The sequence below is a fragment of the Lagenorhynchus albirostris genome, chromosome 2, assembly GCF_949774975.1.
Source record: "Lagenorhynchus albirostris chromosome 2, mLagAlb1.1, whole genome shotgun sequence".
Taxonomy (NCBI): Eukaryota; Metazoa; Chordata; class Mammalia; order Artiodactyla; family Delphinidae; genus Lagenorhynchus; species Lagenorhynchus albirostris.
The window spans coordinates 94962537-95034625 of NC_083096.1; positions in this window are offsets into that span (position 1 = coordinate 94962537).

Here is a 72089-nt window from a genome sequence, read left to right on the forward strand (position 1 = left end):
TGAACCCTGCAAAAACCATATTCATTTGGCTTATATCTAGAGACTTCACTTCATATATATTTATTCTTTAATCCAACACACATTTTCGAGTACTTATTTGCCAAACAGTGCTAAATGCTGAACATATAAAGATGAATAAGTTCTGGGCTTCCCTGGTGGCGCAGTAGTTGAGAGTCCGCCTGCCGATGCAGGGGACACGGGTTCGTGACCCGGTCTGGGAAGATCCCACATGCCGCGGAGCGGCTGGGCCCGTGAGCCATGGCCGCTGAGCCTGCGCGTCCGGAGCCTGTGGTCCGCTACAGGAGAGGCCACAACAGTGAGAGGCCCGCATACCGAAAAAAAAAAAAAGAATAAAGATGAATAAGTTCTTATACTCAAGGAGCTTTTATGGTCTAATAAAATGCAGTAATGCAAATAAATACAGACAATAGGATATCAAATGTTCAACAATACAAAGTTTTACATAGAAAGAAGTAGTCCTTGCTAATCAGAGAGAGTCAGAAGATGCTTTATAAAAAGGTAAGCCTTGGGGCTTCCCCGGTGGCGCTGTGGTTGAGAGTCTGCCTGCCGATGCACAGGACGCGGGTTCGAGCCCTGGTCTGGGGGGATCCCACATGCCGCGGAGCGGCTAGGCCCGTGGGCCACAACTGCTGAGCCTGCGCATCTGGAGCCTGTGCTCCGCAACAAGAGAGGCCGCAATGGTGAGGGGCCCGCGCACCACGATGAAGAGTGGCCCCCGCTTGCCACAACTAGAGAGGGCCCTCACACAGAAACGAAGCCCCAACACAGCCATAAATAAATAAATTAATTAATTAATTAAAAAAAGGTAATCCTTGATCTGAGTTTTGAAGGCTAATTGCATATTCAGCAGGTAAACAAGCATGGTAGATGGTTCAGAAACCTAAGCATGTTACTTTGAGAGTGATTTGCAGTTGTTTTGGTAAGATATAGAATTTAAAATTGTCGTTCATGTGTGTCTGAATGTATAAATATGCACACATATCTGTGTCTCATTGGGTAATGGGTTATCTTTCCTGCTTGAAAATAAGCCAGAAGATGCTGGTGTTGTTTGTGGATGTGAAGAAAAATAATGAGTTTATTAATTTTAAAAAATCTTTGTAGATTCACAGATATGACCAGTTGAGTTAGATGTGCCTTGATGACCAATTCTTTTTCTTTAGGATTCTTAAGTGATATTACTCCTAGTTTTTAAGAGCAATTCTATTCCTGGACATAAACCCATTATCTTCACCACATTTTCACATCTGTAAAATAAGGATGAGGATACCCACATACCAAAGTTATTGAGAAAACTATTAGAAAGAATATGTCTTTTTGATATGAGTATTTGTAGACCTGATTTTAAAGGGAAAAATATATTCAGATATATGCATGAAAAGTGTACTATATAGAACTCCACTAATGATGTGGGAACAGGAGGAAGGGGCTGTAAAAAAGTAACAAAACCTAACGATGAACAAGTTTCCTATTAATTAACTTAAAAGTATAATTAGAAAATCGGAAACACCAATTATATCATCAAATGTCTATATATCAATGCACAGACTATGAATGTTAAACATGAAATTATACAAAATGTGAAAATAGCGTCTTAAGTGCTTTATCAGGTTTCAAAACTAGCCAAAAGCAACAAATAGAAATATATAATTCAAAAGAAAGGTAAAAAGTAGTTCTAGTATACTATTTGTGTATAAAGAGAAAGTATATTCAGTGAAAATTATGACCAAGATAATTAAATACAATGGAATACATTTGGATAAAATGAACGGGAAAAAATATATTTTTGTATAAATATGCTATGCATTATATTTTTGTAAAAATATACTATGCAATGAAATGAAGGAAAGAGATAATAGTTTGCTAATTCACAATATACAATAGTTAAAGACACAAAATGTAGTGTTGATAGGAGACTCCTCTAATAAAATCATCTGCTACACATAACATTCAGTTAAAAATAAAGCTTTTGATAAATTCTTGGCTTGATTTCATGGCAATTTTACCTCTAAAAAGTAGTCATGGGGGGGAAAAAGCAGAATTTATAAAAATGGAGTGATCTGCCAGTTAAAATCTTTGCATTTTAAAGTGATGTGTTGAACTGAGCAATGTTTCTCATTTCGTTAGTTTACTAGGGCTGCCATAAAAAAGTACCATTCTGGAGGCTAGAGTTCTAACATCAAAGTATCAGTAGGCTTGATTTCTTGTGAGAGCTAAGATTTCTTCCCTCTTTCTGTGTCCTCACATGGTCACCTTTCAGTTTGTGTTGTCTTGTGTTTAATCCTCTTCTTATAAGGACAGCAGTCATATTGGATTAGGACCAACACTAATGAACCCATTTTAACTTACCTCTTTAAAGGCTCTATCTCCAAATACAGTCACATTCTAATGTAATGGAAGCAAGGGCTTTGATATCTTAATTTGAGAGGGACAATTCAATCCATAATACTCATCTTAGGAAGAAGATTAAGAAAATAGAAAAGAGCATCAAACTGCCCAAATGTTAGACCTAAGAATTTTCCCTCCTTTATAATACCTCTCCCAGTGGTTCTGTTTTTAGCTGCACTGTAGGTCAAAATTTGGGAAAGTTCTAATGAAAAGATTCAACAATTGTGGGCAGGTGACAAACCCAATGTTGTTTGATGCATTTCTAACCATATAATATGATTATATTATGTTGCTTTGACTAGCACAAGCTTACAGATTCAACATAGATCAGGGAAAGAGGTTGTCGGTCATGTGCCAGCTTTGGTTGGCAGTGGTCCTCTGAAGCACCGTAATGAGAAGTGTCATGAGACCACATCCAGGCTCCAAAGAGAAAAGGATCACAAGGTATTACCTATTTGCTATGGAAAAGGGAGGGAAGAATAGCCCTGCGTGTTCTATATATGTGCCTTTCTCATATAATAGGAAATCTCTTAGTTTCTAAGGAAAGTGTAGTTGTCAATCATATGACTCCTACAGCACACAATTTTGGCTACAGGTATCTTATCTCACCATCTTAACTAGAATAATGCCCACGTTAAAAATGTGACCAGTATTTCTTTTCATTTCAGAAGCAGGTTTTTCCATTAGTTATTATGTGGAATCACACTTTAGCAACACTTTCAATGTTTTTTCCACTCTTTGCAGACCCAAATCTGTCCTATTATTTCTTTGGCTTCCTCCTGTCATGTCTCCTTCCTTACTGTCATGTCTTTTCTCATGAGGTTTTCTCTGCCTCCCTTTCCTGAGTCAACTCACTCTGCTTTCTTCTGCCTGCTCTTTCTCTTTCCTATCTGATTCTTCCTTTTATGAAATGCCTTTTTAGCTCAATACAACAACCTACCACCTACACATCAGCTTTGTTATCAGAACCACAGTAGATTCAGCTTAAAAATCTTATTCCTTTTTAAAAATAAATCACAACATTCTCATTCCATGAATTCTTTTTTGTTCAAATGAGCAAATGTGCATTATTTATAATTTGAGTGTTCAGTTGCCTCTTTTCCTTCAGTTTTATTGAGTGAGATATAATTGACATAAGTAAGTGTAAGTTTAAGGTATACAATATGCTGATTTGATATACATGTATATTGCAAAAAGATTACCACAGTAAGGTTAGTTAACACATCTACCATCTCACACAGTTACCATTTTGTTTCTCTGCTTTTTGGTGAGAACATTTAAAGTCTACTCTCTTAGCAAATTTCAAGTATACAATATTATTAAACTATAATCATCATCCTGTACATTAAATTATTCATTTTATAACTGGAAATTAATACCCTTTGACTAACATCTCCCCATCTCCATGAGTTCTTGAAGCCTAAACTTACATTCTCATATTAAAAATATTTACCATCAGTCACATGGGGAAACTTTCTATCATTCTTTATAAAGCCAAAAATACTTAAGCTACTATTTTTATAGTATATCACTAAAGCTCAATTTATCCCATATCTGTTCACTAATTCACAGTGATTTGGGGGTTCAGGTGAATATTTAACATTATTTTTCAAGATGTCTATTAGTGTTTCATTGGAATGATAAGGTTATGTGGGGTATTTTTGCACATGGCAAAAGTTAGGAAGAATATTTATATACTTGCATTTTTTATATTCTTAAGTGATTTGTAAAACTATAACAAATTTTTTGGCAATAAATACTGTGTTGGAAAATAGCAGAAGCATTTATAAAACTATGAAGTAAATAGCTGTTGAAACTTAAGAATATATCCTGAAGCTGAGTGAAGTATTTGAAGAATAAATGAATTTCGTTTCAAGATATTCTGTTTTAATTTGTTATTTTGCATCTAAGGGATGTATATACATAATATAGGAGGAAATCTAACAAAGCAAATATTTTTAATTAAATTCAGGGGAAAGGATATATAATTTTTAAATTACTGTGCTACATTTTATATTCTGTGGAAGATGTTCAGAATGAAATGTGAAAGGGTAAATGAAAGTAAGAAAATCAGTATAATTTACATTAAAGGTGTTAATTAAGATAAGAAATAAAAGAATATTTCCTAAATTATCCTGAAATCTTATGATGGCTATAATTCCTATACTTCAAGGAAAATGTATTTTTTCAAATATTTCGTTCCTTTGTCCATGTAAATCATTAAAATTCCAGAAAATATAATATTTTACTATCTATAGTCTACTTCATTTTCTGCATTTTATATTAAGAAGCATCACAAAACAATTTTATCAGATCAAATATCTAAGGTTTTGGTTTAGAAAATATGTTCACTGCACATATGCTTTACTTCACATGCAAAAGCAGCTATTGACCATAAACATTAGGACTGTAGTTTGTGAGGTTTTTCCCAAGAATTGTAGTAAGTTGGTGCTAATCGATACATATATTCTAACTCAAGCTTTCCTGTGCCTAAGTCTGTACATTTGCAAGATAGTTGGTTAGAGCTAAAGAGGTAGTCGGTAGAGAAGGAACAAAGTGAAGCAAACAGTTCCACTTAGGAACCAAATTTCATTCAGGATGCAAAATAACTGATCTAATCAACATAGGTAAATTAATAGTACACTGGCACATTTAATCAGATTGGTATGGTCATTTGCAATTGGATGTAGCACAAACATGTATTCTAAAATAGTTTATTTTCTCCCTCAAGCCCATTTCTGCTTCTGTAATCTTATTCTCTATAAATAATCTTATGACCAAGACAAGACACACTTGAGAGTGAAGGGGTCACTAATTAATTCGTATGCAGGTACAATGCATGTAGACTTGGGCAGTCTTAGGCAAATGAGGATGGATGATCACACTATTTGTGAATAATATAATCATTTGCTCATTTGGCCAAATCAAAACCAGGAGTCCTATTTGACTTACCATTTCCTTCAAATAAAATAAGCTTGAAGAATTTGTTGATTTTCCTTTTATTCCCCTTTTTATTGCCCCTAGGTGGAGCTCTCTCCTTCCTCACCCAAACAGGAGTTTCTGCCCCTGACCCATCCAATAACCACTGCCAAGGTGATTGCTTTGCAAAATGCAATCTGATAATGTCACTGCCCTAGTTAAGACAAAAATAAATATATAAATAGATCTTACCAACTCCAGGATAAAGTTCAAACTTCTGAGCATTTCATGAAGCGGACTCACAGATATAGAAAACAAACTAGTGGTTACCAGCGGGGAAAGGGAATGGGGAGGGGCAATAAAGTGGTAAGGGAATAAGAGGTAAAAACTATTAGATATAAACTAAGCTACAAGGATATATTGTACAACACTGAAATATAGCCAATATTTTATAAAAACTTATAAATGGAATATAACCTTTAAAATTTTTGAATCACTATATTGTATACCTATAATTTAATAATATTGTACAACAACTATACTTCAATTAAAAAATTAAATAAATAAATTGTGAACCCAACTCTTTATGAACTTATCTCCTGTGACATACTTCATATTCTTGCTACACACACCTCATCTCCTTACATCTTGTACATCCTGTACACCACATACATTCTGCCTTCCAGTCTCCTCTGATTACGTCATGATTTCCTGTGCTTCCTTGACTTCCAGGTTCCAATTTCATTTGCACAGAATATTCCCTAATACACACACATAAACACACACACACACCCATGTAATGGATTTGTTGCTATTTTTTAAATTATTGTCTAAGACTAGAGACCTTGGTTTTTATTCTGAGTACTCATTCTCTGAGACCGAATTCCATTTTGGGGGGAACTATTTTTCCCATATTTCTACCATATATGATTCTAGTGAGGGGTCCTAATTGTGGATTTACATCTCCTGATCCCTGTTGATGTGTTCAGGGACATATAGTCCAAGCCATGCCAAATAGTCTATTTTCATGCTTTTGTTGATTGGGCTGCATAAAGAGATTCAGCTCCTATTTGATGACTAAGCTATGCTACAGGAGGCATGGCATCTGCCAGAAACGAAGTTGCTAAAAAAGTAATTTGAAACCTGTATCCAACAACACAGAAAGAAGCTGTAACGTTAGACAGAGCCGGAGTCCTGAACATGTTCAAATGGGCTCCTAGCTCCACTTGTCCCTGAGGCCTGTACTTCCCAAGGATATGTGAAATTATAAACAAAAACCACCTTTCCTTGTCTATTTTGTTTATATATTTAATTTTTGCTTGTAACATTGGATTTTTCTCAATTGCCAATAAGAGTCAATGAACAAGAATAATTTTCCCTGATTCCCTCAAGATGAGAAAACTTTTCCCTAATCTGGAATTTCATACTATGGTGAGGTTGTACTATATAAACTTAACTTAGACACAATCATCTGCATATACTAATGAAGAGAAAAGGGAATTAATATTTAAAATAATGTGGACAATTATACTCAATGAGAACAGGTCTTCATGTGTGTATAAAATCTGAATCTCCCTCATTTTCAATTCCCATATTTCCCTCAGAGTGAAAACATCTTTTCTTTGGTGAGTGTGAGTCTTGCTTTTTAACATACTATGCGATTCTTAAATTCAAAATGGCCTCCAAATGCATACCTAGCATCTCTATCTTGGTTTCTAAATATTCACCAATAAATAGAACTGGAGCTTCTTGGAGAAGTGGTTAATTCCAGGACTATGCAGAAAAAATAATGAACCTGGTTCCAGAAAATAAGAAAATGCTCAAAGAAACATAAGGGCTTGGCAAAAGAACACAGAAGCCAACCTGGGGGCACTTCTAATGGTCCAAACTGGAACAGTCCGAACATCAAAATAAATAATGATAATATTGAAATTTAACCCATAAAGTAAAAGAAATATCCACAATTTGGAAATAAGAGATGGCTCTTCTTTATCATATAATTCCAGTTAATAAATGTGGAAGGAAAGAGGAAAATAGAAAATCAGCATTAAGCAAATATCACAGTAATCATTTCTGCAGACCAGATCTACTGATGGATGTTAAAGTTAGTGTAAACTTGAGGAGAAATGGGATTTGCATCATATCAAAGTATCTCTCCCCAAATATTTATTAACTAAAAAGTGATAGATGGTAATGCTGCAGTAGAGGAAGCCCACAGAAGACACCTTCACCAAGTAATCAATGACAACATCACCAGTAGACAACATCACCAGTAAAAAACATCATCATCATGAACTCCATGATATGATGTACTCAGAAAAACACAGTATCATTGCTATGGTACAATACAATACAATGCAATATGATTCCTACGGTATTTTTGCCAAAGAAACATAACCACAGTCCAATTATGACAAAATATCAGACAAACCCAAACTGAGAGAATTTGAAAAATAACTTATCAGTACTTCAAAAGTGTCAAGATCCTGAAAGCCAAGGAAAGACTGAGGATCTGTTGAAAGACAATAGGAAACTAAGAAGAGATAGAAGGATGGATCCTAGAGCAGAGACGTGCACTTATGAAACCATAGTAATTAAGCTTTTGATATATTGACAGAAATAGACCAAGGGGACAGAATAGAGGGCCCACACACTGACCTATGCAAGTATGAAACTTGGAATAAGCCAGAGTTGGCAGGTCAAATGAGTGACAAAATAAGTTAGAAAACGTAATTAACTATGTGAAAAAGGATGAAAATAGTTCCTTACCTCATTCAGGTACAGGATTATCCATCCACAATAAAACTATTTACAATAGCAGAAACCTAGAATAAACTTAAGTGGGTAACAATGGAAAAGAGGACAAATAAGTTTACAAATACACACATACACACACAAACACACACAGCTACAACTATTATGAAGCAGTCAGAGCAAATGAAGTAGAACCACATAGATGTTAGCATTAATAGAAGTGAAAAATAAGTCCTACAGAAGACACAACACATAATTTTTAATTAATCAAAAGAATTAAAATTCAAAAATATACTCTATAGTACAAATATAGGTGCAATAAAATTTTACTATAAAATAAAGGAGAGAGTGAATATAAGATTCAGAATGATGGGTACTTCAGATGAACTAAAAATAATTTGCATCTAATTATGTGACTTCCACACCACCTATTGCCCTGTCTCATTGGCGGACATACCATATTTTATTTAACTAATCCTTAGAGACTTCCCTGGTGGTCCAGTAGCTAAGACTCCACATTCTCAATGCAGGGGGCGGAACTGAGATCCCTGCACACTGCACGGCGAGGCCTAAACAAAAAAAAACGAAACCCTTTGCCAATTTACTATCTAATATGCTGCTTGCCAGGCAATATGAAAATATTCTTACTCAATAGGTTAGTTAAGCTCATTTGCACTTGTTGATATGATTGATATGTTTGTTCTGTGTTAACCATTTTATATAGTTTATATAATCATTTCATTATGTGGTTTATTTATTTACTCAACGTTTATTTTTATATATAAAAGGGTTTTTATTTCAATGCTTGCTTTTCATTAATAACTATATATAAAGTTGATGACCTTTTTTTCCTTTCATTGTGTATTGGTACCCTCCTGTGAGCAAGAAGGAAATTAGCTGTTAGACCTCCCCTCCCTTTCCCACAGTATCTGATATATAATAACAAATTTTAGTCTCAATTAATAATTTTGAAACAAGTTTATTCTACCTTTCATATGATCCTCTCACTTTTCTTCTTATTTGTTTATGAATATACTCTTTCTACATCATCAGAGCGATAGGTATACCATACTTTACTCCTTGATAATAGTTATTATAACCACTTGTGTCCTTTTTTATAATCGTTGTCTTATCTTGGTTCTGAAGGAAAATGTATCTTTTATGTTTGTCACCAGTACTCATGCTGATGTTATTCTGTCATTTAGTAAGCTAATCTAATTCTTTAACAGATTCCACAGGAAATGTGTATGGAAATAATACTTCCTGAGGAAGTGATTGTGAAGATACTGTGTACCTGTATATTTATAACAGTGCACAGTCTTTTTATTTGAAAGTCAGTTATTTGGATATAAAGTCACAGGATCACATTTCTTTCCTAGAGTATTAAATGTGTTATTTCATTGTCCTCTGGCATAAAATTATTATTATTGAAATGTCTAATAATAATTTGATTTCCTTCACTTAGAAGTGACATTTCCTAGAGGCCTAAAGGATATTTTCCTTCTATTATAATCTAGTAGTTTTATCAGAATGTCTGTGTTTACTGTTCCATGTACATTTTTCAGATATATAGTATGCTCTCTCAATATTTCCTTATGGAACTATTTTTATGAAAAAATTAAACTTGAAAAATTTCAGAGATTTATTTTAAATGAAAATTTTAATTTTACAATTTAAAATTTAGTAATTTTTTTGTGCTATTGATTTTATTTTTTTCTTTGAGAACTTCTAACAGAGGTAATTTCTGCACTTGTTAAGTCAATATAAATTGACCCAACAAGTAATATGAAATACAGGATTAGCCAAGATAATACAGCCCTGAAATTACATACCAAATATGACTTCTTTCCCCACCTTTCTACCGAAACTTTTTGCAAAACTCCCTAATGACTTTCTCATCCCAATAACTAGTGGCTTCTTTTGAGTTATTTTACATTACTTCATCACTGATGAATTTGATTCTGTTGATTACTTCTTTCTCGTGTTCTGTTCTAGTTTGGATTCTTTGATTGATCTTTCCTGATCCTTTTTCTCTGTTTCTCAATTCTTGTTTTTACTCTCTTTCACTACCTCTTAAATGATTGACTCCCTAGGGGTCAGTCTTGTTTCATTTTTCTTTTTTGTTACACTTGTCCGATGGGCATGTCGTCTGCTCTCCAGTCTTTATCTGGATTCCGTTTAAGATATTCTAACTTTTATTTCATGCTCCAATTTGTATTTTCAACTGCTTACTAAGTATTATTGTTCTGATAATATCTCAAACCTAATATGTTCATAATGAATCTCATTACCTTCCTTAAATTCCAAACCTGCTTTTCTTATGCTATTTGCATCAGAGAAAATTTTGCAATTATCTTATGAATCATTATTTGGCTACATTTTCCCTTTTTAATTCACATCCAGTTTTTTTCTGCATTACCTTAAAAATGCTTCCTAAATGCATTTATTATAAACTGCACTACCACTGCCTTTAACTGAGGCTTTTTCAACTCACCAGCCTCCTAACTGGTGTCCATGCTTTCCATGTCTACTTCCTCCAAACTGCACATTCTCCACAAGATCATCAGAATAGCACTTTAAAACACATAATTCATATATACACTACCATGTGTAAAATAGATAGCTAGTGGGAACCTGCTGTATAGCACAGGGAGCTCAGCTTGGTGCTCTGTCATGACCTAGATGGGTGGGATGATGGGCGTGGGAGGGAGGTCCAAGAGGGAGGCGATATATGTATACATATAGCTGATTCACTTCATTGTACAGCAGAAACTAACACAATATTGTAAAGCAACTATACTCCAATTTAAAAAAAAAAGTTAAAAAACCCATAATTCAGCACATCATTCCCCTTCTTTAAAACACTTGATGGCTCCTCTTTGCATATAGCAGTGATTATCAGTTTATTTTATCATGTTAACAATGGCTCTTTATTGTTTTCTCTGCAATGAAGTCCATAGATAAAAAGAGAGTTTCTTGAGCCAAAGCAGGCATGGGAGTGGTAGAGGGTGGAGGGTCTAGAGTTTCACCCCATGAATCTTCTTATTCACTACATTCTGGAACACCTCTGATGAATCCTAAGAATTCAAGATAAAGGGTCTGAAAATCCTGGTCAAAAGCCTCAAACTTTTTAGTATGCTATTGAAGATCCTTCCTAAACTGGTTTTATCTATTTTTTTTACTATTCTCACACCAGTTATTCAAAACTTTGCAATCCTAACCTAATAACATTTCATTGAATATAGCATGCATTTTCCATTTTGTTGGGGTTTTTTGTTTGTTTATTTTTGGCCTCATCACGTGCCATGCGGGATCGTATTTCCCTGGCCAGGGATCGAATCGGTGCCCCCTGAAGTGGAAGTGCAGTCTTAACCACTGGACCGCCAGGGAAATCCTTAGCATGCATTTTCATGTCTATTTTATTTTGCATTTCTTCTTTCTTTTTTCCCTTTCCATGCTTAATAACTTAAATTCATCCTTCAAATACTCCCTCTTCTTTGAAGTCATCCCTCAAGACAAAACTAATTTTCCTTCTATGCACTAGTCTCTGACAGCACTTTGCATAAATGTTTCCTACAACACTGATCATGCTTTTCTATCATGTATCTATGTGTGTGTCCCTCTAACAGAATGTAAACTCTTCAAATATAGGGTTCATACCTTAGTCTCACCTGTATATTACCAATGCCTCATACAGCCTCCAGAACTTAGAAGCTATTTTATAAATATGGACATAAGAATTGACAATGAATGTGTAGAATAAAATATTAAAACATTATTAAGTATGCATGGTCTATTATTCTTTACACTGAGTCTAATTTTCTACTCTACTTTATACACTCTGATATCCAGCCCCAGTGGTCATCTTGTCTGAGAGTCTCTTTCATATTTATTGTTGTGGCATACAGTATTTTCTAAAGATGCTGCAGCAACAATATCCTTCATCCCACATGTTCTTCTAGAACGGAACTTGCCAAGCTACAGAGTATGAAGAAAATCAGCTTAGATTTATACCACCTTGTTCTTTTGATTTTTACTGCTCACAAGCAAGGATTTTTTTCCACATTTTTAACAGTTATAAAATAATTAAGAATATGTGACAGAGATTGTATGTGGCCAGCAAAGCCTAAAATATTTACTCTTTGCCCTTTTGCAGAAACTTTGTCAAACTCTGTTCTAGAAACTTGACACATCCTTCACGTGTGGAATCCAATTTCCTTCCCCTTAAATCTATGGATTTATGACTTACTTATAACCAATAGAATGTGATGGATATCATGCTGCATGATCCCCAAGGCTAAGTAAGAAAAGACTATGCATTGCTCACCTTGCTTACTGAAACACTCATGCTGAAGTCCTGAGGCTGTCACATGGAAAGGAAGCCCGAACTACCCCACATGGAGAAAATATGGAGAATCTGTGTGACTGTGTGAAGAGAGAGAAATGCCCAACCAGCTTCCAACTCCTCCATTTTAGCTACTATCTGACCATGGCTTCATGAGAGACTCAAACAAGAACCATTCATCTAGCCTCTTCCCAAATGTCTGATTCATAGAATGTGTGTGGTAATAAAATGTTGGGGTGGTTTATTATGCAGGAATATGAGCTGTAATAGATTTTAGCACCTGCATCTAGGTTGCTGCCCCAAAAATCCTCAAATGTAGTAGCATCGTCTTTGGGACTGAGCAGCGGGCAGAAGCTTGAAGGGCTTGAGGAGACTGTTAGTAAACTCTAAGGCCCTGAAGGGCTTCAAGGAGGCTCTTGGTGAAGACTTACAGGAAAGTAAGAAAAATGATATTAAAAATTGAAGGGAAGGAGATCTGTGTGACAGAAAGACTGCCAACTCTGTCACCTGCAGGAAAGTAGATAACAGGAAATGTACTTGATGATTGTGATGATACAGCTAAGCACAGTTAAAGGCAAAATATTGAAAGTAATGCCTGTATTTTTCTTGTTGCTCCTGGCAAAATGTAGGAAGATAGAAATGAGCTAAAGAGAATCTGTTAAATATAAAAAAGCCAAGATGTACTGGATTAAAAAATAAAATTGATTCTCATTTTTAGATAATCTTGACAAATGATTTTCAGATTAAGAAAGGACCTCAGGCTAATCAAATCCTGAGTGGGAATCTAGGATCCTTTTTAAGCCCTCGGAAAGATATAAGTCTGGGACTCATAGAGCCTTTCAGACAAAGGGTCCCCTAAAGATCATAAAGAAATGATTCACAGATTCTCTCTACTAAACAACAGAACTTCTAAGAATCTTAGATACATTGTCTCACAACAGCTTCATAAGGTTGTGGATCTGTCTAGCAGAGGGAATCACAGTAAGATTCATAGAATAATCCACAACATTTTAAGAGAAATATATTGGTGGAAGTACTGTCAGCTTGTACTAAAAGGGACAGACACAGTACAAAATGGATAAAGGTCCTTGAATCTCCATCATTTTATGGACATGAAGCAGGATGAGAAGGTAACTCAGTTTCAATCTCAGGTTTTTTAAATTTTTGTTTGTTTGTTGTTTTTATGGAAAAGAAAGAATGAAATAAGATCTCAGGCAGACAGACCAAGATCCCAGAGAACAACAGTCAGAGTAGTAATTATCCATAATCAAGAAACTGATATAGTATGTGCCCAGTTGGGTTTTAGGATTGACATGGACCAGGGACTGCTGTGAACCTCTTATTTCCCTTTGTTTTGAGCAGGAATGTCTATACTGATTGTCTTATGCCAGTCCTATCATTATGGGCTGAGTGTATGGAGAGGTCATAATCATCTCTTTAGTTCACTGATTTTTTAAGTAAAAAAAAATAGTACACATGGAACTAAGAAACCTGAAGTCTGAGTGTGAGGCTTATTCCATAATACAGTGATAATGTGGAGGGGTTGAGGGAGGAGGGGAGAATTTATAAACGTGAAGAACGATATTTATTGTGGTCAGAGGACAGAAATGGCATCAGTGGCATATTTTCTTTTTCAAAGAAGAACACAAAAATGCTCCTGTCCTACATGTTTTCTATGTCTTTATTTAGCTTTATTGAGGAATAATTGACAAATAAAATTGTAATGTATTTAAGGTGCACAATGTGATGATTTGGTATTATATATACATTGTGAAAGAATTCTCACATCTAGTTAACACATGCAGCACCTTACATATTTACCTTTTCTGGGTTTTTTTTTTTGGTGAGAATGCTTAAGATCTACTCTCTTAGCCAATTTCAATTATATAAGACAGTATTATCAACTATAGTCACCACACTATACATGCTATACATATAAATGGTCAGACTTTATCTTATAACTGGAAGTTTGCAATATTTTACTAACCTTTCCTCATTTCCCCCCACCCTATAGCCCCTAGCAAGCACCATACTGCTCTCTGCCACATGTTTTCTAGAAATTAGAAATTAACCCACCAAGAGGTAGAGTCTAGGTACTAGCTCCTTGAAATTGTGTGGGCTTTTGTGACAACCCAGACCATTACAGCATGGTGGAAGTGATGTTATATGACTTCCAAGGCTAGACCATAAAAATATCCTGCATTTTTGCCTTGTTCTCTTGAAATCTTCACTTTTGGATCACTGCCGTCAGACATCCCTCTGGCCTACAGCCCCACTGAGCTTCCAGCAGACTGTAAGCACTTACCTTCCAACTATGACAGTGAGCCATACTGACAGTGGATTTACCTCAGTTAAAACCTCCTGGAGCAAAGGCAAGCAACACCAGATAACCCCTGCCCAAAGTGCAAATACCTAAGTATTAAAATAAGTTTAAAGCCACTAAATTTAGGAGTATTTTTTTGTTTTTATTTTTGTTTTGTTTTTGTTTTTTGGAAGTAATAATCAAGCTTTTATTCCCTCACTGAGATAACGGAAACGAAAGGCAAAAATAAGGGCAAGCTCCCCAGTGTTCCATTTTTCCCCAAGGAATAGTATCAGGGGAGGGTCAGGTTATGTCAGGTATATCAGGTAAATATATTTTAAAATTATGTATATATATTATAATTATGTATATACATGTGCATGTGTATACACACATATGTATATATAAAGAGATTTATTTCTAGGAACTGGCTTTTGTAATTACGGAGGCTGGTGAGTCTGACATTTGTAGGGAAGGCCTGCAGACTGGAAACTTTTAGGCAGGAGCAGATGCTGCCATCCACAGGTGGAATTTCTTCTTGGAATATTTGTTATGAAGTAATAGATAACTGATAATTTTTTTTTTTTTTTTTTTTTTTTTTGCAGTACGTGGGCCTCTCACTGTTGTGGCCTCTCCCATTGTGGTGCACAGGCTCCGGACGCGCAGGCTCAGCGGTCATGGCTCACGGGCCCAGCCGCTCTGCGGCATGTGGGATCTTCCCGGACCAGGGCATGAACCCATGTCCCCTGCATCGGCAGGTGGACTCTCAACCACTGCGCCACCAGGGAAGCCCAACTGATAAATTATTTTTGCTTAGGTTGTCCCCTTTGATTGGAAAGCATAATCCCCTGGTTTAGCCCACCCCCATTCTCCATCTTTTAAAATCTATCACAATCTCCAATTTCTAGCTCCAGTGGCATCTCTCTAGAGTTCCCTGAATCTTCCAGTTCATTTGAAACTATTTCTCTGTACTCCCCAGCAAGTTATCAGATCTCTTTTCCATTTTTGTTCATTAATTCCTCACCTTTTACCAAAACATGTAACTGTGTTGGCAATTCATGTAGTCTACTTAGACAAATACTTTGTCTAAGCTTACATTACATGATTTAAAATACTTTATAAGCTTACATTAAGAGTAGAAACCACATCTTTTTACCTTTCTGCTCATTCTTGCCTCCTAATATTATACATTCCATGTAGCAAAAACATCAAGAATTTTGTCGAACTGAGTAAAATTTAATAGTTTCAGAAGGCATTTTAAATTAATAGAAGTGTAACTTTGCTTATACAAATTGAGAGAATGGACTAAGTTGTTTGGTTCAGCTATTAGTTCAACTTATTTTTTGTTTGTTTTATTTGAGATTAATTACAAATATGTGAGAAAACAGCTACTAGAAGATGGTACATTTTTGTTTTTAACTTTCTGCTTTATTTTATTTTTTTAAACATCTTTATTGGAGTATAATTGCTTTACAATGGTGTGTCAGTTTCTGCTTTATAACAAAGTGAATCAGTTATACATATACTTATGTCCCCATATCTCTTCCCTCTTGCATCTCCTTCCCTTCCACCCTCCCTATCCCACCCCTCTAGGTGGTCAAAAAGCAAGAGGACAGTACGTTTTAGATTACAGGTTTTAGACTTTAACAGTAAAGCAACCATTTTCTATCTGTGCCATCTCAACTAAAATATTACTTATTGTTTTAAATGTCCTTGTTAAAATCTGATGGCTTTAATATTTAATGAAGAAAGCTAGGCAGAAAAAAAAGACGTGCTGTATGTTTCTATCTTTATAAAGTTCAAGAACAAGACAAAAATAATTTCTGCTATTGTAACACAGTATGGTGGTTACCCTTGGGAAAAGGGAGTGATTCAAAGGGGATACGAGAGGGATATCTGGGTAGCTGATAATATTCTGTGTCTTGATCTGAGTGACGATTACGTGGTTATACACTTTTGAAAATTCATTGAGTTGCATTCACATGACTTGTAAACTGTGTTTAATATTACACTTCAATGTTGAAGGTGCCTATTTTTAGGCATCAATTACCTGTAGTTACATATTAATGTTCAGTGAAATATGCCTTGGTATCAAGATGTTGAAGAAATTAAAGAATATGAAAAGGTTAGAAAGAGAAGGGACGTAAAAGATTATGTAATGCAACCATAATTTTTTTTATTTTATAAATTTATTTATTTTATTTTTGGCTGCATTGGGTCTTTGTTGCTGCACATGGGCTTTCTCTAGTCGCGGCGAGCAGGGGCTACTCTTCATTGCAGTGCGCAGGCTTCTCATTGCACTGACTTCTCTTGTTGTGGAGTAAGGGCTCTAGGCGTGCAGGCGTCAGTAGTTGTGGCTCGTGGACTTTAGAGCACAGGCTCAGTAGTTGTGGTGCACGGCTTTAGTTGCTCCATGGCATGTGGGATCTTCCCGGACCAGGGCTCAAACCCGTGTCCCCTGCGTTAGCAGGTGGATTCTTAACCACTGTGCCACCAGGGAAGCCCCCATAATTTCTTATAAATGAAGCATCTGACATCCCAATATGGTATCACATACAAAGTCATGATGCAATTTAGGAGCTGAATTAAATGGTTTTGTGGCTCCTTATTGAGTGTTATTTTCACAGTGCCTAGTATAAAAAGTTGTATAATAAAGATATGTTGCTTATTCTTGAATATACTGTATTATGAAAATGATTTATGAACATTAATGTCTATTCCTCTACCACAATCTTTAGATTCTGAACATACTTATAACTCATATTTATACTTCTAGTTCTTATAAAAAACATCCTAGCTCTGTTTTATTCACTGCTGACCCAGCAAGTTTCTGGAAGATTTGACCTCAGAAGACCCTTTTGATCTTAGAGACCTTGTGTCTATACTTACAACATCCTCTAACTCTGCTAAAAATTCACAGTCTCTGGGTTGTTTCCCAATAAAGAAGTGTAAGAGCTTAGATTTCAGCCTGTTCCCTCTCTGCAGGCATCAAGTCTTTATTAGGTATTTTTCCTAGCACATAAGCCAGGACTTCATCAAACTGCATCCCACTGGGTACAAAGACTGTTCTTAAGTTTCCAGAGAGGGATATCTTTTGCAATGACTCCTCTGTCCTTTTTCTCATTTCTAGGTCACTTTCAACTTATTCTTTACAATACATGGAGATTAATCAGTCAGCTTTGCTGATGACCATATCCTGTTAATCAGAATAGTACACTGCTGCTCTGGCTTGTCTGCTAGTTGCTCACTATTCCTTTGACTACGTGCAATTCCTTATCATCGAGAGGCTATTTAGTATTTTATGATGTTTTTATATAGGAACTTGGCAGTTTAATTTTTCTACCTTTATGATTTTGACTTTTTTTCTGACTAAAAGTAACATATATCCAATATTAAAAAATTGGGAAATACAGGAAATTATCATAAGAACAATATCAAAATCACAATCATAATAACAGTTAACATTTATTTACAGGTTACTCTGAAGTACTGTGCTAATTTTTTTTATACATATTAATACACACTCACATTTTACCTAATTCCACAATATCCCAGTGAGATAGGCACAGATATGGTTAAAGGAAAGCAAGTTAAATTGTTTATTTCCAAATCATATGGATAGTAAGTGGCTGAACTGGGATTGAATCTAGATCTTCTGAATATGAAGCCCCAAATCTCTCTTAAATCTACTATTTAAAAAATAACAATTGTTTACATTTTAGTGTCTTTCTGTCATGTAATAAACACATATAGCTCTAAATATTTTTCTATATAATTGGGATCATTCTGTACATACAAATTTATACCCTGCTATGAGCACTTAGTATTATAACAATTTTCTCATTTTATTAAAGTTTGAAATATTGGAAATCTGTATTTTCTGGGTTATACAGTATTAGGAACAATTTTTTAAACAATGTAACAACTATTCATTTCTCATATACATTACATGAGGTGCACAGCTCAATTGTGGCTCTGCTGGGCTCTGCTTTGGATGAGCTAGGCTTGACTTCATATGTCTTCTCAACCAGAATCGGAGCTGAGGGACGAACATCTATCTGGGAAGAGTGTTCATGGAGGAGCAGTAGAATAAGAGGAGCCCAGTTAAGTCACTCAGCTGCAGTTAAACCTGTGTTCAGATGTTTGAAAAGTCACAAATGTTCATATCAAATTGGCAAAAGTGTGCCACATGGCCAAGCCCAGAGACAGTGGTTCCAGGAAGCATGGCTAACATGGGAAGGGAATGAATAATGGTAAACCAATAATACAACCTACCATAGTATTCATTTCCATTCTGCAGGAAAATATACATTCACTCCCTCCCCAAAGCATTCAAATGTCTTTTGTTGAAGTAAAAATAGGATCGAAGCCCAAGATCTTGGGATACAAATTAGATGCTGTTAGAGCTTCTCTTGAATCAAAGAACTTTCAATTAAAAATACAGGTTATCTGCTCCCCTGTATACCCAAAGTACAGTGAGGGAAAAAGGACAGGATAATCACAATGAATATTCACATAAAAACAGAAAAAATATATATTCACAGTAATCACTCGTTCTCAGAAATCCTGAAATCCCACTGGGCAAATGTAAGATTGGCCCTAACCTAGGGAATGTTATTTGACTAGGCTCCAGTTATGTCCCATAGAATTAAAAATTCTGTCCCTGGTACTCCAAGGTACTTAGCCCTGCCTTTGAGAATATCCTCCTTGGCCTGGTTTAAGAAGGCAATGGGATATGTATAACAGAATCACTTTGCTGTACACCTGAAACTAACACAACATTGTTAATCAACTATATTTCAAAATAAAATAAAAAGATAAAAAAAGAAGGCAGCATTGGGGTATGCCTTCCTTGCCATTGAGCAAATTTTTCTACCTGTGGAGAATTGAGGGATGATGGGAAATTTTACATCTTTACAGTCTTTTTAATCAAGATACATAACAGTTTGGTGATACATCTCTCTCAAAAAGTTTGCTGGTTTTATCTCTTTGATTCTAGTCAGTGGTATATGACAATAGGCAAACTCTCAATTTTTCCTGAGATATACCTCTGTCATTCTTTCTAGACTTAATTTCGGGTCTTCATGTTTATCAGGTTTCCATGAGACCACAACAGTGCATTCTCATCTTTAAGAAATTTTGTCAAAATGAAAGGATTTATTGAAGGCTACTTAATAAAATAAGACATAAGGAAAATCTGACATTTACTACTTTGATTTTGTCTTTGTCCAGAGGTTATGTTTCTATGACCATACCCTTGATTTGGTTTTTACCTTTGGGTTTGACCTTAATTTGAAAATCTTTTAACAGCTGAGATAAAGAACAGATGCATTTTCAACTCTGTGAGTCTCTAAGTTTCTGTATTCTCCCCTCTTTCTCACGTGAAAACCATTTTTCTCCTGAGCTCATTTCTTACTTGAAATATCTTTCCAAATGGAGCAAATAATGACAAACTCAGGCTGCCATTACTTTGATCAAAATCTTTTAAACTAAAGCTCAAAGTTACATATTCTGCCTTCCAAATGAACATTTTAGCAAATATTTCACAATAGAATCCTGTGATCTTCCTTTTTCTAACCTCTTATAACAGTGTTCTCACTGCCTTCCCTCTGCATCTATAACCAATGCCACATATTTTGGTGTTTTGTTATGGCAGATAACATATTTATAGATACCCTATTTATAGAACTGAATTATATATTCAGTTTTCACTAGGTTAAGCTATAGGGGGAAAGCCCTCAAAATATCAGTGGCTTACATGACATATAATTGTTTCTTATTAACATCAAATGAGGGTATCAGGGAGCCCAAGACATCTAGGCTCTGCTGCATAGAGGAAGGGGAACAAGTTGTGACTGAGGTGAGCCATTTCCCTAGAGTTTTATGTAAACAAGGTTGAAAAATCCTCTTTTTGCTAATACTAGTTTGAGCCACATTTTCTATCACATGTTCCTAAGAAATCAACCGATCTGCTTTATTAAGGAATTTAATCTTTATCCTAGGAGCATGGCAGACATTGAAAGATTTCCTTTAGAGAGATAACACATTATATTGTATTTTCAGAAAAAATTACTCTGCTGGCAATACAGAGAAAGAATGGGGAAAAGTCCAAAGTGGATAAGAAAAGACCAGTTTCTAGGTCAACAGAGAATCTAAATAATAGAATATCATAGCTTGGAATAGAGTGGTGGCACCAAAGAATGAGACATGCCCAGATTTAAGAAGTTTAACAGAAGAGACAAGAATTGATAGTGAATTAGACATGTGAGTGAGGAAGATGAACTGATGCAAAGAAACACAGGATTTTTATTTTGTGCAACTGAATCAGTTAGTGTGACAGAAAACACTGAAACAGGAGTTATTTTCATTATAAAATAACTAGTTAGTTCTTAAACATGTTGAATATTATGCTCCCTTGAAACATTCAAGTGGAGATGTTGAGTGTACAGTTGGATATTTGAAACTTAGAAAATAAATCTTGGTTAGAAATATAAATTTATGGCCCTTTAAATTAAATTTGGACATAGATAAATTCTTAAATGCACTTAATCTGCTTTGTGAGCATTTTAGAATCTCTTTTCTTTTAATAATAAAAAAATCATAGCTGTCAGTTGTTTCATATACATAGAACTTTTCTCTCCCCAAGAAGTTTACAATCTCTTGGAGGACAGGAAATTTACTTCCACTGTCCAGAGTAGCAGTTTATACTTGGTAAGGGTTTACTAAGATTTACTTAGTGAATAAATGAAGATTGCAAACAGTATCATCTATCTAGCATTTTGGCTGGAAACATTTTTCTTTTCCTATGATTTCAAATGTGGCTTTTAAAGTCTCTTTGTTTCAACTCTCAGCTATGTATGTCTCTATCCATTTTACCTGTTTATTTTATTTGTTCAACTACTCACATAGAAAATACCATATACAAACAGCTGTGTTCTCACTTCTCTGCACACTTAAGACCAAAGAGCGTATTTTCATAAATATTTTCTACACAATTTTGTTCTGTGTGTTTACATTGAAGCAAAGTAGTGGTGGAGAAGTGAGAGATTGGAGTCTATCTGATACCTGCATACCTGATCAATTTCAATGTTTGATACAAAGGTGCTTTGTTTGTTTGTTTATTTGAGGGGGTTTGGGTTTTATTTTTTCCTTTAGCCTACAGTACAGACTTTTGGAAAGGAAAGTATTAAGAATGGATTATATATGTGCAAAATTTGTTCAGATCTATGGGGCCTGGTATTTCAATTTTCATGAATACTTCAAAAGAACTAGAGGAATATTAAGATATGTCATCACTGACTCACTTTAAGTTTTTCATAAATAGTGTGCTCCATTTATATAGCAGAAGCCTCTGTTGGATGACTAACATAAAAGCGGATTTAACTCAAAGAGTAGCAGGAATTTCTTAGCTTACTGTTTATTGCCACAGTTGCAACACAAACCAATACATTCAGAGCCTCTACCCCATAGATACAAAGAGAAGCCCAAAAGGAGCTAGCCAAGCAGAGAGGAGTTATGCTAAATTGGCTTCAGCTGCAGGTCCCTTTCTGCATATCCTCCCACCGCAGAATGGCCCTTCCTTACCAAGATTGGTGCACTCATTTGTCATGCGAATGATACTTTTCTGAATGCCAGAGAATGGAAAGACAATGACACCTGGAACCACAGTCTACTCACCAAACACCCATTATAAAATGAGATCATGTTGGAAAATATGCAGGTGTTTATCTCCAACAGGTTTTTTAAGGGAAATAAAACATTTGGGTATGGAGCCACAAGTGCTTGTTTTAGCCGTTTTCCATTTTTTTTTTTAACTAGCTAGTGACATATTAGGCTAAGATAGACAGTATTTTCAGGGTTTCATTGCCTTATAAATCCTCTTTTGTGGAACAAGAAATTGTAATAGAATAGAATTTTGACCATGTAAATATTGTAGAAGGATGGCACTTAGAAAATAACTAATTTATTTCATGCTGCTAAAATAAATCCTTATATGGTCAACTCAGTTTCTGTAACCTCCCCGCTTCTTTGAGAGATTTGAAAAAAAATCAGGCTAACAAAATAACTGAGCTTACTCTCTGTAAACAGCATTTCTACATACCTCACCATTCTATGGGGTATGTGTAAATCCACTTTAAACTAGGTATCTATATTATGCCAGTTCTTTCCCCAATCTGCTGTCTTCAGCCCTCTGTCAAGTCCCTAGAAATCCTTCAAGCCATGCCTAATCCCAACATTGCACCTCTCAAATGAAATTCTCCAATGTCCAAGCATTCTTCTAGGCACCAAGAAAACTCCCTTATTTTCTCCCCAGTGCACCGTGTCCAGGAGAATCGGTGCTCATCCACTTGGGGCTGTTATCAGGTCAGCTATTCAGCAGCGTCAGTATCTCTCCTTTGAGCCTTCAGAATGCTAAAGCTTTGTGTTGGCCCATGCCATCCTAGAGCAGGGACAGGAGAGAGGAGAGAGTTGTAGACAAGAAGAATAGGATTCTCCTTGGTATTGTACTCTTTTAGAGGGCTTCGCAATGCATTTCAGAGGTAGGTAAAACTTCTCTTTTGGTTTTTATTTACAGTCCCTGCTCTCCCTGGGAACCAGATATAAGTCCAACATAGCTAGAATGAACTCTAATGGCAACTGGCATTTTTCTCAAGATTCTTATCTGCAGACTTCAATTTTCTTACAAGGTTTAGATATTCATCCCTGGTTACTTCCTTCCTTAAGACAATTCCTTCATTAGACGCTCCTTAATTCCCTGAAGATATGCTTTTCTGGGGCTATCCTGCCAGTTTGCCAGTTCAATCTAAAATCCAACATCTATTCATAAATCAACAAATATTTATTGAATCACTATCATTGACTAGACACTTCAAGTAAGTTTTTAATTACAAAAAAATATTCACTAATTTTTATTTGCTGAAAAAGTACTGTCCTTTGTGGCCTTTGTTAGAATCCAAAAAGAATTTATTTAGTTGCTTTTTAGCAAAAAACTAGACGTAAAAAAGAAAGACATGCAATTTTGTGCATGTGTGGGAGTACATGTTGTTGATATTTTCTGAGTGTTAGCTGATGCCAAAACTTCTCTTAACCTCCCCAGTCTGCTAATTTCCTCTTTTCCAAGGGATGGGGAACCACACAGTACACTTTATACTCTCTAAACAGATTCTCTCAATAGCCTCATCAAACCTCCAATACATTCCATGCCATCTCCGTTATTGGAGGTGGTGAGTGATGAACCTTGATTTTCAGATAGTCTGGTTTCAGACTTTCTTTAAACATCTTCATAGATAACCTGAAATCTCACTTCAGTATGTGAGGGTACTTCACACTTACTAAACTGACTTCTGGAGGATCTGCTAAAAATCTGAGATAAAAGGGAAAATTGTGTTACATGCTATTACAGTTACTTTTTTATGCTCTTCTTTATTAGGGTAACTCAGTTTAGGCAGTTGTCTACAGGGCTAAGCTAAGGTGCAGTAAATTTGAGTCTTCTTTCTGTAGTACATGCACTTAGAATCCACTGAGGAAAGAATAGAGATTAACTATATTTATCACTAACTTCTTTCTTACTCCTTTTCTCCATTGTAATACTTTTATGGAATAATATTAAGATGCCTTTATCTCATCAGTTTAATTAAATTTCCACTTTTGTTCCCCCCTATTCTTTTTGTGGTCAGTATTGAGAAATAGTATAGATGTTGGTTCACAGGGGAAAGGAGAAGAAGAAAGGAAAGAAGAGGAAAGCAGAGATCCATGGTATTCAAATATTATGACCTAAAAGTAAGCTTGTGAACTAATCAGGGGTTCAGTGCTTTTTATTTATCAGCTTTTTTCTATTGTATCATCTTTTGAATTCTTTTCACATCAACTCCTCTTTTCCAACTCATCACCTCATGATGAAAGGATTATTATAGATGAAAGCCTTCAAAAGTATCTCATGCAGATAAAACATGAATCTTCTGCCTCAGGAGCCTTTACAATTTTATTTAAAATCTTTAAAATATTATCAACTCCACCCCTTTCACATTAGTAACTAGCCAAAAAATAAAAACTATATACTAGAGAAAACAGCATTTCACACAAACCAGCAGGTGTATAAGAGATCAAAAATCTATTTTCTCCTTTAAATGAAGTGATTGCTCTTTGAAGACCTCTATTAAATTTGGCATAAAGAAGAAATCTATGAAAATCATTCTCTTCACTAAACTATTTTCAAAAGTAGATCAGAATAAAAACCATATCCCAGTGTTCCGTATTTAGAGTGCACATTGAGCTAGAGGCCTAGACATCTTTAAAGTATTGCTCATAGCATGAAACCTTCTGTGAAGAAAAAGATAAATCTCTAAAGCTTTAATTCATGTATTTATGTTGGAAAACTTCCAAAAGAGCAAGTAGTTATTCTAAGATTATTATAGAGTTTAAAATAGGGTTAAATGCAGAAGCATTTGTTAGATTTTTTTCCTTCTTTCTGAGAGGCATCATTCTCACAGCGATCTAGTTAATGGTACACTAGTGGATTAAAAAAAAAAATAGAAGGGCTGTACAACTACAGAGAAAACCTGATAGTAAATACCATAAAAATAACAATTCACTTTTAGATAAGCACTTTAAAATTTAGAAAGCATTATCACATTTTTAATCTTGTGTTTTCAAAGTAAGTTTTGAGAACTCATATTATTATCTGTACTTTACAGACAAAAGGAATACAGTTCAAAGAAGGTAAGATTTGCCCAATATCACATAACTACTTAATGACAGAGTTGGGACTCTAACTCTTTTAATAATAGTTCGAAGGCTCTTTTGCTACACTAATATTTGTCTTAGGTAGAATTCTCCTTACCCTATTAGGAAAGAAGCTAAATAAACATAATACATTTATTCAACAATGAAGTAATCAACTGAACACCACATAAAGGTAAAAAAGACATATGTTTCATTGTAAAAAGCTTTGAAAACTTTGAAATGGGTGAAAGGACTGTGTGTCCTTTCAACAGAAAGTAGAGCATTTTCTAGCAGATACTTCTAAGTTTCTGATTTAATAGATGTCTGAGTCTTCTCTTGGGTTGGATCTTACAGTTCAATAAGGTATAAAAATACTGATAGTAATGAAAGCAATTCTTGTCCATAGAGATCCAATTTGGCCCATGGATATTAAATTAACTTCCACCCTGTGGATATTGATCAGTTTTGCACCTATCGGCAAATTCATTTTCATATTTCAATGGCCTATATGTAAGTCTGTACTTTGGAGTCTCATTTGAACCAGTTTTAACTTTAACTGGTTCCCTCATTAACTAATGAGTTACATAAAAATATTTCATACATGTTTATTTGTAGGAAGGTCATATTTTACTTTTGGAAAAATATTCTTATCAAATGAAACTAAATATGTGTCTTACAAGAAATCACCATCTAATAAGGACTGATATATAAAGTAATAAATGTCTAATAATACAGATTTGTGAAGAAAGTGATTTACAGACATAAATACAGTGGGGGTGAGGAATAATAGTTTAGCTCTGACTTGAAAATGAAGACAAGAAAGAGAAAAACTATAAAAGTTAAAGAAACATACCACAGTGAGCCATGTTTAAAGCAGAACTGAACAATAAATAGAAATAAAGCAAACAGTCTGTTTTGGGGTAACGGATCATTATTCTTTAGCATCACTATAAACTGAAACAAATAATTTTCATTATAAAATATCCTACCTAGGCTGCAATATGATAGGCAAATGAAGTGGGAAATTGCACTAAGGTTTGGTGAATTCAATCTTTTTGGTCAAACTGAATATATATCCAGCCCCTAGGAGATTTTTTTCTGTTATTTCAGCTGAATTTCATATTTGTAAAGACTACCTATTCATTAAGAGCAAGTTATTTTTCTAACTCATCTCAGTAGCTACCTCAGTACTAAACAAAGATTGCTGCCCAGAAAATCCATTTCATAGATATTTGATGAATTTAATGAATACTTGAGTTCATGCTGGTGCTTTCTCCTGAAGTGTTCTCCCCTTCAGAAATTCCATTAATCTTGCAAAGCCCCTCAAAGTTTTCTCCTACTTGAAGCCTCTGTCTGAATCATAAAACCACATTTTCTGTTTCGCTTATAGCATCTCACATGTCTCTATAGCACTGGTTTCATTCTGTCTTGTAGTATGTAGCTATTGGTAGTTTATATCATCATATTCTCCCCTCATAGAATCTTATCTCCTTGAGGTCAAGACCCTGATTTACATGTCTATGTAACTCTCAAATGCTTGCCATAGTGCTGGTACAGATATCTGTTTGATGAGTTTACTAAAAAAATAGTTCACTTGGCAGGGAAAATGCTTGAGAGACCAAAACTATATTTTGAACATAAAAATAAAGAATTTATTTCTAAATAATTTATTTTCATGAGACAATAATCTTTAATTACTCCAGAATTAGTTTTGAAATTTACTTTTTTTTAGTATAAAAAATTATCTGAGCCACTGATAAGGCAGTCTATACTAAAGTTACATAAATATGGCAAGTTTATGGGAGCTGTAAATAAATATACATCTATTCCACAACATATACAAATAGTGAATAAGAAAATGATATCACAGAAGGAAGGACAAGAAACTTTATGGATAAAGACATTGCTTTGTAGCAGCATGGTGATTTACTGATCTCTGGTTTTACCAATAATATCCCTTACAGTATGCATGTGAGTGCATAATATTCCAAACTAAATAAATATGACTATGGTGGAGCATTTTATATATGTCAGGAAATTGATAAATTTTCATATCATCTAAGGGTCTGTAAATCATCATTTTGATGACGAATAAAAATTTCTCCAGATATAATCTATTCTCAGACATCGGCAAATGACACAACATGACAACTGTGTTAGTGATTCTTACAACAAGTAATAATTTGGGGAAAAATATCCTAGTAAATGCCAAACAAAGGAATCATCCAGGGAGTATGTGATGCAAGGTAGCAACTGGAAGACTATATGGTCTGAGGGAAGCCCACAACCATACTGGTAACAACCAAGGGAGTCTGGGGGTGAGGGGAAGTGAAAATGGTGGGATTGATTTCATGTCAGGTTGAATCAAGGACTAGTAGGACTAGGGGGAATGCTAGATTCACTGAAATAGAGCCATTGACAATTTTTAAAAGTTACTTACTGTTATAGGTTGAATTGTGTGTCCCCAAATGTTATGATGAAGTCCTAACCCCTGATACCTGTGAATGTGACTTTATATAGGAACAGAGTCATCGCAGCTGTAATTAGTTAAGTTAAAATGAGTGCTGGAGTCAGGTGGGCCCTTAATCCAATATGATTGATGTTTTTATGAAAAGAGGAAAATGTAGACATGGACATAGAAAATATCCATGTGATGTTGGAGGTATGAGATCAGAGTGATGCACCTGCAAGCCAACCAGAAGCCAGAGGGGGCAAGGAGGCTCCTCCTCCAGAATCTCTGGAAGGAGCATTGTTATGCCAACACCTCAATTTCAGACTTCTGGCCTCCAGAACTATGAGAGAATAAATTTCTGCTGTTTTAAGCCACGTAGTTTGTGGTACTTGTACAGCAATACTAGGAAACTAATACAAAGATCTTTCTAGGTACTAAAGTAACAAAGACTATTTTAAATAGTTACTTTAATGCACTTACCTTGGTGATAATAATGATTGGATTCTATGTGGCATAATGTCATTAATATAGGGAAAAAAAACCCCACCAAACTCTTGAATTATGGTTGTCATAAAACTTATATAAAATCTGTCTAATAATGATGGTAGCAATAATTATCATGTACCAAATGCAAGATCTTTAATTTCCTCCACAACCATAAGTGTTAGGCAATATTATCCTATTTTACAGAAGCCAAAAATAGAGCACAAGTAGGTTAGGAATTATCACAAGGAGAAAAGCCACAATTCAAATCCAGGTGTATGATTCCATGCAATGCTCTTTGAATACACCTCTAAACCTTCTGATAAATCGACCCCCAAAACAAACAATTTGACTGATTTTTCTTAATTGAATTGACGATATGTTTGAGGATTTAAAGTTGCATCATTTAAGAAATCAATAGAAAGTAACTTGCTCAAACATCACAAGCATGTATCTGAATTATTTTAGTCCTGTCAGTCAATTACAAGAAAACATACAGTATTTCTTCTCCTACCCACTACATCTCAATATGTCTACTACATGTCCTACATTCTTACAAATTGAGTGATTCTGCCTTTTTCTTCAGGGAAATAGCATAACATATTGATTAAAATGAGAATGGGCTTTGATGTGTCATAGTCCCTGTGACTGTGGTGGTTTCCTTGCACCCCCAGAGCCCCCAGTTTCCTCATTATAAAATGAGGGTCATAATACTTACTTCATAGTATTACTATACAGATTAGCTGCTTAGCATAATGATAGGCACATACACTAAGTTACTATTACAACTATGCCTTCAATAGTATACTTAGAACTAGGAAAATGTGTTGATTATATGAAATTGACCACAAATGTATCATATAATTTTAACCATCAGCTTCTTAGCTTTTATCATCAAAAGAAATTTTTAAAAGATGCAGAATTCAAGGAAGGCATTTTCTTTCCTGTATTATTTAAAGAACTTCCTACAAATCAAAATACAAAATAGTTCTGAAAAGCTAATCTTCACATAGGAAAGAATTTGTAAAGTTTCAAGTTCTATATAGAAAAATATATGACTTACATAAGCAGATTTAGTGCCAAGCTGTTTCCAAATTTCCTCTGCTAAAACATAATAGTCACATATTTCCTATACAAACCACTTTTGCATCACAATAGGAACCAAATGGTAAAAATAAAAGGTATTTACTGGGATTTTTTGTGCTGCAGATGTAGCCTATCCAAATGATTAAATACTCCCAAAAAAGCATTGATAGGAAAATGATGATGGCATTAAGGGAGACACAATATTTGTATTTTCTTTATTAAAAAATGCTATCTACATTCAAATTAGTTCTTAAATTTTTTGTCACCATTAGGACAAATGACAGTGAAGCAGCAAAGTATATGGTTGAGAGTGTGGGCTCTGGAATCAGAGTTTGCACTTATTATCCCATTTCCACTGCTCACCAGTTGTGAGAACTTGGTCTAGCCATGTATCCATATATTCCTCAGCTTCTTCATATGCAAAACATAAATATGTATATTGCTAATCTCACAGAGTAACTGAAATGATTACATGGATGCAAGTAAAATGCTTTAAGACAGTGTCTAACACATAGATAAGCTTTCATTTAATGTTTATAATTATTATTAATAAATCTTATAGGGTGTCTTATGAAGAAATAGCATGTAAAAGCTATTACAAAATAAATAATTAAAGTAGCTACCATGTATTGAACACTTATTCTGAGCCAGGTCTTGTAATGAGTATATTTCATGGATATAATATTCCAAAAACATTCTTAATAGCTTAATTTTACAGATGATGGAACCAAGGTGTATGTAGAGGAGCTATCACTTGCATACTCTATCAACCGGGAGAGCCAGGATTACTTTTAGTGTCCCTCAGCTGCGGACTAAACACTGAAAGGGACCCACAGGGTACAACAACATGCCATCAGGCCTCTTCTCCTGCCTCCAGAACAGACAGGATTTTCACTGTCAGCATAGTTCTAAAGTTGGGTTCTCTGAAAGAAGAGTCTGAACTAGTGACTTTTGTGAAATCACTTGTGAAGGTATTTATTGAGGGAGTACTTTTAGGAGAAAGCAAGGTAGGGCAGGGTAAGAAAGTTAAGCTCATCTTGGAGCATCAATTGCACCACACAGTTGGTCCCAATCGAAGCAAGATGCCAGCCCTTTGTACCCTGTGTCAGCCAGTCAGTAGCCTCTGACAGCCTCAGGAGTTGGAGATCAGGGGGCATATTATCTCCTGAGCAATACAGTTCCCATTCCCTCAAAGCTAATATGTCGTACAAGGGACATCTGTGAGACCTTAGAAACCACTACTCCCTACATCTGGGGAAACAGTACACTGGCCCAGTAAAGGGGTACCAACAGCGTACATTGTCATCTGCCTCTTGTTGCAAGGTCTTTCTTCATGGAGACACAACCTCTCCTTTAGTCAAATAGTTCTATATCTGAACACAGGCTCAATTCTAGAAACTAGGCAAAGGATTTTTACTCTACGTTGGGTAGCATTCTGCCTCTTCTTTGTTTGTATATACAGGTATCTCCTACTTTTTGAAAGTTTGCTTTATGCCACTTCACTTTTACAAAAGACCAATATTAGTACCTGTTTTCACTAACCGAAAGACATCTGAAGAGGATTTTCACTTTTACAAAAAAGGTGAAAAGCAAAAATAGCGTTGTGTTTGTTTTTCAGGGAGCTGTTATAGAGGCAGTGCACCCTGAGCAGCAAGAGTGGCACCGCCAAGTTCCTTCCCCGAAACCACACTGACAGAGCTTTGAACTGTGTGAGCATTTGTGCTTTATCTCAATTTATTTTGTGCATTAATTAGCAAGATGTGCCCCAGGGTGATTGCTTCTTCACTGTATGCCACTTCAGCTTAGGAAAGTTTTCAAAGGCACCCTCTACTTTCTGGTAGTGGGGGGAACCTGTTTATATTCAGTTCTTTTGCTGGCAGCCATCTATTTTGACCTGAGAATGTCATGTTCTACTAGCATTTCCACAGATCACGGCAAGCCAGGTGCCCCTGGCTGCTATTCTGACCTTGCTGCTCATTTTAGTAATTACATCCACATTTCTTCTGGCACTGAAGTGCCACCACCTGGCTTTTGCTATGCGGGGTTCCTATCATCCCACCGATAGAAGGGAGCATGTCCTCCTCAGCCCTGTGGACAAAGGATGACCACTGCTGGGTTCTCAGTGATGCTGGTGTCCTCCTTATGAGCACATTTCTTTTCATCTTGACAAATTGTCATCTTGTAGGTTTTCAATCTTTTATGGTGGACTCAACCTAGTATGCCCAATTCTTTGAGTTTTTTATCCTTTATGCCAGTCTGTCAGATTTCTAGCTTCCCTATTTCAATTAGTGCGGGCCATTTAATTTTCCAAGAGCTTAAGGGCCAACCCAACAGTGTATTAGGAATACTTTCCAAGCCCCTTGCCAGGATGTTAAATCCTGTATCATGAGAAAATATTCTCATATCAAAAAACTCTGGGGCTTCCCTGGTGGCACAGTGGTTGAGAATCCGCCTGCCGATGCAGGGGACGTGGGTTCGTGCCCTGGTCCGGGAAGATCCCACATGCCGCGGAGCGGCTGGGCCCATGAGCCATGGCCACTGAGCCTGCACGTCCGGAGCCTGTGCTCCGCAACAGGAGAGGCCACAACAGTGAGAGGCCCGCGTACCACAAAAAAGAAACAAACAAAAAAAAACAACTCTATTTTTTAGTCTCTTGTCTGTTCTCTTTGTTCCAGCACTCTCAGAATACACTCCTGGGCATATTTTCCTTTTTCCTGCTGATACATGTTAGCCGGATCTTGCAGCTCATTCGGGATATAATCCATCTCCTCCCATAGAAGGCCAAGCTCTTTTACAGTCAGACTTGCTTAATGCTGACCTGATTAGCATGGCTCATACTAAGTACAATAAATAAGGGTCAGCTTTCCCACAGTGATTTTTGCATTTTAAGAATAAATGCTATTTACTCAAATTATTATTTTTGCCCAAATGTTTCTCTAATTGGAAAATGATTTCACCGGCCAGAGTGGCACATTATTCTCTAATTATGCATGACGAACAAGGTAGGTGGGGCAGATCCCGAGGAGGGCAAGCAATGTTTTGTAAGGCATCTGACTCATTTGAGGCCTCTCCATAGGTGAGAGGTAGAGCGGGCTGGTACTGAGGCTATGAGGTGAATTGAGGGCTCCTTGTTCTCAAGTGCATCAGCCTACATATCCTGTCTAAAGTCTCAGGATCACTCCTTTCTTACTAAGGCTACGTTTTTGGCCTTGGACACTTGTCTAGACTAAAATTCCATCTTCTTTACAGATCTCCCAGTCTTATAATTTGGTCCTGTACCTGGTCTTCATCTCTGTTCTTCCCTCTGGCTGTGGGCAATAAGAGTGTCCAAAACAGCTGCCCAGAAAGCTTTCTGACCATCCCAAGATTGATCTAATTTTCTCTCTTCAGTACATCAATGACACTTAGCAACAGCCATCAAGTTCCACCATTCTCATAATTACTATTTACATTTTACCTCTGAAATGTTAGAAATATTGTACCAGCTGGAGAACTCCCTTCCATAAACAGCCTGTTCTAGGTAATTGGTGAAAGTCTGAGCAGTCGCTATTACAGCATCCTAGGCCCTATTGATATTTTTCCTACCTTTTAGGGGTTTTATTGCCACTCTGCTAGCAAATGAGCCACCTTAAGAAACCTGTCCTTATAATCTGTTTCCAAGAATGCATTTTGGCATCACCTTACATAGGATTCTGAAAAGCAGAGCCTTAGATGATCTTTATTTTAAAAGTGATGCATTAAAGAAATGCTCTCAGGAGGAGAGTGAGGGTTCCACCATGAGGCAAGAGGATCAGGGACACTATCTTTGTATCCCAGAGTCCATCTGTCATTGGGATCTTGCTGTGGTGCAAAACTCCTCAGAGAGGCAGATCCAGTTCAGGTGAGGGCAATGCTCTGGCAGAGGCAAGGAATTATGAGTCAACAGTCAAAAGCTGGGGGGAGGTACACTGGTCAAGTGAAGGAGATCTTAGGAGCACATGGACAACATCCTCTATGCCATGTTTCTGAGGCAGAATTTAAAGCCATGCTTCCAAAACATAATGCCATGTACTAATTTGGGACCTTTTTCCCTGCTTGCTTGCTACCTACTTTGCTCTACTTATCATCCATCCCTCTTCCCACCTATATGCTTTTACTATATTTTACTCTGTATTCTTCCATATATTCAATGCAGTTATAAGCTTCTGTAGTGCCAAAGATTACATCTTATTTATTTTTATATTTAAGAAACTAAATTATCTGCCTGAGGAAATCTACAGCTTCAGATATGGATATTGGCCCCCTTCCCCCCCAAATTTCTCCTTATTTGGCTGTCAAAGGCATGACTGAGGCCAACTTTTCTGTTCTCAGCCTACACCACCAAAAATGTGTTATTCTCTGCTCATGTATAAGAGTTCTTGGTCAATGCTTTCTGTTTTGAGTAGGCTTTCTGAGTACATAATTTTTTTTTAAGTAGCTAGATTTATCAATATTTATTAACTTAATCCTTCAATCACAAATGTGAATTTTTCGTTTAAATTTTCAGGAAAACCAAGAGCACAACAGGAATGGCATTGGAAAGAGCAAAGGTCTTTTGCAACAATAGTGAAAGCAGGGTAAGAAGAAGGATCTGCCCAGACAGACTGCAGAAGAGTTGTAGATCTTCAGAAGACATTAATACTTTAAGGTGAGCAATATAAAGGGGAATTTACGCTTCAACAGTGATAGCAGATCTCCATCTTTTGAACATGCAACAGCAACAAAGAACTAGTTATGGAGGATAATACATCAGTTTCATAGTCTTCCACCATCAAGGCAATGCATTTGAATGGTGACACCCACCCTTATCTCTGGAGAAGGACATACCAGGGAAGGAGGCTGGGGACTGGAGAAAGAAGACAAATTTACCCATTAATCCTAGCAGTTGAGGGTCATAATATTATATTTTGAGAAACTACATTATTTTTCCTCCCAAATAAGAAACAACTTAGTTACATATATATGTGTTATGATCGGAAACTAACCAATCATTTGTTAAATTAGTAAATCTGAGGAAGAGAGAATACAAACAACTGTGTGAATTTGATCTGTGAAATTCTAGTAACAAAATGTATTAGCTCAAATGTGCACAGGTTAAAGCAAAGAAATCCTACAATATTTCAGAAGATTGTAGTCTAAAACTACCCCGCAATTGCATTCAAATAACACATTAGAAATATGATTCTCTGTTCTTGAAGTACGTGATCGGACTATTAACACCTATGCATGGAGAAAATTCTTTTCTAAGGAACCACACAAAAATCATCAGTAAAGTGTTCCACATTATGTGATTATATTTTGTTTGCTTAATACTTAATAGGCTCCAGGTAAAGGTAGTGAAAATGTTTCAATAGTCCCCACACCTAAATTTAGGGCATACAATATTTCAAACTAGGCTACATATCAATGCCCTCTGTAGAAATGTTATATCAAAAGGACATAAGTAGCTTTGTAACGTACATTTTTATCATCAGTCAAGAAGGTACCCATGTGCATTTCCTCATTCTCAAATTTCTTTCTCTTTATATTACATCTTTGGAAATCTTTTTTGTTTCTTTAAAATTCTGCTCAAGCTTCATCTTCTTTGTGAAACTTTGTGTGCTTTCACCAACTCACTCTCAAGGACGATTGACCAGATTTTCTTCATTGTGCTTTCATTATCTTTATTATAGTACCTATAAAAACATGTTGCAAATATCAATAACTAATTTGGAATCTATATGAGTTGGTGATCTCCTTGAGGATGGGCATCCTTTCTTATTCTGTTTTACCAGCAACTTGCACAGTACCAAGAACTTTTGAGTCAGTGCTCAACAATTATTTTTGAATGAATGAATATATGAATAACTTCTGTTAGAAATTGACAGAGGAATATCTAAAATGCTTTCTGTTGCTCGATTTCCAGAGTTCAGGTACGAGCAGTATTCAGAAAAGCAAAGTCTTGATACTGTGGGAGTACACATTTGTTATTTTATGCCTTTTTTTGTTAACTACATCTGAAAAGTCCTAATTTTCAATTAGCATCTTCTCAGATTGCTTACTTGAACAAAATTTAATTACAGGCCCAATGAATAACCACCAGGACTCCTGATTACTTCTGGGGGAAATAAAGGAAATGGCTAAATATTTTGCCTTCCATAGAATTTAAACTGTTTCAATGGTCTCTTAGCTAAAATTAAGAAGGATTATACTTTCTGAAGTAGGCTCCACCCATGCCAACTTCACCTTCCCTCAGCTTTTAACCAAAAATGTTGTTAGGAGAATGACTTTGAGTCAATTAGAAAATTTCAAATAGTAAGCTTTTCTATCATATTTACAGACCCTTGAAAAACTTGTCAACATTTATTTTTTGAAATTTCACTGATTTCAAGCTTCACAGATCTTGCATCCAACTTTCTCATTAACCTGAAAGTCTGCAGTATCTGAACATGATTGCCCAAAGATGTTATATAGACCTGTCTTTATGAGGCATCATCTGTATTGTAAGTTAGCTTTTTAGCAACTTGGGAAGTTTATTAGCAACTAGGGAAAAAAGTTAAGCTTTCCATAGGGTTGAGCTCTATAGCAGTGCAGTCAGTTGTAGCTGGTAAGTTTTTGTTACTCTGTAATTATCAACACACTTAATTCTTCAAATGAGAAGAGTCTATTCCTAAGTCTGTAATATAAAAATTAGATGCCTGGAAATTTTGATTTCTATTTTAAAGGTACAAATTATCATCAAAATCATATTTATTGTAAATGTTTTCTTGGCAATTTACTTGTCATAAATGTCTGTTGTACTCACAAACTGCAGGGACTAGTGTATCTTTATTCTCATGTACTTATGCATTTGTAAAGAGATGCAGTGACAAAAAAGGTAAAAAATATGACTTGCAAACCTCCAGATGGTGAGATTTGTTTTGCTGTAATTCCACATTCCAAGGTCTGAATTAAATCCAAACTTCAGAAAGAGAAATACATTATAATTTTATCACACTGTGAGCACCTAACTGACTTGGAATTAGCCAACCATCGAAAGATTTATGGAAAACTGTTGCTTTTGTGTGTGTGTAATAGTTGGGAAAGTGAGTTGGGAAGATAAGTCCATATGAGACAGATCTTTTTTTTTTTTTTATGTAGGACACCTTAAAAGAGATGGAAAGAAATTTTACAAACATAAAAGTTTGAATGTATACTGCCTTATATAGTTGTGAAAGGTGAGACAAACAGAGTTCATATTCATATCTTATTTCAAAATCTGATATTTCTTAAAATTGTTATATTATCTCAGGATGATCAGCCTTTGCCATTATATGAAAGTAGCTATTATGTCAATCATAATATCGTAGATTATGGTCAGAGCAATCTTTATTTCAAGAACATTCATTTTTTCATGCATGCATCGATTTATACAGCATATATTTATTGTTGCCTATTTTGTGCAAGTTGCTGTGATAGGGATTTCTCCTTGCTTTTAAAATCTTCTATTGGGGCTAATATTCTAGAAACTCTTTTCTCTTTTTTTCTTTTTTAAACATTTTTAGTTGATGGCTACAAATGGCCCATGACAAAGAAGGACAAATAAAACATTGTCTAAATCAAGTATCATCAATCAGCCTGCTTAATATTTATTCAAGAATAACATTTGTGTGAAATTTGTTTATCTTAAAAAGGCCTGAAAATAATTCTTTATTCATATCCTTAGTAATATACTCAGTTATAAAATTAATGCCTGCCATTTTGATATTTTTGATATCAGATTTTTTAAACCTAAATAAAATTGGGTGAACCATATTGGCAAATGTAACACATCTCACACATACTGGGAATTTAATATCTTTTCATAGATAAATATCTTTTCTGTGTGATGTTGGCAAAAATAAAGGCAAATAAATCAATAAAACACAATAGAGTGGCCAGAAATACACCCACATCTATAGGTAATTTTTTATTTATTTATTTATTTACAAAATTGAAATCAGCCCAATTGGGAAATTGAAGTACTTGGGAAAAACAAAACAAAAGCCTGAATAACTCAATATCTATATGAGGGCTTCCCTGGTGGCACAGTAGATGAGAGTCTGCCTGCCGATGCAGGGGACACGGGTTCGTGACCCGGTCAGGGAAGATCCCACATGCCGCGGAGTGGCTAGGCCCGTGAGCCATGGCTGCTGAGCCTGCGCATCTGGAGCCTGTGCTCTGCAATGGGAGAGTCCACAACAGTGAGAGGCCCACGTACAGCAAAAAAAAAAAAAAAAAAAAAAAAAAAAAAAAAAAATCTATATAAAAAAAGTGAACCTCTATTTATAGAAAACTGTTGCTTTTGTATGTGTGTAATAGCTGGGAAAGTGAGTTGGAAAGATAAATCAGTATGAGACAGATTCTTTTTCTTTATGTAGGATACCTTAAAAGAGATGGAAAGAAATTTTGTAAATATTTACAAATGAACGAATGTAAATGAACAAATATTTACAATGGACGGATATTTAAAATGAACATTGTAAATGAACGAATGCCTTAGGGTATGTTGCTTCTGTATCAAGAGGTAACATGGACCACAGTATGGTAAAAAGGTCCTGATTGAATTCTCTAAAGAATTTTGAACTTTTCATCTTCATTAGAAAAGCAAATTATTACATATTAATAACAATATCCACTCCTATTTATTATGTACCTCCTGAGTGTCAGGGACCATGTGAGACACTTTGCATTGATCATATTATTTTTCTTTGTAATACTCCATAGATAGTGACAGATTAAGAAATTGGGGCTCCTAGAGAGGGCAGACAGCACAAGCAAGAGGAACTACAATCCTGCAGCTTGCAGAACAAAAACCACATTTACAGAAAGATAGACAAGATGAAAAGGCAGAGGGCTATGTACCAGATGAAGGAACAGGATAAAACACAAGAAAAACAACTAAATGAAGTGGACATAGACAACTTTCCAGAAAAAGAATTCAGAATTATGATAGTGAAGATGATCCAGGACCTCAGAAAAAGAATGGAGGCAAAGAACGAGAAGATGCAAAAAGTGTTTAACAAAGACCAAGAAGAATTAAAGAACAAACAAACAGAGATGAACAATACAATAACTGAAATGAAAACTACACTAGAAGGAATCAATAGCAGAATAACTGAGGCAGAAGAACAGATAAGTGACCTGGAAGACAGAATGGTGGAATTCACTGCTGCAGTATGGAATAAAGAAAAAAGAATGAAAAGAAATGAAGACAGCCAAAGAGACCTCTGGGACAACATTAAATGCAACAACATTTGCATTATAAGGGTCCCAGAAGGAGAAGATAGAGAGAAAGGACCCCAGAAAATATTTGAAGAGATTACAGTTGAAAACTTCCCTAACATGGGAAAGGAAATAGCCACCCAAGTCCAGGAAGCGCAGAGAGTCCCATACAGGATAAACCCAAGGAGAAACATGCTGAGACACATAGTAATCAAACTGGCAAAAACTAAAGACAAAGAAAAATTATTGAAAACAACAAGGAAAAAATGACAAATAACACAAGGGAACTCCCATAAGGTTAACAGCTGATTTCTCAGCAGAAACTCTACAAGCAAGAAGGGAGTGGCATGACATATTTAAAGTAATGAAAGGGAAGAACCTACAACCAAGACTACTCTACCCAGCAAGGATCTCATTCAGATTCAATGGAGAAATCAGAAGCTTTACAGAAAAGCAAAAGCTAAGAGAATTCAGCACCACCAAACCAGCTATACAACAAATGCTAAAGGATCTTCTCTAAGTGGGAAACACAAGAGAAGGAAAGGACCTACAAAAACAAACCCAAAACGATTAAGAAAGTGCTAATAGGAACATACAAATCCATAATTACCTTAAATGTGAATGGATTAAATGCTCCAACCAAAAGACACAGGCTTGCTGAATGGATACAAAAACAAGACCCATCTATATGTTGTCTACAAGAGACCCACTTCAGACATAGGGACGCATACAGACTGAAAGTGAGGGGATGGAAAAAGATATTCCATGCAAATGGAAACCAAAAGAAAGCCAGAGTAGCAATACTCATAACAGATAAAATAGGCTTTAAAATAAAGAATGTTGCAAGAGACAAGGAAGGACACTAAATACTGATCAAGGGATCAATCCAAGAAGATATAACAATTGTAAATATTATGCACCCAACATAGGAGCACCTCAATACATAAGTCAACTGCTAACAGCTATAAAAGAGGAAATTTACAGTAACATAATAATAGTGGGGGACTTGAACACCTCACTTACACCAATGGACAGATCATCCAAACAGAAAATTAATAAGGAAACACAAGCTTTAAATGACACAATAGACCAGATAGATTTGATTGATATTTATAGGACATTCCCTGCAAAAACAGCAGATTACACTTTCCTCTCAAGTGCGCACAGAACATTCTCCAGCATAGATCACATCTTGGGTCACAAATCAAGCCTCAGTAAATTTAAGAAAATTGAAATCATATCAAGCATCTTTTCTGACCATAATGTTATGAGATTAGAAATCAATCACAGGGAAAAAAGTGTAAAAACCACAAACGCATGGAGGCTAAACAATACATTACTAAATAACCAAGAGATCACTGAAGAAATCAAAGAGGAAATCAAAAAATACCTAGAGACAAATGACAATGAAAACACAATGATCCACAACATATGGGATGCAGCAAAAGCAGTTCTAAAAGGGAAGTTTATAGCAATACAATCCTCCTCAAGAAAAACAAACATCTCAAGCAATCTAACCTTACACCTAAGAAACTAGAGAAAGAAGAACAAAAAAAACCCAAAGTTAGTAGAAGGAAAGAAATCACAGGAAGCAGGGGCTTCCCTGGTGGCGCAGTGGTTGAGAGTCTGCCTGCCGATGCAGGGGACACGGGTTTGTGCCCCAGTCCGGGAAGATCCCACATGCCGCGGAGTGGCTAGGCCCATGAGCCATGGCCGTTGAGCCTGCACGTCTGGAGCCTGTGCTCCGCGACGGGAGAGGCCACAACAGTGAGAGGCCCACGTACCGCAAAACAAAAAATATATATATATATAAATGAAACAAAGTTCTTAAGTTGGATAAGTGAATTTTATCATACTTTAAGCAAGAAAAGTAAACTGTCTTATTTCTTTAGGCTAAAAGAAACATTAGTGACTCCTGGGGTTTAGTAAAAGACATAGTCTGTTTTATCTCCAGGTCATTTGATAATTTTAAGTGACCTGTGGAGACTGAAAAGTATTATACTGTTTTCTATCTCTGTGACAGCAGGACTGGGGAAAGATGATTAAGAACAGCCTTTATGTATGAAAATAACTATAAATGAATACAAAAGAGCAATTTATATTTGTATCTCAAGAAACAGCTGAAAAAAAACATGTTCTGATTATGACATTTAAAATTATCAAAATTAACTAAATTCACTAAATCCTTAGGTACTTGGTAAATTTTGAATTTGACCTTTAATATTGGATTCCAAAAATAGTTAACAGATAAATTGTGGTCAAATAAAACTTGTAAAAATAGAATATTTACTAAATCTTATGTTAAAGCACACTAATGAATAGTAAATTTATGAAAAGTACAATACTAAATAAAACCTTTAAAAAAATCAGTATTCTTTATTTTTCTGCAACTGAATTTAAATTCTAACTATAGCTCTTGCTTATCCTAGGGGTTGAAATGTAATATAAGTCTTGTCAGAGCAAAATCAGCCAATCTAATATTTTTCATTTATACACAGAATATTTTTCATCAAGTTTCAGGATGCTTTTTGGATTTGATCTAAGTGCTAGAGGATTAAAAAGCATTTGTGGAGCTCTGGTGGTGATGTTAGTCGTGGTGGTAAGACTTCTAGTCCTTAATCTTCACTATCTATTATTTTTTAAATACATACCATTCTTGGTGGTCCAAGGTGTCAGCATCTCCCTCCTTGGAGTCCATTAAGACATTCAAGTCCAGCATCATTTCTCTGGTTGGTCACATCTTTGCATGTGTGACTTCTTCACCAAGGCAGTGACACTATTTAAGTGGGCCAAATTTTCTTCAGGCATGTCTTAGTCCCTGCAGGTTAGACAAGAGAAACTCACAGACCCTTCCCATCCTTTCCAGAGCATTTAGATTCAGCAACTGAAGAATGAGTAGGAGTTTTTCAGCTGTCCCATGAGAATGTCAAGGCTCCTGGAAAATTCCTCATGTCCAGTAACTTCCTACTCACCCAACTAAAACACAGGTGTAGTGTAAGAGCCTGACAATAAGTATTTTTGGTTGTAATGTAAATGCCCAACATTAAGCTTTTGATTTCAAAGACATCCATCTTGAATAAACAAATTGCCAGCTGAATGACACAGCTACTAACCAAACAACTAGTTAAGAAACAAGGCCACCTCCACCCATGAAGTTCCCCTTTTAGAAAGCCCTGAGTAACCTAGATAACTGACCACTTGAGTAACCCCTCACCCTCATTCCTGCTCTATGTTTTAAACTTGCCAATGAAGAGTGAACCCATGAAACCCTAGGTCTCCACCCACGACTCCAGTAATGGCAGAACCCAAGAGACATGCTCCTCTCTCTCTCATTCTCTCTGTCTCTGTCTCTCTCTCTCTACCTACAGCCTCACTGTGTGGCCCCAGACCTGCTGTGCATTCTTCAGTACTCATGAGTAGTAAACCTTAGGTTTTTCAAAGTTCCCTGATGGTTGTTGCTGAGGTAAGTCTTGCAATCATAGAAAAAGCATAAGGGTCCAATCATGCCATAGCATTGGTTGTATTCAGGGAAATTTCTGTGGGCACTTGCCACAAGGAGTACAGGCTCAAGTGAGTGCATAGGCATTCCTAGCCAGTAGCATCACTACCAATAAGCTGAGACCAATTCAAAACACCAGGCCTAATTAACTGGTCATTAGCCCCAGAGACTACATCCTGCTCCACCTTCTCTATGTTCCCTGCTCTCCAGACATAGGAAACTGCGTGTACTCTGTGACCCTCCATAGCTTCCAAAATCCCCATAAAAATCCCTTGGCACCAGTAAGAGATGGAGTAGTTCTTTCTCCAAACTTTTCCTGTGCTGAAGTACCTTTCAAATAATGGTTGAAATTGGATTGTAGTCTCAGAATAAATTTTTATTATTCTGAATGACAGTTCTAGCAGCTTCAGCTGACCTAGAAGGCCATCTCAGTGGCCTAAAACAACACTTCATTATATACCACAATTTTGAGTCAGGAATTCAAATAGAATTTGATTAGCAATTTTTCTATTCATCCTGCCAATGACAGACTGGAGTTGCTCATTACCTTTACCTTGTGACTGGGCTCATGTGAGGTTCAGAGAGGCTTCACCCAAATGCCAAATACTCTGGCAAATATAGCTGAGCGTCTTTCCTTCTCCATGTAGACTCAGGGCCAATCCACATGGTTTCTGCCACAGGGAAGATGGAATTCTTACATAGAGGCTATCTTTGTGTCCATTGTGAATCTTTCTTGACCCAGAAGTTACTTTGAAGGGCTTAAGTTCCAAACATTTGGGGACTTTAAAATTATATTCTGTTAAATTTGTTATGTCATTATTCAATTTTGGTTTATTTCTTCTAGGCTCAAGACATAGTCTGTAGGATTTTGACATTTTGAAATTTATTAAGGTTTTCTTTTTTTTTTTAAGGTTTTCTTTATTGCCCAGCATATGGTAAATTTACAGTTAAAAACTGATTAAATGTAGTCTCTGTATACCTAAAAAGACCATGTATTCTGAAATTGTTCAGTGCAATGTTCTATATACGCTAATTAATTATGTAGTTAATTGTATGTTTAATTATGTAGTTAATTGTATGTTTCTTATACCAAGCTGGGTTAAAATTGGCAATTATGATATTTGCTTATTTTTTTCTTTTAGTTAATTTTTGGCATTATATATATTGAATACAGGGGAGCACAAAATAAATAGTGTTATATATTCCTCAAGTTGACATTTTTTATCATTATGAAAACTTCTCTCAATAATCTCCTTGTCTTAAAGTCTCCTTTGTCTGATATTAATATCGCAATAACAAATACTTGTTAAGAATATAGCTATTTAATTCTTACCTCTGTAACTTCTGGGCATCAGTCAGGAGAAGTCTTTCTGTAAATAACAGTGGTATGTGACACAGTTATGATTAATATTGAAACATATTTTTATTAACCCGAGAGGGTCTTACACTAGGTCTAATAATCTATTGAATTATTTTCCTGACTACTAAAGGACTCTCTTTTTTGCAAAGATTATACTATGTAACCAAATTTATTGGTTATCACACTAAAGCAAATCATTGATTCTAAAGTGGCTGCCAATTTGGTTAAGAAATGAAAGTTTGAGCATTCTATTGGAAAAGGCAAAAATTTGCTTTAAAATACAAAATGAAAACATAAATTCTTTCTGCTTCCTAAAGTAGCTATTTGAATGTGAGGCAAAACTTTATATGCCACTCATTACTTGATTTTACTTGTTTTTGTTTCTGCTTGAGTTACCAATGGCTAGAGAATAGTTACCTTTGGAAAAATGAACTAAGAAGATAACGTAAGTGAAGGGAGTCCACTCTTTGGACGTGGTATTCCTGGAGGTGAAATCAGTAGTCTGAAAGTATTGGGCAGTTACAAGGTTTGGTTCACCAAACATTGTTTCAACCTGAGTAATGTAAGCCCCACACATAGCCTTATTATAAGTATTTAAAAATTGCTGTCTTGAAGTAACTTATAAATCCTGTTAAAAGAAATAACTTATAGTAGCTTTGAACAATCATATATTTTGTTGATTAAAAGCCAAAAATTTCACAGAAAGTGAAATTACTCTTAGGTATGGATTCATGATTTTTATTTTTCCTTTGAAATTACTTCTTAAAATCTAAAAGGTGAGAATTACTGGAATAAAGGTTCAATTCTGTAAATGTCCTCCTGCCACAGCCCAATATTTTAAAATGCAACAATTTTATAGATAAATCATTAGACTATATTCATGTGTAGATATCCATATTAGTATAATTCTTTAAATTTTTGTGAAGTATAGCTTGCCACTTACTTGTGCACTTTACATAAAAACAAGATAGCAAAATATGTCTATTTAATAAAAGATATTTGGTTATGATGCTAAAAAATACTAAAGAAAGAAGACAAGTTAAATGTTTTCTTTATTTGAATATTAAAATCTATGTAAATCCATATTATTATAATATGTAAAAAAGCAAATAGAAAAATTTGACAATAAATTTACTGAAATTATGTTAAATATGTAACACCATAAATAACAATAATAACTACTATCTATAGAATCTGTTTACATGTCAGGTACTGTGCTAATCTGAATACATGCATTATCTCCTTAAATCATCATAACAAATGGATAAAATCAATAGTGTTTTCACTCTCATTTTTACATGTGGAAATTAGACATAAAAGATTTTTCAAAGACCATATAGCTAGTAACCAATACATTTGGAATTTAAATTTGTGGAGTCTCTGTCCAGAACCTCTGTTCTTATTCACTTTGTTGATTAAACAATATAAATAAGAAATAGTAGAAGACTGGGAGAGAAGAGAAGGCATACAGGGTATAAGGCTGGTAGGTCAACATATGGGCAAACTAAAGGGATATTACACCTTGGGGAAAAAAATTGATTTGTTAAATTTGTAATTCAGGAGCAAATAAAGTCTCAAGCAAAACTTTAAACTTCAGGATATAATTAGCCTAATTTATTTCACCAGGATTGACAATAAAAATGGTAGGAGTACACTACTATGTGATGAATTCATAATGTGGCCTAAGTTTGTAAGCTTGATAGGAATTGTTTAGAAGATTACCATCAACAGTTTACAGCCAATTAAACAATAGAAGTAAAACATGATTATTAAGTTTCTTGTAATCAGAATTTTAGTACAATTTTAAGCTGTAAACTTGATTCAGTACTCACTCTCATTCCATGCATGGAAGTGAAGGGGAGGTAAAAATGATCAGTAAACTGCATTTTAAACAATATCCATATTTTAGGGTATCCCTGAGCAAATCCATACTGTAGAAGCTGCTTTAGGAAGTTATAAAAAGTAGGTTTGCATCTGCAATATTAAGCCCTAAATGGCTCTGAGGAATAGCAAGACTGTGACTGCAGAAGAGACAAGCATATATTCTTGTATGCAGTTTCCTTACTCTGAAAAACAGGCAAAGTGCCTCAGAAACCTATAACCAAGTCCCCTTCTGCCTTTGCTGAACTTCTTGGCAATTCTTAAATGCCTCCCCCAGACCTCCCCCCGACACCCATACAAGATGCACACGTTCTTTCTTGGTGAATTAATATAAAACATTCTAATATGAATGCACTGGATTAGCAACATGCTTAAGCAAGGGAACACTACATTATCCTATTCTTCAAATGCAACTCAAAGTCTGTGCAATTCTTCATGCATTCAATCAAGTATATTAGCATTCTGAAGGTAAAGAAATATCTTCTCTCTAACCTGACCTCTATTTTCAATCAATTTCAAAGCTTTAAATGACTGAGGCTTGAAATAAATGATTAAATATGCCTGTGACAAGATGTATGTGGAATGAATAGATAACAGACATATAGTGTTACAGTGAAAGTTGAAACAGAATTATCCTGTTAAAGGGCATATCCTCAGTAAAGAGGTAATAATCTAAGAAGGGCCTCTATTTTACACAACTTCAGGGAGCAACACAAAATACAATATAAACATTAACCACTGGAATTGTGCAACATGGCAGTTCATGACCCTGCTGAAAAGATTCTTCCATTAAAGGACAAAGTTCACATTTAGGTTTTGCCATTTTTCTGGGTGGTGATATATTTTCATGATTCCAAATTACAAAAATGTGCCTTTTTTTTTTTGCTACTTACCTTTCAGTATTTTTAATCTCCTTTTTCCTCCTTGCCATCTCCATTTTGCCTTCTACTCTACCTAACCAAGCGATATACATTTCTAATGCCAACTCATCTCAATTCCTCCTTAAAACTCCCTGATAATTCTATACAGTGTTAATCTTATCTGATCCTTGTGAATTTCAGAGTTGAGTTTTAACTATGGGACTTTTTTGTCCCAAGTAATAAGTAAATTACCATTCAATATTGCTGGTATCTAGACATTATCATACATCAGGTATCCATTATGTTTGGACTAAGTTATTTTTACATTCGTGCTGACTGAATTTCAGCCTGAACTTTTCCTCAAACTGTGTCCCTGGGGTGGAGTTAATCATTAAAAGTCAGTTTTCCTTCCCAGCATGACAGATTTTAGGTGGGATTAGAGCTGAAACTTGAACAATAATTAACTTTGCTGAATTTCCATTGCTTTGCACACGTGGCATGATTTTCCAAAATGGTAAGCAATTCTTGGTAACCTTCCAAATAAAGTGCACCCTTCTCTTGATTGATACAGCAGTTACCTACCTGGAAAATGATCAAATCTTAATAGCATTCCAAAAATATTTTTTTTCATATGTAGAAGTGATTTACATCCTTGGCTCAAATAATTTAAATGGATTTTTTTAATCTACATGATATCTAGTCAGAAATGTAAGAGCCACAAGGGATTTTCCATTATATGACACTTCCTGTGCAATGAAAGATATCAAATATCCCAGTCCTTATCCAGTAAATGGCAATAGTGCCCCTCCCACACAGTTTTTGTGACAATGACTAGCACTCCATACAAATTTCAATATTTCTCTATAAACGCCCACTGAGAACCACATCTGTGAGACTGGAAAGGAAGGCAAGAGCCAAATCATGGAGAGCTTGTAATATATGTAAAGGACTTGAGGTTTATCTTTAGTATAATAAGAAAACTTTGAAAAATTTTAAGCCAGAGAGTAACATGATAGCATTTATATTTTAGAAAATATAATTGGTCTACTATGTCTGGAATGAATTGGAGGGCATTTCCATGGCAAATTGAAGACCTTTAATAGTCCAAGTGAGAGACAATGGTAAGTTTGACCAGAATGGCTATTTAGAAATTAGATTATGAAAGATTGGTTCTAAGGGGGTAGAAAAGTAAATGAACACATAAAGGAGAAATGGCCAATGTAGAAAAAACTAGAGAAAAATCTAGTTTGGAATTCAGTCTTATATATCTCATTTTCCTCTCTGAATTTAAACTTTGTTACCTCTGAAGATATTTCCACCTTTAAAGATTTTTTCTTAATTTTCTAATTTTCCTTGAAGTTAGTTTATGTCAGTAGAAAAAAAGAGATTTCATATACAAAAATTATCTACACACAGAAATTTTATTAATAAATTTACCACTTAAAATTTGAAGTGCTCTTTCAATAATATTTGGGGGTATTTAAAATTTTTAATAGATTCCATATGAATGGAGATTAGCTAAGTCATTACTTTGTGTTTCTAAGTATTTGGCACTGGAATTTCTCAGAGACAACCGAGTTATAATACTTAATACATTTAACCTTTTTAAAATCAAGTATTCATTTTTTTCCTTCTCAGATTCATGCTTTACTTTTACACATATAATGAGATGTAAAAATCCAGTTTAGAAGAGAGTAATATAAATGCTTAGATAGGATAGAGTTTGTATTTCAAACCTTAGTGTACACTAGAATCCCCCAGATTGCTTCTTAAGAACATACATTTCTGGGCCTCATATTCAGAATTTCTTTTTTTAATCATATAGTGAAATTTTTTTATAGCATGAAAGAATTCCATTTAAGCTAGATATTAATGGACATAAATCTTAAATTTAGAAGCAGCTTGGCCAATGCTAGTAAACGACAAATCTGTCCAAGACAGTTCCCTTCTAAACATTCACTGGTACAGGACATGCTCTTACATGTGTAATCACAAATCCCAGATGAACAAAGTAATCAGGAGAGTTCTTATAGGTCACATGTATCCCAAAGATTACAATGCTTTGTACCAGTCATTCTAGCATTAGCTGACTGGACCATGGATGTCCAGAATCAGAATTTCTGATTCAGTTAAGTCTGGAGGAGAGTTCAAGAACATGATTTACTTACTTGTTCATTTCTTTATTTATTATTAAGCAATTTGGTTAATACAGATAGTATAAAGATTACACTTTGAGAAACAGTGCTATATCCAAGGAACAATTTACCATGCTCTATTCTCTAACTGATATATAAAATAGAATAGAGTTAGCTGTTTCCAAGCCTATAAATATAATAATTCTCTTTACTGTGGAGTGGTCTATATTTTCCAGGAGAAAAATTACATAATATTATGTGAAAAAGTTCCCTATGAGCTAAAATTACATACAATAGCCCAGACTATCTCAATAAAGTACACTCTGATAATGTTTCCTGGAGTTGGGTTAGGGGGTCGGTAGTGGTTAGCTATGTGATGCAAACATCTAATTCAATGTGTATCTGCCTTGGCTGTATATAAAAATCACCTGAGTAATTTTAAAACATCCTTATACTCAAGTCACACCCTAGACTATTTAAATAAGAATATCTGGAGGTGAGGCCCAGGCATTTAGAAAAATTTTCCAGGTAATTTTGATGTGTAGCCAAGGTTGAGAATCACTCATTGAATGCATGGGTCATGATTAGCCAAAGTGGGTAGCAGTACAGCTGAGAGGTAAAAGAAGAGCACATTTCTGGTACCCTATTGTGATGGTTAATTTTATGTGTCAATTAGGGGGTACTAAGGGATGCCCAGATAGCTGGTAAAACATTATTTGTAGGTGTGTCTGTGAGGTGTTTCTGGAAGAGATTAGCATTTGAATCAATAGACTCAGTAAAGAAGGTGTCATCCAATCAGCTGAGGGCCAGAATAGAACTAAAATGCAGAGGAAGGGCAAATTCACTTCCTCTGCCTGAGCTGGGATGTCCATCTTCTCCTTTTCTCAGACATAGTACTCCTGATTCTCAGTTCTTCAGATCTGGACTAAATTATACCACCAGCTTTCCTGTTTCCTCAGTTTGCAAATGGTAAGTCATGAGGCACCAGGGCTTCCATGATCACATAAGCCAACTCCTATAATTAATTAATTAATACCTTACTGCTCTCTTTCTCTGAAGAACCCTGACTAATACACCTATGACTCTTACATGTGGCCTTCTGAACCAAATGCTAGTGGCCTGGACTCTATTTCTGTATCAAATTTCTGATTGTAGTAGCCACTTAACATGAATTAGCTTTCAGAGTGAAAAACCCATTTTAAAAAACAGCTTTATTAAACTATAGATGATAAAATTCCTTTCAATATTTATCATTGAATCAAGTTAATCACACATTCCAATGCATATTCTCTTCATTTATCCCTGAGCCACTATAATCCTCTTAATTTTTTCAATTTTATGTTTCAAACTGGAAAAAACAAATGTGCAGTTCACTTTTGGCCTTATGTAGCCCACCATTTCACAACTAAATGCAAGAAAAAAGTTGTAAGTGGAACCATTTGGAACTAACATAATCACATGGAGTTTTAAATTAAAAAACAACAATTTAAACTACTTTTTAAAAGAGGTCTTTTTACTAGAGAAATATACTTGCAAGTATTTTTTATTAGATATTTTTCCTGATTTTTAAAAATGTTTTATTTATTTTATTTTATTTTATTTATTTTTGGCTGTGTTGGGTCTTTGTTGCTGTGCATGGGCTTTCTTCTAGTTGCATCAAGCCAAGGCTACGCTTTGTTGCAGTGCACAGGCTTCTCATCGTGGTGGCTTCTTTTGTTGTGGAGCATGGGCTCTAGAGTGCAGGCTCAGTAGTTGTGGTGCATGGGCTTAGTTGCTCTGCAGCATGTGGGATCTTCCCAGACCAGGGCTCGAACCCATGTCCCCTGCATCGGCCAGGAGGATTCTTAACCACTGCGCCCCTAGGGGAGCCCCTTTTTCCTGATTTTTAATGCCATTTTAAATAGAAAAAACTCATTGTTTCTGAAACTGAGATAGTAGAAAAGAATAGGTACAGAAATATTGTCTGTTTCTTTAAAAAAGAGCAATGCCTTTATAATACCAAAGGTTTTCAATGTCTGACAAATAAGTAGTAATTTGACTCCTGAAATGAGCTAATACTGACAGAAAATACACCTATGACTTCTCATTGATGTGCCTTAATAGTTTTATTAGTTTCCTATGGCTTCCATAGCAAATTATCACAAACTTGGTGACTTAAAATAATGGAAATTTATTCACTCATGGTTTTGGAATCCAGAAGTCTGAAATCAAGATGTTGGAATGGTTGGCTCCTTCTGGAGTCTCTGAGGCAGAATCCATTTCACACTTATCTCCAAGCTTCTGGTAGCTCTGGCAATCCTTGGCATTTTCTGTCTCTTATAAAGACACCTGCTGTTGAAATAGGGCCCACCGTAATCTAGAATGATCTCATCCTGGGCTCCTTTCCTTAGTTATACCTGCAAATATTGTCATTTTCTGAGGTTCAGGTGCACAAAGATTTCGGGGGAGACACTATTCAACCAACTGTGTGCTGATATTTTATCTCTTATTCTTTTTCATATATATACATGATCAGTTTACTCCATGATAGCAAATTGATTCTTCTCCCTAAAATATTCTACTTAAAAAGAGGTAGGAACAAACATTGGACCCAATTTTAAATAACCTTGGTTAAAGTTCCATCTTGATCATCTAGCTGTGTGGTTTGGGAAGTCATAATTTAAATAAAGCTTAATTTTTCATTTGCAAAAAAAGGATGATAATACCTGCACTATAGCTTGCACAAAATTGTTGGAATCAAATGAAGTTTAAAAGTGATATGGATTAGAAGAGTGCAGCCTACAGACACCTTTAATATTTTATTTTTTTCATAAAATGTATGAAATGAAGGTTAACTTTCTAATCTTTGATTTATTCACCATATTCAGAATGCAACTTTCAATATTATTTTCTTTGAACTGGGGCAAGAACAAAGATGTATATGAAGTAATTTGATGTATTTTTTCAAATATTTTAAAATATCTATTACATTTCTATATTGAAAGCAATTCTTAGAGTCATTTCATTAAAATTTCCCAGAGATTTCAACATGATTTTAAAGATACAATATTTCAATAATATTTCATTATAAATTATGTGATTATAATAATAAACACTATTGGCAAAAACAGATTTGAGGATACACACTTGACTCTTGGTAGGCATTCAGTTCAACTGCTGGATGCAGATAGGTATGGCCATATTGAAGAGTAGCTTAGTTACTAGTTTTGAGAATTTGGGGGACATTAATCAGTATAACTTGTACAGAGGATGGGGAGTTTTAGTTAATGAAGCTATTAGGTTACCTGGAGGTTAGTTAGTTATAATTTTTGTCCATCAGTAAATAATTGTTCCTCCTCCCCTACTTCTGAATTCTTTAACAATTTATCATGCTACCAAATGTAATTTTTTTAATTAATTAATTAATTAATATGTTTTTGGCTGTGTTGAGTCTTTGTTTCTGTGCACAGGCTTTCTCTAGTTGCAGAGAGTGGGGGCTACTCTTCACTGTGGTGTGTGGACTTCGCATTGCGGTGGCTCCTCTTGTTGCAGAGCACAGGCTCTAGGCATGTGGGCTCAGTAGTTGTGGCTCATGGGCTCTAGAGCGCAAGTTCAGTAGTTGTGGCGCGTGGGCTTAGTTGCTCCACGGCATGTGGGATCTTCCTGGACCAGGGCTCAAACCCATGTCCCCTGCATTGGCAGGCGGATTTTTAACCACTGTGCCACAAGGGAAGTCCTAAATATAATTTTTTGCATTGTTTTGCTCTTTGTAAGCATAATTCTACACTGTCTACTAGATTAAATGCCCTTTAGGAGAAGAACTGTGTCTTGTTCATCTTTATATTTTTCTTAGCTTCTTGGGATATGGTTCTTATATACACACTGAGTGTTGTTGAATGATGAATGCTGCTTTAAAAAAACAGGAATAGTTTCTTATTAAGTAAAACCACATCTATGCTTTGGTCTTTTCTGTATCTGTAACTCCCTATGGATAAATTAGAAAATGTACCTGATGAAAATAACTATATGTAATACATAGTCTAATTTGAATTATTTTCATCAGATAAACATGAGGAAATAAAATTCTAAGTTTTAGAAAATGTAATGCTCAGATTTTTTTAATTATAAATTTATCATTTGTATTTAAACATCACATGAAACTTCAGTGTTTCAATTCTCTACAAGTTAATTATACTCTATTAAAAAATTTCTATTCCCAAAGAAGATTTGCATTTTATTTTTATTTATTTATTTAAATATTTCTTTCTTTATTTATTTGTGTTGGGTCTTAGTTGTGGCACGTGGGATCTTCACTGTGGCATGCAGGGGGTTTTTGTTGCAGTGTGCGGGCTTCTCTAGTTGCATTGTGCAGGCTACTCTCTAGTTACGGTGTGCAGGCTCTCTAGTTGTGGCTTGCAGGCTCTAGAGCATGCGGGCTCAGTAGTTGTGGCACACGGGCTTAGTTGCCCTGCGTGTGGCATGTGGGATCTTAGTTCTCTGACCAGGGATCGAACTCATGTCCCCTGCCTCAGAAGGCAGATTCTTAACCACTGGACCAGCAGGGAAGTCCCCAAGGTTTGCATTTGTTTTTAAATACATGTATATTTATGGAGAGAGGTCCTTATTGTTGATTAATTTCAACATAAACACAAAGAAATTATCGTGCTAAAATAGCATTCATGTTCATTATAAAGAACAATGTGTCATGGATTAAATCATGATGGTTGCTCCAAAGCGAAGGAAATATGAAAATTATATGACTTTTATTTGCCTCCTGAGAGAACCACTAAAGCTGGATTTAAATTACCCAATGCTGTATGTAGTACCTGTCTTAGTGAATGGCATTTGTAGGAGTGTTCAATAGATGTTTCTAAGTTGATTGATTGATCGATTTCAAACTTGGATGGCTTGAATGAACACAATTTGTCTGAATCAAAACCCATAGTGTAGGGCTTCCCTGGTGGCACAGTGGTTGAGAGTCCGCCTGCCAATGCAGGGGACATGAGTTCATGTCCCGGTCCGGGAAGATCCCACATGCTGCGGAGCGGCTAGGCCCGTGAGCCATGGCCGCCGAGCCTGTGCGTCCGGAGCCTGTGCTCCGCAACGGGAGAGGCCACAACAGTGAGAGGTCCAAAAAAATATAGTGTAGGGCATTACAAAAAGACTTTTTTTTTTTTTATTTAAAACTTCTCAAACCTGAAAATAGTAAAATTAGAGCTATACTATGTACAAGAAGGGAAAAGAGTACTTGTGTGCCTGGTACCTTAAGTTCATCTCCACTTCAGAGAATAAAAAGGATACAGCTATACTCAGAGGATGACGTCAGCTTGGTTAAGTTTTCACATGCCTTTTTCAGAGATAAGCAAGAGTACTGCTAGCAATAGAATACCAAATACTTGAAATAGTACCTGAGTGAGTGTATAGGTAGATAGATGATAGATAGGTAGATAGATAGATGATAGAGATATAAACATAGATATTTATATATAAATTCAGCATCTCTTAAAATTATCAGTAGAGCTTATAAAAATATATATATACACTACAATGGTGGCATCAAATAAAGATATAAATTACTGAATAATAATTTATTTTCTAGACATTCCATTCTCTATTTTCTTTTAAAAGGTTCTGTAATGCTCACATCAGAAACCAGAGACTTCCTTGGTTGTTAATAGTCTGTTTTTTCTTACTCTATGACAATGAATATCCTCATACCACATTTCAAAGAATATATATATGATATGCCCATCATATATCAGCATAACATATATGATGGTGGCCTGTGACAATTAAACAAAAATTTATTGCTGCAAAATATGTACCCTAATTTTACCTTGTGCATTCCTACATGTATATTACTCCTCACACTACATTTTAGATTACCTGAAGTTTCTGTCTCACTGTTCTCACCACTGTGTGCCAGGACTTAATCTGATATTTTTTTTCACCCTTACAAACCTATCACTAAACGTACTGCCAAGTAGATAATAGACATTCACTAAGCGTTAGATTAATTATAAGTGACTAATGAAAATTAGCAAATATTATTAGATGAATTACAGGTGACAAATGAATGACTGAATGTCTCTGTGAGTTGTTAAGAATTCAAAAATAAATTATACATCCACACTGAAGTAATATATCCATTGTTTTAAGGAAGACAAGCAGATATGCAATTCGTCAGTACTGAAAGTAACCTGTTCATAAATCCAGCCAGATTATCTCTAAAAGTTCTAGAGAGATGATGATGAATTTTGGCAGCGGTAAATAAGGTATTGGGTTCAGAAAAAAACTGGCAGAAAAACTGATAGTGATTTGACTTAGGAAAGATATATACGAATTCTGTATCGGGTAGAAAGGGAGAGGCATGGAGAGAAATTTCAGACAGAGGAACACACCATCACAAAAAACAAACCAAAAAACCCACCAAGGTATGAAATGCAAGTATGCTCAGTACTTTAGGTTATAATTATTTCATTCTCTATTTAGATTTTAACACCTAAGAGCATCCCATTTTCCCTCTTGAGTAAACATGATGTTCAGCATCCTTCTGAAGGTGCATTGTGGGTAATCCTTGTGTTGATTTAACTTTGCCGTTAAGGATCAACTTCACTGTTATGGGGAATTCCACTAAAGGTCACACATATATCTGGGGAAAAAAGTTCCAAAAGAGCAGTGCTTCACACTCCCAAAAGAACTTAATAAAATGTGTTGTAAAATGTTATTTGACCACCATAAGAAACAAACAAGAAATCTACAGTTTCATCAAGGCTCTCAGGAGCTCATTTCTCTTGAATGATATTAAAATGACTGTCTTTCTTTTTTATATAACAAGGATAGGAAAGCAGTAAACTCTTCATTTAGTCTGTCCATGAGATTCTGAACTGGCTCTCTTCCAGACAGATATCTTCTCCCAGAAGACTCATCTTCTATTTCCTCAAAAGGCAACAGTCTACTTGGGCCCCATGTCACCAGATCTACAGATATCCAGTGAGACATCTCAGATATCTAAAAAGGAAGCCCCTTTAATTCTTCTCAGTACTGCTATCATCTTCCATAAGCACAAATCTTCCATGCCCGTGGCAGGTTCTCTTTGTTGAGTGACCAAATCTCCATTTCCAAGTTTCTTTCTTCTTGACTTTCAGCTAGGGGTGGCCAAATGACACAGCTCTAGACCATGAGACACAATTGAAAAACTGCTGTGGAGAATCTAGGAAAGTTTTTGTTCTGTCTGGCACAAACATTGCTGGTTCCTCTAGCTCTCTGTCTTTATCCTGCCTCAGTTGCTAATATGATGGCTGCAGTCGTGACAGTCATCTTGTGACCATGAGGGGAAGAACCTGAGAACTAAATACAACAGCCCTAATATTGTTAAGCTACTAATTCAACGCCAGCAACTACCTATTTCTAGACTTTTCTCATTATGTAAAATAACCCCAATTTTTAAAGCCATTGTAACAGGGTATTCTATTACTTCCAAACAAAGACATTCTAAGCTTTTTTAATATTATTGACCTTCCATTAATTAAATTAGTCAGAACAATTCCTATAATAGTGAGCTGAGGCACAAACACAGCTAACATTCTCCAAGGTGTGTAACAATTTAGATTTTCTTATCCAAAACCCAATAAACAGCAAAAGTGAATCTTTATAAGAAGTTATATCACTGGACCATTGATGAGTACAATAGGAATGTCTTTTGCCCATTTCTAATTGGATTGTTTTATTACTGTTGACTTTTGAGAGTTCTTTCTATATTCCAGATATTAGTCTTTTGCTGTATACGTGGTTTGTAAATATTTTCTTCCACTCTGTAGTTTGTCTTTTTATCCTTTTAAAAGGATTCCTCTCAGGGAAAAAAAGTTTTTAGTTTTGATAAAGTCCAATTTATCAAATTTTCCTTATATATATTATGTTTTTGTTGTCAGGTCTAAAAATTCTTTGCCTAGCCCCAAATCTTGAATATTTTGTCCATTTTTTCCCTGACAGTTTTATAGTCTGATATTTTACATTTAAATCTGTGATTAATCTTGATTTAATTTTGTAAAGTTGTGTTAATTAGATGAAGATTCTTCTTTTTGTTTTTGCCTATGATTCCCAATTGTTCCAGCATCAACAATTCCTCCCACTTTACTCTTTTTCAAATTTGTTTTAGCCACTGTAGTTTCTTTGCTTTTCTGTATGTATTTTAAAATAATATTGTAAATATCTACAAAAAATGTTGCTGAGATTTTGATAATTGAGTTAAACCTATATAACAATGTGGGGAGAATTGGCATCTTTACTATGGTGAGTCTTCCAATCAGTGAACATGATAATGTCTCTCCATTTATTTACATCTTTAAATTTTTTCACCAGACTTTTACAGTTTTCAGCATACAAATCCTGTATATTTTGCTATATTTACATCTAAGTATTTCTTTTTTGAGTGATTGTAAATGGTTTTATATTTTAATTTCAGTGTCTAAATTTTTACGTTTAATACATAGAAATAAAGCTGATTGTTGTATGTCCATCTTCTATCCTATGACCTCACTAAAGTCACCTATTAGTTCTTGAAGTGTTTTTTTTTTCTTAGATACCTTGAGATTTCTACATAGACAATTATGTCATTTGCAAATAGGGGAAATTTTATTTTTTCCTTTCTCATTTGTGTGATAAAGAGTCTGACTACATTTTACTGAAAACCTTTAAGTTTCACCACTCCCTTTTCCCTTTTTGCTCCTTATATGGACAACCAATAAGAAAGTCTGAGTATTCTTTTGAGCCCACGGGAGATTTAGATAACACAAGTCCCTGACTGTGCAGGAACATTCATCCCAGCCTGAGTAAAAACCCAGGAAGTCTCCTTCCTTGCTCTCTCAAGCCATGTTTGGCCTGCTTGAGAGGTCTTGCTCTCACCTTTTCACACCCTTTTGCATGTGTCATCATCAGTATAAGCATGAGAATCAGCTTTCGGTTTGAGGGGAAGTCCCTCCTGATTTTTAGAGGACCACAGCACTCTGTATGACATTTTATGCTGTCTTTTACTTCTTCTTCTTTTTTTTTCTTATTTCACTGGCTAGACCATTCAATTTTCAACATTAAGTATAATGTTAGCTGTAGATATTTGAAGATGTTGAGTTTTATCACATGCTTTTTCTACATCAATTTATATGTTCACGTGATTTTTCTTCTTTAACCTGTTAACTAGTGGTTTACATTGATTAATTTTCAAATTTTGAAATAGTTTTGCATGTCTGTTATAAACTCTACTTGGTCATGGCATACAATTATTTTAGTACTGAATTCTATTTTCTAATATCGTGTTACAAATTTTTTATTTACATCTGTATTAGTATCCTAGGGCAGCTATTACTAATTATGACAATCTTGGTGGCCTAAAACAACATAACTTTATTTTTTCACTGTTATGAGGTCCATAGCCCCAAACCCAGGTATCAACAGAAGTCATTCCAGAGGCTCTGGGGGAGAATCCATTCCATGCCTTTTCTACTGCCAGAAGACCTTGACATTCTTTGACTTGTAGTAGCATCACCCTAATCTCGGCTACCATCTTCACATCACTTTCTCCAATGTGTGTATCTACTATCCCTCTGCCTCCTTTTAATAAAGATACTTGTGATGGCATTTAGGACGGACCCAAATAATCCAGAATAAGCACCTCTTCTCAAGATCATTAACTTAATCACATCTTTTGTCAAATAAGGTGCTTTTTACACCTAAAGATAGAATTAATTTCTACTAACAAACTGAATTAAATATTTTGTAGATCAGTGTATATTGACTCTGTATTTTGAGTGTCTGATAAAGGAAATGGCTCCCACGGACCTTCAGAATAAAAATAATAACAGCTGCTTTTAAATAAAATTTTCTTGTGATATATCTATGTTGTTGCATTTTAAATGATGTTCTTTATGAGTATAAAATATGAACATAATATTTGTGATTTCATTTTTATGCAAAATATGCCCACTCCTAAAAAAAATGAAATAAATACAAATTTATTTCAGAGAGTAAATGTTTAATGGAAAGAATAATGTTATAGGGCATGAATAAAATTTTGAAGTTGTAAATTGTTGTTGACATGCCCAAATCAGTGTCATTTTTGCAATCTAATAGGTCAACTTTTTTTTTTTTTTGGTGGTACGCAGGCCTCTCACTGCCGTGCCTTCTCTTGTTGCGGAGCACAGGCTCCGGACGCACAGGCTCAGCGGCAATGGCCCACATGCCCAGCCGCTCCACGGCATGTGGGATCCTCCCAGACAGTGGCACGAACCCATGTCCCCTGCATCGGCAGGCGGACTCTCAACCACTGCGCCACCAGGGAAGCCCTAGGTCAACATTTTTATCTTGCTACTTTCTGTAAGCCTTGACTCCCAAAGATCTTAGATGGAGAATCTGAGATCTCAAAGATTATTATGAGATGAGAATGTTTATGTTCAAGAAACACTAGAATTCAAGGCCCTTTAAATTGAGTTTGCATTACATCACTTTCTTTGTCTTCAAGTCAACAGCAGCTGTATTTGGCAAGATTTCCATTCTTCATATTATCTATTAGAAAAAAAAATACACATTGCAAATTAATGGTCACTCCTAAGAGTATCATTTAAAAAATTTGTTTAGTTTCCTCAATGTCTACAGATTTATTTGTACAATGAAAGTCTTTCTCATTTTTATCTAATGACTTTGTCACTTTTAATCAAATTTTTTCACAAAAAATATTCAAATATTTTATTTCTTATGATATCGCTATCTAAAAGAACACATTGGCCAATAGACTTCATCATTTTTTGGGAGCATCTAAAGTAGTGATCAAGAGCCTTACATCAAAAGGTTTATCTCATTTTTCAGTCAAATTATATTTATATTTATATTCTGGAAACACAGTTTATTTTATTCATGTAAGAAACATCTTGATATTCTGCTCCCAATTTTAACAAAACCTTTAGAACAGGACCTGATTTTAATGAAAAAGATGACTTTTGTATAGGTAAATAGGATTTTCAGGATCAGCAGCAATCTCTGATGCTACCACTTACTAAAACCAAACTTAAAAGCAAAGAATCATAATAAGTTGTAGATCATCTTCATCAAAGTATAGAAATAAGACATTTTGTCAAATATTGGCATTTTTCAACTTGTGCAAAGAGTACCAAAACTTTCTAATCACTGTTTTGGGGGTTCTGTTTGTTTGTTTTTTACAGAAAAACATAAAATTTGAAAATATTGGTCATAATTGATATAAAATGGAGCTTACAAAATGAGAATTCTTTTTTGACAGAGCCAGCACACAAATCATAGGTGACCAACATGACCTAGTTTTTCCACAATGTCAGTAGGCTCATCCAATTTTATATTGAAGTGATGTGTTATATTTTTTCATAGGCTGCTTCAAAATTCTATGACAAGTTTTTTAAGATTTTTGAGTAGATGATAATTTCTTTACAGACATATCACTTTAAAACTCATTTTCTGTCCCAAGTCAAATGTGACCACTTTGACCCAGATCAATCTGACCATTTTAAATTACAGGGGTTAAGTATCCTCGAGAGAGTAGATAACCACATTCATATATCACTACACACCTTGTGCATTCATGTTCATAGCAACTTCATTTGTAATAGCCAAAAAAATGGAAAGAACCCAAATGGCCATTAACAGGTAAATGGACAAACTATATGTAGCCAAACAATGTAATATTAATCAGCAATAAAGCAGAATAAACTAGTGATACACAAACATCATGGATAAATCTCACAAAATTATGCTGAGTGACAGAGGCCAAAGAAGAATATGTACATCCTGTATGATGCCATTTATATTTTATTTTAGTAAATGCAAGCTAAGTGGCAGAAAGTAGAACAATGATTTCCTGGAGACAAAGGGTAAGGCATGGATAGGGCCAAGAGGTAATAGTTAGATCAGGTTACAATGAAACAGTTATGGTTAATGGATATGTTATCTCAAATATGATGATGGATGAATATATACAGAAGTCAAAATTTATCAAATTATATACTTTATGTGCTGTTTATTGTATGGCATCACCTCAATAAAGTTGATTTAAAGAAACCAAATAGGAGAGTTAAGGTCTACATTGTCAGAATGGCAAATTCTTCTGAAGGTCTGAAATTTTTATTGCCCCATTTAAATTCTTTCCATCACTTTGGAATCTTGGGTTTGTGCTCATTTTTTAATTGCCTAAAAATGTTTCTTATAATTTCTAGTCATATGAGCTTGCAGCACAATTAAATATAATGTGCAAGCAAAATTACAGCAAGAACTTGATCATTTTGTGAATATCACAACATAAAACACAAAGTGCAAGCAGGTAGAAAAGATGTTAATGGGTTTTTAGAAAATACATGTATAAAAATAACCTCAATCCTTTATTATTATCAAGATTATAGAAGTATTAACATTTATACAGCTGTATCAGAATGCAGTATGTAGTTAATTTACATCTTAACAGTATTGAATATGTTTATGCCTTAACTTAAACAGCCTAAGAGGATTTTCTAGCATTGTTTCTTTTTTTCCCACATTAATGTATGGAAATATACATTTAGAATTCTATGTTAAAATCAAAATTTTGCACATAAAGCAAACTACAGAAGTAATTTCCTGAATGAAACGCTAAAGAATATGTCACATGACTCTCCTGAAATGCGTGACCAGATAGATGAGAGCTATCGGAACATACTACCAAAAACCTTCCTGGTAGTAAATCTGTGTGATTTTTTTTTAATGCCAGGTGACTGATATTTCAGGAGCTATAAGCAGCACTTAGTATCAATGTCATGATTATTTCCCTAATGCTATTTTGCTTGGCTTGTAAAAAATAAAGAACCAAATATTCTGCCTACTGAAAATACATATAGCTCCCATAAGTTCTGGTGGATCTGAGTTAAAATCATTTTTCCTGAACATCTTTATTAAAATGTATTAATATCATATATAGGTTACTCACTAGCAGGAGTGCTTATTACATGTCATACATTGTTCTAAATGCGATCTAGATATTAATTCTCTCAATCCTCATAAAAACACTATGAGTAAATAATTCTGTCATTCTAATTTTTTAAAATTAATTAATTTATTTATTTTTGGCTGCTTTGGGTCTTTGTTGCTGTGTGTGGGCTTTCTCTATTTGGGGCGAGTGGGGGCTACTCTTCGTTGCGGTGCATGGGCTTCTCATTACCGTGGCTCTCTTGTTGCAGTGCACGGGCTCTAGGTGTGTGGGCTTCAGTAGTTGTGGCATGCAGGGCTCAGTAGTTGTGGCTCGCAGGCTCTAGAGTGCAGGCTCAGTAGTTGTGGTGCACAGGTTTATTTGCTCTGTGGCATGTGGGATCTTCCCGGACCAGGGATCGAACCCATGTCCCCTGCATTGGCAGGCAGATTCTGAACCACTGCACCACCAGGGAAGTCCCTGTCATTCTACTTTTAATAGAAGCAAAAATTTGGGTTCAGGTAGTTACGGTTGTTATGAATTGAATTGTGTCTTCACCCCAGTTCATATGTTGAAGTCCTAACCCCCAATACCTCAGAATGTGAACTTATTTAGAAATAGGGTTATTGCTGAAGTAATTAGTTAATTTAGAGGCTGTACTAGAGTAGGGGGAGCCCCTAATCCAATATCATTGGTTCCTTTATAAAAGGGGAAATTTGAAGAAAGACACATACACGCAAGAGGAATGCCATGTGAAGATGAAGGCAAAGATCTGGGTGATGTAGCAGAAGCCAAGGGATGCCAAAGATTGCCAGCAAACCACCAGAATGTAGGAGAGAGGCATGGAACAGATTTGCCTTCACAGCCCTTGGAAGGAACTAACCCTACCAACACTTTAATCTCAGACTGTTATTTCCAAAAACTATAAGACAGTAAATTTCTATTGTTTAATACTCCCAGTTTGTGGTACTTTGTTTGTGGTATTTGTTATGGTAAACCAACATGGGGATAGAATCCAGATATCTGGCTACAGAGTATGCACTGTGTTGTGTATTCCCAGCAAGTATTAATTACACTGTAATTTTACGTCAGAAAGGAGAAAGTCTGAGTTTTCAGAGGGGACAGATCAGAGCCAGGAATGTACTGTAGTGCCAGTGATAGGGAGTCCAAGCGTTCTGAATAAAGGAGTAGCTGGAAGCCTCATGTATATTGGAGATGGAGTAGGAAGAAGGAGGGGAAGGATAGCCTAGTGGAAAGTAAAGAAGATTGCACTGAGAAAGGTAAAATTAACTTACAAAAACTTCACTTGTTTTTCAAATGTGCCTAAAAGTTTGTGCCTTAATCCTGGTGTGATAAGAAGTCCAAGAAACAGGTGAAAAAACAATATTCACTGCAAAACCAAGAGGATGACTAGAATTACAGCAAATTGCTTCTGTCACAGAATAGCTCTCATAAATAACCTCAAGTATGTCTGGTTTAAAATTTTAGACCAATTGACCTGAAAAAGTCAATGACCTCCTCTGATATCTTACATCCAGAAAATAACTTGCTCTGAGAAATTCTGATGTGTCAAAAAGAAAAAAAACAAAAAAAATCTACTGTTAACGTTTAGTGTTGCCAAAAAGAAATCTAAACCTAATATAACTCTTTCTGTTGTTGTTTTGTTTGTTGTTTGCTTTGTTTTGGTAGAGGACCTATTATATTTTTCCAGAAGTGTTTGGGAGTTTTCCTTTGCAGGGTAAACCAATATCCAATCTCAGTGTTTACAAGCACAACCCTAACAGGTACTTGGGTAATAATGAAGCTGCTCTGGTTCCACAACAATGAGTTCAGGAACATTCTTGCACCAGGCAGTACCACAGTGAAGATTAGGAATGATGACTAAGGATGTTGTTCATGGACTACAATGTTGTACAGCGTTAACCCCTAGCTAGATTAATGAAGTACACAGAGCCCAGGTCAGGTGGTCACCAGCACATATCTGAATAAAGATACATGATGGACTACTCCAGCCTTATGTAGCTGTCTATCTAATTCTGGATCTGGCAGGAAACAGTTATGCTCCTAATAGTTCTAGGTAACTTTTACATACCAAGACTTTACCATTTGAAATTATGTATTTGTTGGTAAAAAGATTGGAGGACAGGAAGCTCTTCCCTCTCACAGAGAATGTTTCTGCTTTCTATGCTGTGACTCCTATTTCAAGATACAGTCCTTCCTTTTACATTCTAAATTAAATAAAACCTTTTTTCTCACTTTTCCTTTCAAGTTTAATATTGATATTTATCCACATAGCTGTAATGCAGCCTTTATCCAAGATGTAGTGAAATTTCACCAAGTTTTATCTATCCGTCTATTTATCTATCATTCTATCTATCATCTATCAATCTACCGATCTACCAATCTATCATCTTCTGTCTTCCTTGGTATTTAGTGGAACCATTCAATTTTAGAAAGAACATTATCTTTAGCTAATAGAAAATTTTTAAATTATTTATTTGAATATTGCCTCTACTTCTCCTTTCGGAATTGCTCTTAGACTGGATCTATCCTTTTTGCATCTTTTTGTATATACCCTTTGCCTTTTAGGCTTTTGAAATATTTCTCATCTCTGACTTTTTAACGATGGGAAATTTCCTGGCTTCAATTTTTCAGTTTGCCAAATAGCCTTTCAGATGAGCCTATTTTATTATTATTCAGTCATTAATTTAGTTGGGTTTTTCTTGTAGATTTTATTTTTTATTTCAAAGATTTCTATTTAGTTATATTTGTAAGTGACTTATACTGTTTCAGAGATTTAACACACTTTCTTACTCCTCTAAATATATTAACTATATTTTAAGTTCCTTTGTGTTTATTCTCATGTTTCTTAAGATACTAGTTCTACTTACTAAATGCGGTGTCACTATTTCACAGTGTTATGTTTTAAAACATAACATAGTGTTATGTTTTGGCTTATCTTTTTGAGATTTTCTGATGGTGGTCCTGTGATTGCAACTTGTTTAGTGTCATGAGATATTCTTATTCTGAGTTTTAAGAGTTGAATTAGTTCAAAGTCAAAATACCCACTTATATATTTTCTTCTTGGAATATAAGTAGAAATTATTCATTAATGTTATCAACCATGTTGATTCTATTCTTCACATTTGAAAATGAATTTCTTTGAAAGAAAGCATAAAGCAAATATAGAAGTCATTTACTTATGTTTGTAGAGCTTTGGCAAGATGAATGAAGGAAAATAGCACACAGTCACGCATAAAGGTTAAGGAACAGGGAGGGTTTATTGGTGAATGTCTCAGGTCAGTTTCTGTAGAAGCAGAGTCTGAGATGGAGATTCTTATATTTTCAGAGCATGCTCTCAGAAGAATGGGAGAGAAAGAAGCAGAATAGGATATGGAGAGAAAGTTAAGCAAGGATGTGATCCTCACTGGAGACTGGATTCATCCTGCTGCCATGGGGACCTCAGAAACACAAATTAAACATCAGAGTTGTTCCTAACTTGAGGCAAGGGTGATGACCTCCTTTTGTATCCCCATGCCATTCATTCATTAGCCTCCTGCTGACCCAGTAGTAGGGAGTGGATAGCATAATTATCCATCCAGCAAAGACATTTCTCTGGAGAGGGCTCACCTGTGAATTCTTTGCAGCCAACATTCACAGCAGGAACGTTCATGAATTTTGCAGGCTAGGTGTTAAACTGGTAGCAGCTTGAAAGCAGCCATGATGGGAGATTTTACACAATAGAAATTGGCAAGTACTACAAGTCAGAGATTTTTTTTTTTTTTTTTACAGAGAGCCGTTTTATTTGCACCTTACTGATATGGTGGCTGAGTAAAATGGCCCTTGATAGGGAATAGGGTGGTGCATGAAAAAACAACCTACAATTCACTCCTAGCACCATGCAAATCCACTTCTTTCCTTTTACAAGAGTCTAGTTGGTCATATTCTGAGAAAACGTATTAAAGAAAGAGTTGTGGGATAAGCTACACATGCTACCTCAGGTTTTGGTCAGGAAGCCTAACTGATACTCATTATCTTCCTTCTCTAGCACACACTCAAGTTTCCCTTTCCCGGGGCTTCCCTGGTGGCACAGTGGTTGAGAGTCTGCCTGCCGATGCAGGGGACACGGGTTCGTGCCTCGTTCCGGGAAGATCCCACATGCCGCGGAGCGGCTGGGCCTGTGAGCCATGGCCGCTGGGCCTGTGTGTCTGGAGCCTGTGCTCCGCAACGGGAGAGGCCACAATGGTGAGAGGCCCGCGTACCACAAAAAAAAAAAAAAGAGATTCCCTTTCCCTTGTAGAGCACTTCTGTGGGGGCAGGTGGCCTGCCTGGCTACCATGCTCTAATGAGTATATGGTTGCTTTATTTGCTCATTTACAGTTAAAACTGGACATAGGAATAATAAGAGATGCTCCAGTAGATTACCTGGGTACTAAACATGTTTCTCCAAATCCCCGTTATATAGCATCAGTCCTCCTCTTCATGATATCCAGGGACCACTGGTAATTTCCTTCTGTGCTCTGTGGTCTATTGAAACTAATTTCCCAAAGAGTAGAAGCTTTAACTGCATGTTAGTGGAACTCTTACTTGTGTCCCCTTTCAGAATCCGGCACCTCTAGGCCAACAATGCTGAAATTCATGGGATCAGGAGACATGAACTTCACAGGTGAGTCACTGGGAGTGATGGTAAAAGGGGCCATTCCTACATCCACTCCTTGTATGCTACCTGTTGGGGACATGACATCCAAAAGTATATAATGGCTATTTGTTGAAGACATATGTCATAGCCTCTGGAATGTTCAGACCATCCAGGTCCTTTTTAATTACATTATGACAGGGAGCAAGAGAATTAACCTAGCCTTTAGACAAGATTACTGTCAATCTCATATAAATACAAGTTATTTCTAATACTCCATCCAGATGGGTAATGAAATGATAGCATTTTTCAGATCAATAGTTTCATTACTTACCCAAAACCATGTTTAAAAAAATACCACATAGAGCACAGCAAGCGCAATTGGGGTTTCTACTTGGTTAAGTTATGGTAGTCCATTGTCATCTGCCATGTTCACCCTGATCTTCACCTGACAGGAGAATTAAATGTAAATGTAAGAGGAACATTAGCACTGAATCTTTAAGTATTTGTGTAGTATCCATTAGAGCTTGTGGGTGGCATTAATCATTGCCATTCTTTCTAAGATTGGATGCTATTTTTATTTACCGTCTTAGTAACAGGGGAAAGTTTCAGGGGCTTTCACTTTGGCTTTCCTACTGCAATGGATCTTACTCTACTGGACAAACAATTTGTAAGATTTTTACAACTGCTAATGATTTCCACTGTTGTTATTACACTTAGGAACTAGAAAGATAAATACACAGACTCTAGATCCAGGACTCCATTTATAAACAGACCCCCAATGACCTAGCTGAGCATGGAGAAAATGATGCCTTCTCTCAGCAAGTTAGGGCCCCAGATGCCATTCTGATCTTGTTGTCCACCTTGCTTCTAAAACACAAACACTACCATCAGACTTTGTTTAACCTGGGATCCTGGTTTTCTCATTGCTGTCATGGGGTCCAGTTTTGTCACAACAACTCCTACCATTAGCACTGTCTTACAAAGTATAGCCTCCATGAAGCTTAGTGAGTTTTGTTGCTCCCATCATCAATATACTTTTGGTTGCTTCAGAAAAGCGAGGAACATAAACAGCTGCCGGGTATCCCTGCCTCATAGAGTAAACCCTGTCTAACATTGCTATTTTTCCAAATATGTTTATCCTTTCCTCCACAGTCTTCCTTCCAAAGCTATTCTGGAATCTCTATTTATATGGCCATCACATTTTCTAAACTCATTAGAGGCATTACAGCAGCGTATTAGACCCAATTCCTACAGCCTTCACGAGGGTGTAAACTCTATGTAGCAAGAGAGTGCCCCATGTCAACACGTTCTGTCTTAGGAAGCTTTATATTTAATCCCCCCTTGATACTCCACCTTCAATACATACTCCCAGGCATTCTTTTCTAATTACTGCTCTGTATGTTAGCCAGTTCCTGCAGTTCCTTTGGTGCATAATCCCTCTCTTCTGTTACCATACTCAGCACTTCCAAAATGTGATAAGCATGTTGAAATTTAATCCTAATCATTGTCTTGCTAGTCAGGAGGGGAAGTGGAGACATCCTGAGGACAAGCATTGTCTTCTAAGGCATCTGTATTGAAGGCCTTTACATAATATTCAAATAAGCAATGGGGGGAGCATAACCACTTTTCCAACTGGTAAAATGAAAATCTCTGTACACCTAGAGTTCAGGAAAATCTGGGAGCTCAATATTCTCAAGTTCTTTCACTCACATATCTCCATCTTCAGTTTGAGGGCCAGAATCCTTCCTTAGAAGAGACTGCTTTTGGCACAGGCGACTTCGCTGGGCTGATAATTTCAGCCTATTTTGAATTTCTGACACTCTTATAATTAGGTCCTGGGCCTGGTCTTTAGCTATGTCTGCCCACTAACTGCAGGAGATTAGTGTCTTAAGCTCTGCCAAGGAGGTGAGAATCATCTACAAACAAAATTATTTTTATTTGTTTTAAAATTAAAATATTGTGTATCTCCATGAAATACTATTTCACCAAACATGAACAGCTTTGTTTTTCATGTGATTAAGACCTTTATTCCAAATTGTAGAAGCCTTTCAGGAACCTTACTGCACTCATGATACTTCATTAATCTTCACCCAGATACATTTGATAGTGGGAACAAATGAGGACAAAGATCTTCGTTTTGAATCTATAGATAATGCATGTTTTGCAGTACTCCAGGTGTCTGCACTCAGTGAAACATTTGAATAAACAAACAAACCAACAAATCCCGGAAGAAAAACCAAGGTAGGAATATTTTTAGGAGTATTACACTAATTGTAACTAAAAAATTAGGATTTTTGTTGTTGTTGTTGTTATATCTTGAATGAGTTTTAGTATACTTCTTCAATAAAACCAAGGGGGTTTTCCCCAGTTTCACCATTTAGCTTCACGATTTTGTCAAATCCACATAACCTTGTATGGGTGAGTGTGTTCAATCCTCAGCATAATGCTTCTTAACCTTTATATGTTTTTCCCCTCAGAACAGGTGTTATAAAAGACTGACTACAGAAGGTGGCAAGAAAACAGTGTGATTTCTTTTTTAACTTCCTTAAGACAACACCAAGTGGAGAGGAGCTATGGAATCTGACTTATAGCTCTCCAAAGACAAGTTCAATCCAAAATCCTGAATGTGGTCTCTTCTTTAAACCAAGTGTCTGTCCTACTCTTACATGAAAATTGAAAAACATTGGAACTGTCCTAGAATCAGTATCTTGCTTTAGTTTCCACAGCTTCTGAATGGTGCCCTGATACTAACAAGATGATACATCTAGAACAAGTATGTCTCAACCACTCTTATTCTCAACAATACAAAGTCGTTAGTAATAAATTATAATGGGTTTCAACTACTAAACATAATTCTCTTAGATATCAATGTAAACAAAATAGAAGCTCACAAAAGCTTGTAAACAAAATAGAGACCTAGATGGGTGGGATGGGGGGGTTGGGGTGGGAGGGAGGTCCAAGAAGGAGGGGATATATGTATACATATAGCTGATTCACTTCATTGTACAGCAGAAACTAACAACATTGTAAACCAATTATACTCCAGTTTAAAAAAAAAAAAAAAGAAGGTCACTTTAGACTTTTTTTCTTAATGTATGGCTGTCCTTCCCTACTCCTAGAACATTCCTGAGTTAGAACAAGTTCCAAACCTTAACCCAATCAGCTCTGGTCCCAGATCTGTGTCCATATTAACCCACTTTAATAATTTATAGAGACTCATTTCATATTTTTCAAGTCTTATTCCATGGACTGGTTTTCCCACAAAATGCTAGTGGTTTTATTGTTTTAACATGGTTTCCAAAAGAAAATTTTGGGGAATATGATTGGTTTAACAAAGTAACTTTTCTTTGATTTTTACTGCAAGAACTATCAAAACTTTTAGTATGACAAAGAATAGAAAGAGATGCATGTTCTTTTTCTTTCCTTGACTAAAGAAATTAAACCTTCTTGGACACAAAGCTGGCAATGGTTTAATTGTGAATAACGAAGAATAGTATCTATACTAGCAAATTATCTAGTCTTAAATTGTAGCTCTGCTGTAAATCTTCTAACTACTTAAAAGGTCTTCTCCCACAGGAAGAAAAAGAATCATTATTGAGTGTACTTTAAGAGCTGCCTCTCATAGCAGAACAAAAAAGAGGAATTATGACCAGCTAAATTTACTTAAAATGTTTTAACTAAATTTTACATCCTTGCCTATGGAGAGAAATTTTAGATTCTGAAATTTAATTGTACCAATACTCAACTTTTTGTTTGACCTTCTATTTCTAGTTTTATTTATATATATATATATATATATATATATAACAAAATATTTATAAACTGCCACATCTGCTTAATCAAATAATAACTGTTAAGCATACCCATGCATGATTTTTAAACAAAGCATATCTGGGTGCTCTAGATAACTACTTTTTCATAGCTCTGGATATTGAGGAATTAGCTTTTACATTTCAATAGCCTCAGAAAAATGAAAAAAGTAATTTTAATAAAGTTAAATTTTCTAGATGGAAAAGCATATATAGCTGCAAATATGAAATAAATTAAATTCCCATTTGGAATTGTCTAATCTATAAATAAATACAGAGTTTTCAAAATTAAACCAAAATAAATTCCTCAATATATATATTATGGAACATGATGAGTTATAGCTAATATTTATTCATGATCAAGGTTTCTGTACTGGACTACACATAGAGAAAATAAACTTGTTTCTTTTAAGACTATTAACACATAGATACAATTACTCACTGAAGCAGTGGTGGAAATGCATGATTAATGAGAACTGGCTTCAAATGTTTCCATATACTGATTCCATTAAGTGAACAGAATGTGGACGATGGGAATGTTTTAGTCACACAGGAAATGAAGGAAATAAGAAGAAAATCATGATCAAAATAATAAGCATCCATCATGCTAAACTGGTAAGGTTTTAACTAAAAACAAAAATGAAGATGAGAATAGTGAAATATGTTCTGCTTTGCCTTGCTACATGGGTTCTGTAAGTCTTTGGGGTCATTTTGTTCATGTCTATTAGATAAAAGAACCTCTAATATATATACTTATCCAAAGGGTGGGGGATGTGACCACAGATGAGGAAGTCACTGTAGTGGTCAGAGAACACTAAATAGAGGATGATGAGCTTCTTTATTTTCCAAAACTTGACCAAATACCACATATACTTCTTCCTTTAACTTAGAGTGTGTGTGAGGGGAACTTTGCTGAGTTTCTGATCAAAATAACACAATGCACTCTACATTATTGAAGTCTAGCATTACCCCTAGACATTTTCAAAGCTATGAGTTAACAAAATAGAGATAATATATATGAAATATCTTATATGAACTGCAGTAATAAGAGTGTAAAGCAACATCCTATGGCTTGGCTTTCCAACATGGTATTGGCTTTCCCCTCATGACATCCTGCATTCATCTATCTGGCTGTAAATAGGCTCTGATAGAACTTTTAGACAATTATCAATATTCAATTATATTTCCCATTGAACCAAAATTACACAGTGATTGATTTAAATTGATTATAATTTGTTAACATTATAATATTGCTCACAAACTAGTATAACCAAATAAAATATAAGTTGTTCTCTCTCTCCCCACCCCCTTTATTTTAGTTGATTTTTAAAAATAACAATTGATGTGATTTTGGGCTTCTACATTGATAGGGAAAATGGTGTATTCTAATGTAGTATTATAATATGATATTCCCTAAAACTAAACTTTTGCCAAGGCTTTTATGAGCTGGGACAACTTAATACTGTGAAGTAAATAATGGATTTCCAATAAAAATATAAATGTGAAGCTCTCTTATAAAATAGGGTATACATTTGGGGATAGAGCTAAAACATATATTAATTATTGATAGAAATTCAGGTTTTGTAAAGTGAATGGAGTGAAAAGTATTCAATTTATTCAGAAAATTTGGCTTCAGATTCCAAATCAGCTTCTGGATGTGAGTCTTCAGCAAACCACTAGCCTCTCTGTGGTTAAATTTAACCATCTACAAAAATGGGGATAATGTGCTTGCCTGACTTACTTTTTAGTGCTCAATGGAGGAAATAAACACAAAGTCACTCAGTAAATTCTAAAAAAGAAAAGAAGCTACAAATTGTTATGAGCTTTGATTAATGCTTTTGATGAACTAGCTCTATTGTTTTCTTGTGCAAAAAGGTCTGAGATGCATTAAAAAAATTGACATGACAAGTGAGTTGAAGCTACATATTTAGCACAGAGAGTCTCAATAAATCAAATGATAAATGTGTAATGATGGAGTCTATTCCAGTGTGACAACAATTTCCTTCAGACTATTGATTTTTTTAAAGCAATTCATTACTCTTTAGATACAAGATGGAGTTGAAATTTTGATCTTCCTAATTGCATAAGTATACCAGGTTCATGAGGATGATGTAGTCAGTATAAATAATTTTCACTTCACTTTTCTTCATTTAAGGAAAATTCTTAAAACTTGTGTTATTTTTCTAAAAAAATCTAGACAAAATTGTTGGGGAGAGAGTAAGAATAGATGTAGCTTACTTGTCATTTTAGTAAAAGTACTTTA